We start from the raw sequence: 72089 nt of genomic DNA, 5'->3' as shown, positions 1-72089 counted from the left end.
GGCAACGAAGAATACGGCGATTTGTCCAGGGGCTGAACGTAGAAATCCAGAAGGACCTCGCGGCAGCCCAAATTAACGCCTTCAGCGAAGCAGTGGAGAATGCACAACGAGTAGAGAATGCTAGGCTCCAGGTGAAAACCTTTCAGGCGAAAAAGAGAGGATTTTCTGGGAGTAGTTCGGGGCAGGAGGATGAAAGTACCCCTTCCAAGTTTGGACGAGGAACGGGAGGAGTAAGGATGCCGGGAGTGTCACAAGAGAGCCCGTCAAGGGGAGGCTCGGTTTCTGTAGCACGCAGACCCTGCGGGTATTGCGGAAAATTAAACCACTCGGAGGACAATTGCTGGAGGAAAGGAGGAAAATGCTTGCTCTGTGGGAGTGCCGAACATCAAATTGTTAACTGTCCAGCTCGCCTGCGCGAGCGGCAAGGGACTTTGCCACCAACTACGACCAACCCTGCCCAGCCGAAGGGGGACAAGGATGGATCGAAAGTGTCCTCTCGGGTGTACTCCTTAGAACAACATCAAGTCTTTGACCCCTTAGAGGACGTGGAAGGTAATAATTTACTGAACCTGGCCAGTGAAGGGGTACCGATCTGTTAGCTAAGTATAGTGCTCAATTTGATCCCGGAGTAGGCAATGATAAGGAATTTCGAGGACGAAATTCTTTTAAGGGGGAGAGAGTGTGAGAACCCGTAAAAAAAAAAAAACCCTAATCATTTTCCCTAGGGTTTCAGTTCCCTTAATTGCATGTTTTCTGCATTTTCTGGCTTAGAAATATTTTCTTGGTGGATTTTATGAGTAATTATAGTTTTAAGATGATTTTTCTAGTATTGGAGAGTTTTTGAAAAATTAAGGATAAATAATGGACGTGGGACCCACTAGTGCGAAAAGTTCGGAAAAATTCGGCCAATTAGGTTAAATTCCGGATACTGTGTAAAATTTATCGGGTGTTAAGAGATAAGTAGAGAGTGAGATTTGATTGATGTGAGAGGAAAAAGAAAGATAAGATTGCATTTATGAAGGTGACAAGTGTCACCACTACATTGGTTTTGACTTAAGAGTTACTATTCACTTTTTGTGACTTTTGACCCATTTGAGTTAAATATCTTCAAAAATCACTAAAAATTCACCATTTCTTCTCCTTGATGGCCGGCCCTCTCTCTTGCAAGAAGGAAGAAAACTCTTCAACATTTCAAGCTTCCAACTAGCTCAATCTTCCAAAATCAATCACATAAATTAGTTTCTACTCCATACAATCTTGCCTTTTTGTGTTAGTGGTGAGTTTGGTGAAGTGTTTGGAAGAGCTAAGGTGGTCTACAACTCCTCTTCTCTTGTTTCCTAGGTAAGTGATGGTTGAACATCCTACTACACCTAATGATGCTTAAATTGTGCCTAATGGTAGTGATAGTGAAGCCTTTTGTGGTTTATTTCTTGATTTGAAGTGATTCAGTGAAGTTTTTATTTTATTCATGAATTTTCTGGTTTAATATGACTGTGATGTTGTGGTCATCTATGATGGTTGATGATGAGGGGGAATGACTCTAGTAGGTGTGAATTAGTGATAATTGCAACCAATTTTGGGTTTGGATTGAAAAATGAAAAGTTAGGGTTCATAAACCCCTAATTCTGTCCGGTTTTGGATCATAGGGTTAGAGGCCGAATTGGACTTTGATCAAAACATAAAAGTTGTAGGTATTGATGAGTTTGAAGTGCCTGCAAAATTTTAGGTCATTTAGATTAGTGTAGAGTGAGATATGTCTATTTTACTGTTGCTGTTCTGGGTTGATCAGAATGCGAAAACTGCACAAGTAATTGGCCATTTTGACTGGAATTGGTTTGGATTTTGTTGTTGGTGTCTTCTGATGAAATGTAGCTGAATGTCTTACCTATCATATGCCCATGGAATCAATGCATTTGGACTTGTATAGACTGAGTTGTACTGATTACAGCATTGTGTGATTTGTAAACCTGTTTTTGGTGGTTCTGGTGTAGTATTTGGCCTATTTGACCTAGTTGTGCTAGGATTTGGATTGAGTGGCCTTCTACATTGTTGTAGCCCTGTTTCATAGCTTCGAAACGGTGGGTCTTACACCCCCATCCGATAATCGTAGTGGACTTTGTGCCATTACCGCAAAAGTATGACGAAAACTGTTTTTTTGTTAAGGCCTAAGCTAATGCCATTTCTTAATTTCTGGTTACCTATGATGCTTATTTATGCATATGAAACCCTATTAGGGTTATAATTGGTATGGCTATATGACTCGTTATCGAGTCTCATTGCATTTGTTTGCATGCTCTAGGAAGTGACGTTGGTGCACGACGTTCGTTTAACGGCGGTGCATGAAGTATCACTTACGTGATTGGTGAGTATACTACTCACTTAAATGTTACAATGTGGCTTTGTTATATGTGAAATTGATGCCTTGAAGGCTTATTTGGCTATTGGAAGTGATTGAGGTGAGGGTGTATTTGACCGCCCTCACCCCCTTGTGATTTCATTCATGACTGCTTACTGTTTTACTGAAATACTGCACTTGTTATATGAGATACTGAATTCCATTCATGGAAAACTGATTTGGTGTCGTTTGGACGAATGTCCAACGGCTTTACTGTATCACTGAGCTCAACCCCGTTTGGTAGTCAATTGGATCGAGCCGGCGAGGGCTTGGTCGTGAAAATTGTCATGCCACGGGGACTGTACTGGGGAATCTTGTAGTAATGAGACTCTTGATTCCGGTATACTCGAGTATTACCAAAAGTTACTGATTGGAGTGCGGGCCCGGTTGGGGTATGTTTGGTGGAAGGAATGGAGTGAAGTGAGGTCTACGGTCGGGTATTCTTAAATATTGACGGAGGGTCAATGAGATTGGATCAAGAATGTAAGCGTGGAAATGGGCTCTTGAGAGCCGTCCGTATCCTTTTACCGACTTGTTTTACTTCTTAATTGTGTACTTGAAATGAAAGATTATGCTTATGTGATCTTTGTTGCTTATGTGGTAGTAACTCACTGGGCTTAAGCTCATTCCGTTCCATTTGTTTTCCTTACAGGAAAATGATCTCTTTTGGAAAGGTTGTACTAGCAAGTTGAGCTCATGTAAATGTATATTTTGAATAGCTCCTTGAGGGTGAAAACCCTAAGTGTTTGGTTTCAACCAATGGTTGGCTTGTAAGTGGCTAGTTGCACATGTATGAACTTTTGGATATTTTGGTATGCCGTTTTGGCTTGTAAATGTTGAATTTTAATGTTTATATATGTTTGGTTGGATTTCGGAGCGATACGCATTTCAAACGGAGAAGGAAAAATTTTGGCTACTCTCGGCCTAGTATCTGGATTCTGACGTGGCCGGTACTGTTCATCATCGGCTTCGATTTTCATTTTTTTTATTTGTTTTTATTTGTGATTTTGACTTGTTTACACGCGTGGGTATGTTCCGGAACGTAGTAGATCGACGTGAACTGATCCGTAGTCCTGGCGAGAGCTGGGCAGACAGTCTGCTAGCCCCTTTGGTTCGCCTTAGGGGAAAGTGGGGCTGTTACATACCACTTTTTTGTCCGTCCATAATCCTAGTTTTGCCTAATGCAAGAAATAAAATATTTACGTGAAGAAAATACTCAAAATAAGAGCCAACATGAAACCATTGGAAATAACAATAACTAACATATATTAATACTTTAAGGTTCATACAATTAGCAAGTCATTGGGCATTTACAAAAATATGGCACACAGGTGCCGTAAAAGTGCAATTAGTCATGCATGTCAAAAGTAGATTTAGGTGCCTCAAAAGTAGGCCACACAGTCAAGCAAAATACAATGGCCTCTAAAGTAGCACCACCCCAACTAATCCTAACTATACAAGTTAAAAAATTTATCACTCCTAGTCTAATCCTCAGCAAGACTATCAGGCAGAACCTCCTTCTCAGGGTCCTCCTAAACCGGACTCTGCACCACATCCATCACCTCATTGATCAATATAGTGGTGTCTACCAAGATCCTAGAAATCCGATTTCAGACCTCCTCGCCTATCCTAATCAATCGAGGTCTAACCCTCTAAAACTCATCACAAGCGGCCTCAGCCCTAGCCAGCTCGTCCACTATCGTCCCCTCTAGCTCTACAATCCTATTACGTCGAGCGTTCACCATAATGCTCAGCTCCTCGACCTCTTGGAGTAAAGCTCTGTTGGCATTCACCAACTGACGACATTCATCGTCAAGGGACAATATGACGTCATTAGGGTATGCATTTATCGCCCTACAGGGACATCGGGGAAACCAAGAAGAAGGCAAAAATCGAACACGTGCTCCTCCATCAAATGCTCGATAGTAAATAGGCCTAAAAGACTCCACGTGGCCATTAGCATGACCATTACCATTAGCAGCATGTCCTCCATTACCATTCTCCATCCCTGCAAAACAACCACAATTTTCGGGTTAGAAACTTAAAGTCACTAACTCGCTCACACATTACTTAAGGTATAACTAAGTTATCTCATTCCTATTCTCGAGGATAAAGCCTCTAATATATCTCCCAAATAGATCTTTAAACCTAATACTCTGATACCAAATGCGACGCCCCCACTTCTCCTAAGGGCGAACCCAAGGGTATCGGCGGAACGCCTGGCTAGCTCTCGCCAGGACTCGATACAATTGTAATTCAAATTTAAGGATAAATAATCGAATAATAAAAGTCGAAGGTATAAAGAAAAGTTGCGTCCTTAAAATATTCAATCTTACATCACAAGTTACCAAAAGTACATCAACATTCCCCAAAATATACAACCACCAAAAGTTGTCTAAACAATAACATTCAAAATCCTAATCAAAAGTCCATCAAGTTGGCTTCTCCATAATTCCTTCCATTTTAGCTCCTGTTAAAGAAAACAAAGCTAATGGGATGAGCTAAGTAAGGCCAAGAAAAACAAGCAAGCACGTAGTTCAAGCAGCAAAAGCACTTATGCGAGAAATAAAGCCATAGCATTCAAATAATTCACATTTTAACATAAAACACACTCAATAAGGATACAGGAGCTCTCAAGAGCTAGGTTCCACTTGCTTCGCCAAAGCTCGATCAAATACTTCCCCGCATTGACACTCCGTCAATCGAGTCTATATTAATTCCGTAGAACTTCACTTTCTTCACAATTCCCGTTTACCGTTACAACCCCCAGTTCCGAGCCCGCTCTTCTATAAAAGGCACTACTACTCGAGTAGGCCAAGCGAGATCTCTTAATAGATCAAACCTACAATTATCTCATGGTTCACCAAACTTCTCGACCAAGCCCTTGCTGGCTCAAGTCGCAAGGTCAGCCAATTGAGATTTGGGCGTCCTCCAATTGCCGTTATGAGTCTATGAGATTCACTCCAATCGACCAATACCGTTATAGACCGATGAGATTCACTCCAATCGGCATTCAATCAATCACATACAATTCAATTATGAGCAGTTCAGTTACACAATCAGTTAAAAGAGAACAAGTGTGATAAAGTATGCACTCGACTCAACAATCATAAATCATTTTATCCATAAGAAGCAATTCATATAATTGGCAACTATTCATGCACTTGACACTCACCAAATCAAAAAGTGAGTATGTGCTCAAACAAGCTTTTAGGCATCCGCTTCGAGATTCTCTTGAAGATCCCCTTGAGCGCTTGAGCAAATAACAATTGACTATCACTCACTATTACTTACAAACCCCTTGCTAAAAAGGAAGAATGTACACTTGTGTAATACTAAGAAAATGTCATGAAAGAGAACCTTAATTACTCGAAAATCAAGGTTCAAAAGTGGGGATTTAATGTCCCAAGAGAGACTTGGCTCTACCATGAAAATTGAGTTTACAACAGTTTACAATATCAAGAAAGAGTAACGAGTTCTCAAAAACTCATTTCTCAAGAAATCGGAAAATTTCCGTTTTGCGCGACAATATTTTGAAAATCAAATCTTGAGTTTGGTATGTCCAAAAATGGAAAAATCTATACCGTCGGAAACTAGGTTCGAAGTACTAAAAATTCCTAGAAGATACTTTTCCAAGATTCTAAATGGAAAGCATTCATTTTTCAGCTCAAAATTTCAGTTCCAAGAAGACAGGTTTGAACCAGTCTTGATTTTCAGCAATCTTTGGAAATTCAACATAATTCACAGAAAGTGAATCGCCCCTTGAAACTCATAACACAATAAGAGTTCTAAACAAGGTTTCAAACACGACAAGTGGAACTAAATTTGGAGTCTTGAGCACCAAGATTTAACAGATCAAAGTCGGTTAATTTTCACTACTTGAACAGTAAATTTCCAGATTTGAAAGACAATATTTGGAGCATCAGTTGGATATCGAAACCAAATTTGGTACACTTAAACTTCCATCTATGGACTACCTCTCTATCAAATTTTAAACAAAAATTCACATGGGAAGGCAGTTAACAAAATGACTAAAATTCGAAAAATGTTTCAAGGCTAATATGCCCTCTTGCTTTTCTTTCTTTTTCAAACGTTTTGCACAAGATATCGGCCCCAATTCGATCCATTTTTGAAACCAGGTTCTATAAACATTTAATAAGCGATTGATGGTTAATTGAAATCAAAATTTTTGAAGCAAAACATCTCACAACAATCCTGACCATTTGGCCAACAAGAAGGGAAAAACTTTCCAATTTCCAGTTTTGTTGCACTTTCAAAATTAGGCCACATCTCACTAAATACAGGTTCAAATTAAGAATGGTTTATGGCATTGGAAACTAGGTCCAAAATTCTACATTTCATCAGAAGGAAAATTTCGAAAATCAGTTCACAAGTGAGAGAATTTCAAGCCACAAAATGCAGTTTCTCTATTCCTCTCAGACAGACAGTCACAACAAGGCAGTCAACTTTGCCGAATCACTATGGTTCACTCAGTTTGAACTAGTAGGTGATTTTATACCGTTAGAAATTTATGAATGTCTAGTTTTGAATGCCACTAACAGCACTCAATTTTGACTTTTGTACAAACAGTTACATTCAAACAAAAAGCTACTGTTCGGCCCCTCCTGATCACCATTTCCAGATTTCTTTCTTTTTGAAAACCTTAGTTTTGAGCAACCAATTGAAACGATTTTCGGAAGACACATTCTACACACAATATACAACATGTATCACTCAATTTCACAGACAAATAACCATCACAAATTTGAAATGCAAGCAAGATAGCAGCAAGACAGTTTCAGCCAGCACACATCTCACCAATTTCTCAACTTTCTCTTCATTTTCTAACCATAAACCTTTCATATAACACATAACCAACATCAACCAAGCAACAAATCCTCAAGGCAGCTACCTATAATCCACCTCAAGACCGTTAGCCTAGAGCTTAAAGCAAGAAATGAAACACCTCAAGTCTGCTAGCCTATTCCTTGCTTAGGGTTGTAAACCCGTGCAAACTAATCTTCATTCTTGAAGAAATTAGAAATATTGAAGAAGGTGAAGGGTTACCTCTTGAACCCTTGATGAAACCAGAAATTTTTCACCAAAACTCTCCAAACAAAGTCCACAAGATGATGCCTTTCTCCAAGCTAGAACTAATCTCCAAGTAGTATGTGATTTGGGTGAAGATTTGTGAGGGAAATGGAACAAGATTTGAGCAAGATGAAGAAGCTTTCTTCCTTCCTTTTCCTTTGCTGTTTCGGCCGACCAAAGAGAGGAGAGAGAGAGTGCTTTGAGTTGTGTGAAGCTTCCCTTGGAAGATTGGAGGGAAAAAGGAAATAAAAGCTAGCCAAAGTCAACTTTGAATAGTGCTCGAATAGTGTTTCGTACTACCACTTTTTTCTCTTGTTTGTTGCACTAGTGCATTAATCCTCCAATATAATTCCTTTAACACTGTAATTATTCACTCTTAGTAGTCTAGTATTATTTTCTCAAATCTCCACTGTGAGAACCCTTTTTTTTTAAATACAATTCCCCCAAACTACATGCCTTGCACCAAGATTTAAACCACCTTTTATATGCCCTGGTATTATATTTTACAATGTGTTACAACAAATCCCTTATATTGACCCTCACTTTAAAACACAATTTTCTTATTTACATGCCTTAATATAAGATTTAGCTTATTTAATATCTGCCCTTACAAATTATTTTCTAGTTGTTATAATAATTTCCATGCATTTCATTTCAATTCATTTTACTTGAAGTAGAATATTGCCTTGAGCTAGGTTGTAGATAATTCACCACTTGTAATGGTCCAAGTGTTCTTGTTTTAGAGCTTTAAAACGGTACCAAGCTCATTTTCTGGTTCGCCTTGAGCGATCCGTGGCAAGTCGTGAAGTTGGCTGCCTGGGCGGTACTGTTCATCCGTGGCAGTCCAGAAATTTCATTTGGTTTCTTACTTTGGAGCCACTTATGTTGGGATTTTGGAAATGGTTTCTTCTAGACAAATTTAGCCTTATAAACCTAGTTTCCAATGCAACTGACAAAACCTAATTCCGACTCTCCTACAATGAGCGGTGACCATTTTCCCGAGACTGGCCGGGCGACACTGTTCAAACCGAAAATGAAACCTTTCCTTGCCAAGCAATCATATGAACACTAAACATGTATTTTCATGAAATTTTATTATACTTTGGACCTCATTTACATGATAGATTAAGTAGCTTAGGCTACTCACTTGGTCTCTTAATGAACCTATACTTTAGTAAGGAACGAATCCAATTGTTAATGGTTTCGCTCGTTGACCTAGGTTTGGGCAACGAAGGTGATCGTAACTGAGACGTTTGATGCCGATTGCTATTTTTGTTTGACAGGTGAGTGTTTCACTACCTGCTACTTGTTATGTGGAATACTTGCATACTTGGAATCGTTGATTTGCTATTGTTTGAGCCAAACACTGTTTTATTTAAAATCGAGGCGAGTGTGTACTTTATCGCACTCGACCTTCCTTGTTTCCACTGAGGCTCTACTTACTGAATAAGTTAACATGAAATGAGATATTGCTATACATGACTGTGCTTAAGTTGCTTGGATGACATTCCATCAACTACTGTTACTGTTTGGGTACCCAACCTCATAGGTGAGTCGGTCGTATCGAGCCAGCAAGGGCTTGGTCAAGAAGGCCGATAAACCTTGAGGACTGTTTACTGTACACTAGAAATTGGTATACTCGAGTATTACCAAACTACTGTTTATGGAGTGCGGGCCCGGTGGGGGGGTTGACTGGTGGACGGAGACTGGTGAAAGCGGTGTTTTACGGACTTTATATCCTATGAATGCAAACGTTGACGGAGTGTCAACGGAACCGGTAATGATCAAGCTCAAGTGGATTTGGCTTTTGGAAGCCACCTGTATCCTTGAATTGAACTGTGATTAAACTGTTATTTTACTGTACGGTGTTTATTTGGTTATTTTGTTTCCTTATATGGCTATGTATTTACTTGTTTATTTGGAACCTTACTGGGCGTTAGCTCACCCCACTCCCTTTGTTTTCTTTAGCAGATCGGGAAGAGACTTGATCAAGAGCTTTCTAGCTTTCTTTTGCTCGTACTTGTGTTTTAAGGTTGTAACTATTGTTTAAGCAGACTTATAAGCTTAAATTTTCGAGTATGACTTATGTTATGTAATTTTGAGCATGGAGTAGTAAGCTGACAGGTGATGATGCATATACTAAGCTGAAACGTCGAAATAGTGATTATGTTCTAATTAGGGTTTTAATTCCCTATTTTGGAAGATGTTCTATGCGTTTTATTGATGATATTAGTTCTTTGAACGACTGAGTCCTGGCGAGAGTTAGGCAGACAGTCCGCTGATACCCTAGGGTTCACCCTTGGGAGAGGTGGGGCTGTCACAGTTGGTATCAGAGCTTAGGCTTTAGATCTTTGTAGTGTATTCTAGACTTAAATGTTTAGGATGTCGGACTGTGTGATTGGTTTGAAAGTTGAGTGACTGCTGGTAGGAAAAAAAATTAGGGCCTAGGTTTGAATTGGCCGGAGTGAATTAGAAATTTTTAATTTGAGGCTTCAATTGGGCGGAGTGCATGACTATTTCCCCTTAAGAGTATTTAAGTTTCCTCTACACTTCGTGTAGAGTGGACGTGTGACGACCCCACTTCTCCCAAGGGCGAACCCAAGGGTATCGGCCGGCCGCCTGCCTAACTCGCGCCAGGACTCAAAACTTAAAGTAATAAAACTAGATAAATCGTAAGAGCACTATATACAATATATACAATCCCAAAAGTTATATTTACATCTTCAAAAGTCTCGAGTCAAACCACTCTAATACACTATAACCACAACCAGCAGAAGATAGACCCTAAGAAGGGTCCTTATACCAACCACCAAAACAAAACAAACATCCTAACTGTTCAACTATTACAAGCCAATCTAACTATACTAGCATACGAGCCAAAAGTCCCCGCGTCGGCCCCTGCTAAGGAAAACAAAAGGAAAGGGGTAAGCTATATGCTTAGTAAGTAAACAGGGGCGAAAGCATAAATTTCACGTAACAACAGTTACACAGTAAGAGTAAAGCAAAAGCAGAAAAGTAACATCACATAATAAGGATACAGGTGGCTCCAAAGCCAATTCATATGCCATGCGTGATCTCCTGTGTAGACACCAAATTTTGAATAATTTGTATGTGGCATCTACTTCATGATTTTTATTTCAGATCGCTTGCATTTGGTTCATTGTTGTGTGTTTTGCATTTCTAGTTGTTATTTTATTTTAGTTTTATTCATTTTGCCCTTTTAGTTTGTCTATTCATTTTTATTTTGTCATTTTTAGGTTTTTAATCACTTTTAAGTTTTAGATTTTAGTTTTTAGTTTTTAGTTTTTTTAGTTTTTAAGTTTATAGAGTTTTTAGAAAGAAAAGAAAAATCTTTTTAGTCATTTTGTTTTTATTCGATGCTTTCTTGAAAGAAAAATGAAAATGCAAAATTATAAAAAGGAGAAAAAAGAAATTAAAGAAAAAGAGGAAAAGAAGAAAAATTCAAAAAAAAATAGGTTTTAGATGGATCGGAAAAAAAGAAAAAGAGGAAAAAAAAAAAAAAAGAAGAGAAAGGAAAAATTGTTCACAAAAATATGTTTATTTCTTTAAATTCAATCTTTGGGCACTTTAGTTATTTTTATTAAGTTATTTTGAGAAAAAGAAAATGATGAAAAGAGAAAAATTGAAAGTTAAAAAATGGCCATTTTTGTTTAGTTTTTTGTTTAAAATTATTTTTTTTTGTTATTATTATTGTTACCTGGTTTGTGTAATTTTGTTATTATTATTATTTATATTTTATTTTATCATTTCTGTAATTATTATTGTAAAAAAAAAAAAAGATATATTTTGTCGCGGCATGCACGCTGCAATTTTTTGCAGCGTGCAAAGGACATTCGTAAGAGACAATTGGAGGGTTGGATTTCACAGGGGTAACAAGCCCTCATCCTCATCGTTGAGATGAGGGTTTTAGGAGATTTGGAAGTGGATATAAAAGGTAAAAGAGCTACAGCCGCAAGGGGGGTTTTTCGGGGGGGGAGAGTCAAGAACGGTTAAAAGAAAAACTGAGAGCTGAGAGATTGGAGAGGGAAGGAAAACATCGAGGGTTTTGTGAAGGAGCAAGGACCAGAAAATTAGTTGATGGCTGAGAGTAGAATCGAAGGGACGGCTGCATAAGAAAACTAGAGAGAAACCGAAAGAGAGTTTGGAAGAGAGGATAGAAAACAGACGGCAAAAGGTTTGAGAAAGCAGGAGAGGTTGACGGCTGAGAAAAGCAAGAGAGTTGGCAGCCACAAAGTCTGGAAAAGAGGAAGGAAAAGAGGAATAGAGAGTTTGTGAGGGCGTGAAGATAGGGAAAGCAAGGGAGATCCTCGGTTGGAAATTGCAGAAGGAAGCAACTGGACCTCCATTCTGTATCAGTTGACATTCTTTGGAGCAAGGACGCCCTATTCATCTTCCCAGATCCTGATTTTCCCTTTGAGGGAGATAAAGGTAACGCCTTTCATTTGTTTCTCTGTCCATAGATTATAAAAAATCATGTTAGAAAGGTTGAAACTTTGCTGCAATGCTTGCTTCTGTTTGCCCTCTACCATGAATGTTGTGCTTGTGAATCTGTCGGCGGTGGGAAAAGAACTAAAACTATGGTTTTTATATTGTGAATTTTCCAAGTAAAAATCTGCAAGTGAGTTTAATTTGAAGTTGTTTTCAATCATGTGAATGTTTTTGTTCATTCTTCATGTCCCGGGTTTGGCATCAGGAAAGTCGCAGGTTTTTATTCTAATATTATGTATGTTTGGATGCTTGAGTTTGCTTTGTTTGAATCACTGAAAATGAAGTTGACATTTGGAGTAAGCAAAAGGACCTATCTGTTTTTCCTTTGTTTACAAACGTCGAAAAGACAGAAATCCAAGGAGTTAAAGTATGTTGCATACGTTATTATGTTTTGCTGTTTTCTTGCCGCAACCAAGACAACCAAGCAATTTTCGTCACCTGGTTTGCTTGGAAGAAGATTAGGTGTTAATTTAATGATGGGTTTTAGCAATAAAAAGCTTAGATAACATGATTTTTGTTGATTTGGAAATGAGTTGGGATTTTCCGGGTTCGATTCTTGCATATTTGAGTAGTTAGTGTTACGTTACCTCGCTGCACTTTGTGTTTAAGAGTGACTGATTGTGTCTCTCCTCTCCTTTGTTTTACATTCATTCATTCCAGTTTTTTGGACAAATAGGGGACTGCATTAAATCATTTCCTTGGTATGTTAAAAGTGTATAAGAAACTAAAAGCTGCTGCATTTTTCTTCACCATTTTCTTTCTCGAAACAGCTGCTGGGTTGAGTTTCTCTTTGTATGTTTAGATGCTAAGATCCAGCCGGTTTTTGGTTTTAGATCAAAGTTTTGATGTTGGCTAAGCTTGTTTCCATTTGAAGTTGTGTTTTGAGGCTAAGACCCGTGCTTGAAAAATGAAAGTCGGTGACTAGTCTAGTGCAGAATTTTCTTAGCAAGCTGCCGAGAGTTTTGCAGGAGCTGCCATAGTAATCTTGCATGTTTTAGTTACAGAATTTTTGCAGCAAGAGGTTTTGATCCTATGGTCACTCTCTGCTTTGTTTCATTATCATTTTTGCGATTAGTTTTTGTGCATGATGATTGGTGTTAAGGAAGCTAATAAATACGGAATTTGAAGTTTCGTGTAGGATGTTTGGGTGATCAATAAGAAACATTGGCAGAAGTATAGTAACCAGAAATTTGGAAATCTACTACGTTGCATGCATGGAACAATTCAGAAAAATTACACCTTAACCCCTCAGGTTTCACCTTATGTTACTATGACCCAACAAATAGAATAATTTCTTCAATTGGATCCCTGTGATTTTTGCAGTAATGCTACAAAAGCCCACCAATACTCTAAATTCTTGTAATTGGGTCATGAAATAGTTGCATTTTAACTCTTGCTTGACCTTCCTCGGCTCTTGGACTTTCAAAATTCCTAAAACGTCTCAATTGACTTTATTTGATTAGATTAGTGGTTGCATTTGGGACCTTGGTTCACGATGGAGTCCTAAGTTTATTACAGTTTGAACCGTTGTTTGACATTCTATCGTTTGGAAATCTTTGAGACTTTTGAGCGTTTTCACTTGGACTTGAATGACTTCGTGTGTTTGCAATTAGATCCTAAAACATTTGCACTTTTAACCCCCTAAGTTTCCCCCTTGTCTTGTTATGGTCCAATTAGTTGAATAATTTAATCACTTTTGTCACTCTAGAATCTTAATTGCTTTTGGTTTGCTTTGACGTGATTTTGGGTAAGACGTTTAGTGAATTTTAGGATGCATTTTGAGGATCAATAAGTTTTAATAGAATTTTTTAGCTTGGATTTGTGTTCTAATCACATTTTTGCATTTGATTTTTATGGGGCTCATCTTAAGTCATCAATCTTGGTATTTTATTTTACTCTCTTTTCAGAAATTTTCAGTCCTTCTAATTAAGTCCCTCTTGCATTAATTGCTTTGTACATGGTTGGTTTGTCTATGTAAATACTTTAGTTAACTCAATTTAGTGTTTAACCTTCATTTTTTATACTTAATTTTTGTTTCATGTGATTATTTGATAATTTAAGTGGTACCTTGACCTTTTTATTATTTTGGAGGGTAAGTTAGTAATTTCACTACGTTAGGGCGTCGCTTCAAGGGAGGTACACTCTATCCTTCATTTGCACTTCATTTGACCCTACGTGCTTCTACGTGTTATGTGAATATGCATGCCTACTCCGCTTTCCTTACCTCCTTGCATGCATTTACTTGCTTTTTACTTTTATTTAAGTTTTATGGGGTATGTGTACACCTCTTGGCTTGTAATAGATAGGGCTCGGAGAGTATCTGGTCCATTTCCCTTCCCCTTTATGCTTTCATGGGGTATGTGTACACCTCTTGGCTTGTAATAGATAGGGCTCGGAGAGCATCTGGTCCATTTCCCCTTTCCCTTTATGTTTTCACGGGGTATGTGTACACCTCTTGGCTTGTAATAGATAGGGCTCGGAGAGCATCTGGTCCATTTCCCCTTTCCCTTTATGTTTTCACGGGGTATGTGTACACCTCTTGGCTTGTAATAGCTAGGGCTCGTAGAGCATCTGGTCCATTTCCCCTTCCCCTTGGTTGCTTGCTTTTGTTGTTACATGTTAAATTGCTTTAGTAGGCTCTTGCATCTAGTCGAGCATGCTAAGTGCTACGTGCTACGTGTTTACGAGCGTTTTGGCATGTCTACTTGCTTTCATAACCATGAATGAATGGAATGGATGAATGTACGTTTCCGCTAGTCCAACGCTAGTCGGAATTCATAGAGTGGGCTAGTCCAACGCTAGACCCTTAGGGATTTCCCCTCATTAGCATATCATTTGCTTGTTCACCACATATCACGCATTTTCCTTAGTTTTATCATTTGGCATGATCCTCGAACCCGTTTTCCCTCCATTTTAGGATTTTTGAATTTCATGCTAGTTATAGGGTTCATTTTGCTTGAGTGTCCCCTTCTGATAAGGGAAACGAGCGAGTGTGGCTACTCGATAGCCTTAGCACGCTAGTTTTGCCTTCTAATCAAAGGGAAAATCAAGTCGAAAAGTTAGGAGTCCACCCCCGTACCCGACTTGTTGCATTCCTCTAGGGTCATACTTTCATTTTTATCACCTACATACTCTCTTAAACACATTTTTTCACAAACCATACTTCTTTTGCTACATTTTACCTATCACTTGCTTATTTTCCCTTCACAAATGAAATTCCACTTTACCTTATATATCTATTATTCTATTTTCATGCACTTGCACACGAAAAACACTTGAACTTTATACAATTTCACACAAGCACCTTTCATACACTTTCACACTTGCACACTTGAATCTCATTTGCATTAATCGACCTCTATGAGGTTTCCCTTTGTTGGCCGCCACAATTCATGTGGTTTGGGGCCAAAAGCCTCACAAGAGACATCGTAGAATCTAGGATTGCATTTTTCTTTCCGTTTTGCATTCATATAGTCATATCCAACGTGCGAATATACATTGGGTAGAAAACTAGGAAAGGTAAGGTTAAGTCGCGCAACTAGCCTTGGTTAGGTCAAAGGGGTGCCTTGGATTCTATCCTTGCCTTCCCCTTTGTCAAACATGACTCCCGAACCTTTTTCTTTGGCTTACGTGGACTAGGAGTCGTTTTTGAAAGGGTTTTGCTACTTTATCTTTAAAAAATTTATTTTAGGTGACTTGGTACATCTTAATCATTACCAAGTGGCGACTCCAATTTCTCATTCAAAACCCTTTTAAAAAAAAAACTATTTTTTGGGTCGAATCGTCGCTTTTTCAAGTCCCATGTTAGACCCATATCTTTTTCAACTCACAAAAATCATTTTCCAATCAAAATTGAATCAAGAACATCTTTCTCAAACCATTTATTTATTTATCAAAAAGTGGGGCGCGACAGTTGGCGACTCCACTGGGGACTTCCTAAGTGGGTCCAAGCATTTTGACTTAACCATTCGTTTCCTTTTTCTACCCTTTCTATGCATAGCATGTGGATATTAGGATTGCATTTTTCATTTTTAGGACCTTTTGTCTTATGTACGTAATCAAACCAATCTCTCGACTCATGAATGTATGTTTGAATGAATGTTTACTTGTTATCTCGCGCTTGCATTGCATTTTGGGAGGTATGGGTCACCCTAGAGCCTCGCGTTGGTTCTTGACCCTTCCCATCCAAACGAGCACTAGCATACGAGCATACGCTTTACTTCTTTTATCCCTTTTATTTTTCTTTAGTGGCTTGTCACGCCACTCTACCCTATTAGGATTAGGTGACTCACTTGGACATGTGATCACGACACGATATGTGTGTAGCATGTTCCAATGGGTCACTCAATCTTCCGCTTAAAGCTATTGGTTGATAGCCTTTAGCTTTTGGTCGAAGATTGAGATTTTGATAGATTCACTCAAACACGTAGCCGTGACACGATGTGTGCGTAGCGGTGTTTGGGGAATCGCTCGAGCCACCGACAAAGAACCTTGGGATTGGTGACCCTTGGTTTCTAAGTCTGAAAGCTCGGGGACCTGAGCTCATCGAGTCTAGATGCATTAGTGAACCCCAACCTCATGCATCCATGATAGCTTGCCTAGGGTAGAGTCGGCCCTATCCTAAGTTAGGGACACTATTCACGAGGGGAGGGGTCCAACCCCTTTCTCCTTTTTATTGCTTTATTTTCTTTGATTGCTTTATCTTGTTATTACAATGTGTTATGTGTATTTATCTTGGCTGAACTAACTTTTCTTGATTTTGTGTCCCCATTGCATTCATTAACCCTAAGCAAATAAGAGGTCTGGCATGACCTTCTTTTAGAGCCTACCCTTGTAGATAGGCTATTGCACGTTTGACAAATTATGCTGTATTTCGTTTATGAATTCATAATGCCATACCATTTTAGGCCTACCCTGGCAAATAAAGGGTTCCTTAGGTCACGTTTCATTTCAAATTGCATATTTTATTGTTTTAATCAAATGGCATCATGCATAAAGCCTAGAAAGGGAACGCCACGTAGGGAATCCCGTTTTAGGAATAAAACCAACCCTTTTGTGTCCCATGGGTATTTAACCCTTCAAGGGACTGCATGTTTAAGTTATTGCATAACTGGAGGAATGAGACTCGTAGGTAAGGTAATTGACAAACTACCTTCTTCATTATCAGATGGCTTGCCCTCGCCGCATCTACCAATTGTTGATACCGTCAACTGAGGTTCAACAATGGCCCACCTTCATGTTACCTAGTGAACTGAATCAAGTAGCCCAATTTTTAGGACAAATTGGAGACTTTAAGGAGATCAAATCCAACAATTATTTGGTAGAGGCTTTAGTTCATCTTTGGGACCCCGAGTGTACTGCTTTTAGAATAGGCAATAGGCAAATGACTATAACACTCGAAGAAGTAGCTGGCCTCCTTGGTTTACCCACACGTGGAACTGCCTTGGTGTTTCCATTTGCTTCCGACAAGGCCGAATTTTGTCAAATTATAGGATTGAAAGAGTCCGTGCTACGAGGGTCAGATCAGGGTGTCGCCGTGAATATTCTGTTTGAACGATTTGCGCCACGCGACGGATTCGAAAGGCATACGACGGATTTTGTGTTCACTTCCAAGGCCTTATGGGAGCGCAAAAGGTCACTAGTATATGGGGTAGCTATGGCGGGGACCTATCTCTTTCCGCGAAAAGATCAAAAGATAGCTTTTAAATTAGCAAAAATTGTGAATGACCTTTTCTTAGGAATTCAGGGTAAGCAATGTTCTATAGTCCCGACCATTCTCGCAGATATTTTCTTAGCTTGTACTGGTTGTCGAAAGGGAGAAAAGTTTTTCCATGGGGCGAACTTGGTTTTATACATATGGGCTACGGGACATTTTAAGAGACAAGCATCAGTTGCCGATAGTTTGCCGGTGGTTGGATATAATTGGGTAGTCACACATCCCAAAAGAGTCAACGAGGGAGATCTACCAAAGAATGCATCCGAATGTGTGGACTACTTGGAAACATTGCAAGATTTCAACATTAGGTGGGTATTAGATTGGACAGACTGCTTTGAGCCGATACTTCGCACTAAGGAATCCGAACGTGTTCTCTTGCTGGGTACTCAAGGAATCATCTCGTATACCCCGAAGAGATTTCTCAGACAACTAGGTCGCATTCAGGGGCCGCCACCGATTTCCGAGTTTAGTGAAGTCACCATTTTCTTTGATCAGGGGGTATGCCCAAAAGAGATCCCTATGAAGAGCCAAATCACTGAATCTTGGAGAACAATATCCGACGATAGAAGCATTCGTTATCTTCCGGAGCTCAAACAGAAGGGGGTAATGACCGCACCATACGAGGATTGGTTGAAAGATTCCACCACGCAAGGGTTGCAACATGAGCCGTATAAGGAAATTGAGAAGCTGAGAGCCATCATTAAAGCCAAGGACATGGAGGTGGTACAGTTAAAGAAATCCATCGAAGTGCACAAAGGAAAGGCAGAAGAAAACAAGAGGTTATATGAGAAGGAGCGAGAAAGGCGCCAAGAGATGAAGCGCCAATGTGGGGAATTATATGATCAAGCCGAACGTGTCAAGATGCCATATGCTAGAGAAAGTAAAGACTCTGTACTAGATAGGCTTAGGAACTTTGGTGATCTTGTACGAAATCGCCTTCGCGATATGATGTAAACAGATGTATTTGGTTTCTGCAATGAAATGAATCTCTTTTCACAAAGTGTTTGTCAAATAACAGGTTTGATTAATGGGTCTCATTCCGAAAGTGTTGCATCATGCTAGGCCTACCCTTGGCACAAAAAGGGTTCCCCAACTAGGACATGCATCCGAATTGTTCGAATAGCTACTAACTCATGTCTTTTTCTTTTTCTTTGTCTTTTTCTTTTTCTCTTTTGAATAAATTGCAGAAATTCAGTAATCATTGGTTTATCTAAAGAAGTCTTTTGCATTCTCAGGTAAATTTCAAAATAGCTTTTCGGAAAAGCCCCATTATTACGCGATCCCGAAGTAAGGCCCAAAGGAATCGTGTAGACATGAGCACTCAGCCAGAATCGTCCGATAAGGCCGTTGCAACTACCCAGCCGGAGGCCGCAAGTCCTGGGGTTCAGTTGACTGAATTACTCGCAAAATTTGGGGAAATGGCATCCGAAATGGCCACTCAAAAGAGGTTAATCGACGAACTCGTTAGTAGCGGAGTGCAACCTGAGCCTGTGCCCGCCACACAACCACAATCTGAACCATTTGTTATTCCTCCCAGCCAGACCACGTTACCATTTGTTATTCCTTCAATGCAAACCACGTTTGAGGGAATTGTCAACCCGCAATATGCTTATATTCAAAATCCTCCGTTCTATCCTCCTTATGGGCAAGGGTTTCAGCCTCAAATCGACCCAAACATGCACCCGAATCCACAAACTTTTTACCAGGCTACCGCGGAGCCCGTGGTGCCGGAGCACACTTTTCAAAATAAGCCAGAAATGGGAGAGTCGTCTGCCCAGATTGATATGAAGCTGCTTAAACGCTTGGATCGTTTTGATGAATTCATCCGGAAAAGCCAAGGTTTAAGCAAACAAGGGGTGTTGGATTATGATGATTTGTGTCTGTTTCCGAACGTGCAATTGCCGGTGGGGTTCAAGACCCCTAAATTCAACAAATATGATGGAACAAGCAACCCTAAAACGCACCTGCGCTTGTTTGCTAACAAGTTGGGCAAGCCAGTGGATGACGAGAATTTGCCGTTGAGATTATTTCCAGAAAGCTTAGAAGGGGATGCGCTTGACTGGTATTCCAACCTAAAACCGGAGGAAGTGAAGACCTGGCTCGATCTGTCTAATGCCTTCATTAGACAATATGAGTATAACTGTGAGCTAGCGCCAACCAGGACTACTCTGGAAGGAACGAAAAGGCGACCATCCGAAGATCATAAGACATATGCCAAGAGATGGAGAAAGATAGCTGCGAAGGTGGAGCCACCGATGACTGAGGATGAAATTATTCGCACATTCATAAAGGCGCATGATCCTCCATATTTCGAAGAAATTTTCCGTATGACTGGTTGTTCTTTTGCTGCAATTGTGAATAAATTGGAAGAGTTTGATGACTTTGTGAGAGCCGGGAAGATTGTCAATGTCTCTGCCCTGAAATCTCAGTTGGATGCTTTACAACAAGGGCAAGGAAGCAATGTGAAGAAGCCGCCGTTCAAAAAGAAAGAGGGGGACGCAACCTTTATTTGGAATCAAAACCCTTCACCTAGACCCCGATACCAACACAACCCAATCTACCAACCCCATTACCCTTACTACTCAAATCCGCACCCTGTATATACTACCAACATCCACCACCCTCGACCTCGCCCAAGCTATTCAAACCCACCTTCAGCCCCTTTTCAAATTTCTCAACCAAATCCACCCCAAAACCGACCACGCCCTCCATATAACCCAAGATTCCCGCCTCCAAATAGACCTGTTCACAACCACCCTCAACCTTCTGAACCTTACAACAGACCCCCTGGCCGTACATTTACCAACCTAGGCAGGCCTCTGGATCAATTGTATGAACAATTAAAGGCTGCTGGGAAAATTGGTACGGTGCCCCCTCCTACCTACCCATATGGCATGCCCGCGTGGTATAATCCACAAGCTGTCTGTGCTTATCATTCTGGGGCCCCCGGACATGCCACCTTTGATTGCAAGGCGCTTAAACATAAAATCCAAGATATGGTTGAAGCCGGGGAGATTGTAATCCGGAAAAGGGATGCGCAAGGACCGAACGTAAATAGGAACCCTTTACCGGAACATGCCAATATTATTGGGGTTATTCTGGATGATACGGAGTATGTGGAACCAGTCAGAGAATTGGCAAGGGAAGCTGAAGTGTTTGGGGTCACAGACCAACCCTTTGTCATAGAACTGCCATTTGAAGAGGACGAAAAGCCCTTTATTTTGGATCTCACGCCAGCTGAGAGTGCGGCTTTGGAGCCAATAGTCGTTGAATTTCCGAAGCAGGAACCTGTCCTGAGCCTGCAACAAGTACCGTGGAACTATGATGAACCTGTCATACAGATTGGGAAAAAAATAATTGCAAAGGAAGAAGTGTCAGCGGTCACCAGATCGGGGAAGATTGCAAGTCCATTTGAAGCCGCCGTTCCGATTCAAGTAAACAACTCCGAGCCGCCCGTTAAACCAACAATCACTGAGAAAGAAGCCTTGGATTTCCTTAAGAGGCTTCAGAGAAGTGAGTACAATGTAGTTGAGAAGCTGAGCAAGTCGCCTGCCCAGATATCCATGTTGGAACTACTCTTTTCTTCAGACGTGCATAGGGACGCGCTGATCGAAGTATTGACTAAAGCTCAAATCCCTAGGGACATTTCTGTTGATAATTTCTCACATGTAGTTGGAAGTGTGTTATTCACCAAACAAATTACTTTTTCTGACGATGAATTGCCGGTGGAGGGTATTGGACATAACAAGGCCCTATACATAGTTGTGAGGTGCAATGGGAAAATGCTGCCGAAGGTATTGATTGACAATGGCTCTGCACTTAATATCTGTCCTTGGAGCACCTTGGAAAAGCTAGGGTTGCAAGACATAAAGCTGAGGCCTTCAGGGACTATAATTCGAGGTTTTGATGGAGCGCAAAGAGAGCCAATAGGAGAAGTGGATTTAGTCATCGAGATAGGGCCCGCCCAGTTTCAAATAACCTGCCAAGTCATGCACTTTCTTAGTGTTTACAATGTTCTACTTGGAAGGCCGTGGATTCATAAGTCTGGGGCTGTGCCGTCTTCATTGCATCAGTTGCTGAAGTTTGTAGTAAATGACAAGCTGATAACTATATTTGCCGAAGAAGATTGCCTTGTAGTCACCGATTCTGGGTCAAAAGAGGATGGAAGCCGCAATGTTACCATGACTCCTCATAGCACGGCTGACATCGTCTCTGTAAGTTGGATCACAAACGAGGAGCGAGCTTTACCAAAGGCCAGTGTCATGATGGCCAAAGAAATGATCCGTGGAGGCTATGAATTTGACAAAGGGCTGGGACGAGATTTGCAAGGGATTCTGAAGCCAGTGGGGATTATTGAGAAAAAGGATTCATTTGGTTTGGGTTTCCGGCCGACTGCTAAGGACATCAGAGAGATGAAGGAGCGCAAGAAAGCGGAGAAAGAAGGAAGGCAAAGGGTTCTTGACATTCCACCCCTGCATTATACTTTCCCACGACCGGCTGAGGTAATCATGTCAGAAATCAACCCAGTTGACGAAATTGAAGCAAGTTTGGCCCAATTGTTCGTTGGGGCAACATTTGAAGATATTGTTCCAGGCGAAGCTGAATTTCCTGACATTCCCGAAGGATCAATTCCCAATTGGACAGCCGAGTCCCTGCCCGTTCGGAAGGAGTTTCGGTAAAATGAAAGGGGTTTATCATTCATGTGAATTCATGAAAATACCTTTGCATCTGTAAATAGCCAATGAAAACAATTTCCTTTTTGACTAACGTCTGCGCATGTAAATATTGTTAAGTTTTCATTTCCATTTGCTTTCAATCAAAGGTTTTATGAAAATGCACAAGTTGTTCTTGTCATTGTTGTGTTGTTTATTCGCTTGTTTATATTCATATTGCTTGTCCATTTGTTGGTTGTGAGTTTGTTTGCTTATTATCCCACATTCGTTAATTCTTTCAGATGGCCAAAAATAAAATTATTTGATCCTTTGGATATCACAATTCTGGAATTCGATAATGGCAATCTCTATATCACTCACGATTTGGAAGTCTGTGAATCCGAGCTCCAAAGCGAGAGTGATAATGAGGAAGTATCCGATTCGTTTGCAAAGGATCTTGAACAATATGAGGAAAAACCGAAACCGAACCTGGAAGAAACAGAAAAGATTAACATTGGAACTAAGGATGAAGTTAAGGAGGTGCAGATTAGTATTCATTTGAATAAGAGCCAGAAAAAGGAGATGCTTGAATTCTTGACCATGTTCCAGGATGTATTTGCGTGGTCCTATGATGATATGACTGGCATTTCAACTGATGTGGTGGTGCATAGGTTACCCACAGACCCTTCTTTTCCACCCGTAAAACAAAAACCCCGAAAATTTAAACCAGATATGAGCCTCAAAATAAAAGAGCAAATTGAAAAACAACTCAAAACCAACATTATCATTGTTTCCCATTACCCAATTTGGCTTTCAAACCCAGTCCCTGTTCCAAAAAAGAGTGGAGAGGTGAGAGTTTGTGTTGACTATAGAGACCTTAATAAAGCCAGTCCTAAAGATGATTTCCCTCTACCAAATATTCACATTCTCTTAGACAATACTGCCGGACATGAGATTGAAACCTTTTGCGATTGTTTTGCTGGCTACCACCAAATTTTGATGGCAGAGGAGGATAGGGAGAAGACTGCTTTCATTACCCCTTGGGGTACCTTTTGCTACCGAGTCATGCCTTTCGGTTTAAAGAATGCTGGAGCAACATATCAGAGGACCATGACAACCCTATTTCATGATATGATCCACCGGGAGATGGAGGTCTACGTGGATGATATTATAATCAAGTCTAAAAGGGCAGAGGACCACTTGATTGATCTGAAGAAATTATTCGAGAGGTTGCGGAAGTACAATTTAAAGCTAAATCCTGCGAAATGCGCCTTTGGGGCACCAGCTGGTAAATTGTTGGGTTTCATCGTGAGCAAGAGAGGCATAGAGATAGATCCAGTAAAAATCAAGGCGATTCGAGATATGCCAGTGCCAAAGACTCAGAAAGACGTGAAAAGCTTCTTAGGAAAGATCAACTTTATTGGGAGATTCATTGCCCAGTTAACGGCCACATGTGAGCCGTTGTTCAAATTATTAAGAAAGAATGTGCCGTTGTACTGGAATGAGGAGTGTCAACAGGCGTTTGACAAGATTAAAGATTATTTGCTGCAGCCTCCGGTCCTGGTGCCACCCGAACCGGGCCGACCGCTGATCATGTACTTGTCTGTGCTCGACGGAGCCGTAGGGTGTGTTCTGGGGCAACACGATGACTCTGGAAGGAAGGAGCAAGCCATTTACTATCTAAGCAAGAAGTTCACGCAGTACGAGGCTAATTATTCGTTCATTGAGAAGAGCTGCTGTGCGTTGGCTTGGGCGGCTCAAAAGCTGAGACATTACCTGTTGAGCCATACCACTTATCTTATTTCTCGATCTGATCCTTTGAAGTATCTCCTGGAAAAGCCGATGCTAACTGGACGTCTAGCTAAGTGGCAAATAATCCTCTCAGAGTTCGATATTATTTTCACTTCACAGAAGGCCGTCAAGGGGCAAGCTATAGCTGATCATCTGGCGGAAAATCCAAGGGACAATGATTATCAGCCACTTCACACCTATTTCCCTGATGAAAAGATCTTATTTGTAGGCGCCACGGACGATATAAGTGAGCAGAGCCCTGAATGGAGGCTTTTCTTCGATGGAGCTTCAAATTCTCTAGGAGCTGGAATTGGAGCTGTTCTGGTTTCACCTGAAGGAAAACACTACCCTGCCGCTGCCAAATTGCAATTTGCTTGCACAAACAACATGGCTGAGTATGAAGCCTGCATTTTTGGTCTCAAAATGGCTTTAGAAATGGAAATCAAGGAGTTGGTAGCTTTCAGTGACTCAGACTTGCTCGTGCACCAAACTTTGAAGCAGTGGATAACTAAAGATTCAAAAATTTTACCTTACCATTGTAGTTTGCTCACTTTGGCCAAGCAGTTTCAAAATTTGGAGTTCAGACACCTCCCGCGAGCCCGAAACACATTTGCTGATGCTTTGGCCACCTTAGCCTCCATGATCCAGTATCCAGATGAATTGAAAATTGAACCAATCCAGATCCAACTTCAGGATAAACCTGCTCACTGTTGGGTTGTAGACAAGTCCTTCGACAAAGTTCCTTGGTATAATGATCTTAAGGAGTTTCTTAAAACTGGGTCTTACCCTCTGCATGCTGGTACAAAAGACAAGAGTTTTCTGCGTAGAATGGCTTCCAAATTTTTCTTAAATGGTGAAGTATTGTACAAAAGAACTTCGGATTTAAACCTTTTAAGGTGCATTGATGAGGATGAAGCTCAATATATAATGAAAGAAGTGCATAGTGGCGTTTGTGGACCTCACATGAATGGCCATTTGCTAGCGAAGAAAATCATGAGAACCGGATACTTCTGGCTTACTATGGAGCATGATTGTATAGACTTTGTCCGGAGATGTATAAAATGCCAAATGCACGGTGACATTATACGCGCTCCACCCACTGAGTTGCATAGCATGACCGCCCCGTGGCCCTGTTCAATGTGGGGTATGGACGTGATTGGTACAATCGATCCTCCTGCTTCAAATGGACATCGATTTATATTGGTGGCGATCGAGTACTTCACCAAGTGGGTTGAAGCGGAATCGTTTAAACATGTTACGAAGAAGGTAGTTGCCAATTTCTTGAGAGATCACATCATCTGTCGATTTGGGGTGCCTGAAACGCTTATCACTGACAATGCCAAGAATCTGAACAATGACATGGTGGATGGACTATGCGAGCAATTCAAGATCAGACACCACAACTCCGCCATTTATAGGCCTCAGATGAATGGAGCCGTAGAAGCCGCGAACAAGAATTTGAAAAAGATTATCCGCAAAATGACTGAAAGGCATCGCGATTGGCATGACAAGTTGCCTTATGCACTAATGGCGTATCGGACTTCTATCCGGACATCGACTGGGGCAACGCCATATTCACTGATGTATGGAATGGAAGCTGTATTACCAGCCGAAGTTGAAATTCCTTCGTTGCGAATCCTTATGGAGGCTAAATTGGAGGAGGCTGACTGGATAAAGCAGCGCCATGAGCAATTGACGTTGATCGATGAAAGGCGATTCAACGCTATCTGTCATGGTCAGTGCTATCAGAAACGGGTGGCCCGAGCTTACAACAAAAAGGTCCATCGGCGTGCATTCGAAGAAGGTGACAAAGTGCTAAAGCGAATTTTGTCGATGCAAGATGAAGCTAAGGGCAAATTCGCTCCAAACTGGCAAGGGCCGTTCATTGTCCAAAAGGTATTACCTGGCGGAGCCCTTATTTTAGCAGAAATGGATGGACGGACATTCCCTCAACCCATCAACTCAGATATGTGCAAAAAGTTTTTCATTTGATCATGCAAATTTTCTTTAGAAATTCATGCAAATGGCGAAATGCAAGTCAGGCCATCTTCTTTTACACTTAAAAAATATTTTATCTCTACTTGTCCCCTTTGAGCCATCAGAATTGACAAATTTCGTTTGATAACCCCTGAGAATTGCAAACCCCACACTGGGGCAAAATTTTAATTTTGAAAGAGAGATGAGCAAAAGAAAGGGAAAAGAACCCCACACTGGGGCAAATTTAGTTTTCAAAGAAAAATGCAAGAGTGAGGAAAATGCAATGAAGAAAATGCAAAGAGTGAAAATCCGATCAAACTGGGGCAAATTTTCCCCGGTTTCGTTCAAAATCGGAAATGATTTCAAAATAGGGCAATCTCAGTTTATTTTACCCTTGGCATCGAATTTGCTTTCAAGCCTTAACCTTTCTGGAAAAACACCCCACCTGACCTCATTACAAAACCCAAAGTCCTGGCTTCCGTCATTTGTCGCATTTCTATTAGCAAAATTTGATAATCAACTGGCAAGTGATGTCCGTAATGCCTTCGCCTAATCTACAAGGGAAGTGCATTTTACTGATGCCTGAAACCTTTAACTCATATTTCTGAGTCGATCATGGTCGAGACGTGTCTTTATTCTTTAGGTGAAAACCCGAAAGGGCGCCTTGTAAAAAAAAAAAAAAAAATCAAAAAGAAAAAGAAAAAGCAAAAATAAAAAGGGTAGGGGCAACCTTGGTGAAAACCCGAAAGGGCGCCAAGGCGGGTTTTTCACAACAGACAAGCGCGGGGAGGAACAGCTGGTGACCTGGTTCATTTGGACTTTCCCTCATATTTGTGATACTTCTGCCAATATCGGATTCCGAAGAGAAAATATCCGAAGTCTCGAATATGATATTCGTTGGCTAAATTTGTATTGTTCTTTACAAATATTCTTTTGCAAAATGTATCTTTTTGAACCTTTTGGGTTGTTCTCAATTATTTGTGTATGACTGCTTATGATTGTCTACATTCTTTTGCATGCTCATCTTTGCCTGACATAGGAAATAATCTTGCATATACATCGATTGTTATATGATAAATTTTCATGCATCATTCTTTCACCATTGAATTCAAATGAATGATAAACCCAAAGGTTTGCGCGAAAATAGGGGAGTCAATCATCAGTTACAGGGAGTAACATACAACAAAGCTACCACCTGGATTGGGTGACGTGGTAAATCCGTATTTTATCAGTCTCAGAGTTTGAAAGGTTTCAAGTTCGACTAAGGCAGATGCCGCCAAGCCGAAGTACAAGCATCACAGGACTCATGTTTACACGATTCTCAAGGCGAACCGGATCAAATAATGGTGGCAGGTCCATTGTTTCTTCTTTTCTTGCAGGAATGTTGCATTTACAAACAAAAGCAACCACTCTCTTTGGGCGCCTAAATCAATGACAGACAAAGCTTCCCAGTAAGCAAGGATCGATGTTATTGGCGAAACTCGATCATAAGAAACAACATCAGCTCTCGCTTCAATCACAAAAATCCAAATTTCCCTCTTGATAAAAAAACTCAATTCATTGTTTGAACTTTCCCAGTGCAGTCCCGTTTAAATTCTTGTTCGGGTCAGTCCCGTTTAAATTTCTGTTCGGGTCAGTCCCGTTTAAATTTCTGTTCGGGTCAGTCCCGTTTAAATTCTGTTCGGGTCAGTCCCGTTTAAATTTCTGTTCGGGTCAGTCCCGTTTAAATTCCTGTTCGGGTCAGTCCCGTTTAAATTCTGTTCGGGTCAGTCCCGTTTAAATTCCTGTTCGGGTCAGTCCCGTTTAAATTCTGTTCGGGTCAGTCCCGTTTAAATTCCTGTTCGGGTCAGTCCCGTTTAAATTCTGTTCGGGTCAGTCCCGTTTAAATTCCTGTTCGGGTCAGTCCCGTTTAAATTCTGTTCGGGTCAGTCCCGTTTAAATATCTGTTCGGGCCAGTCCCGTTTTCAATTCTGGTTCGGGTCAGTCCCGTTTTATTTTTCATGTTCGGGTCAGTCCCGTATTAGAATTCCTGTTCGTTGGAATCTTTTGCAGCCCAATAACACAGGTAAGTATTTGGTGTCTACTTCTTTGCCTCAAGTTTTTTCAAAACTCAGACAAAGAGGGGCAAACTGTAGACACCAAATTTTGAATAATTTGTATGTGGCATCTACTTCATGATTTTTATTTCAGATCGCTTGCATTTGGTTCATTGTTGTGTGTTTTGCATTTCTAGTTGTTATTTTATTTTAGTTTTATTCATTTTGCCCTTTTAGTTTGTCTATTCATTTTTATTTTGTCATTTTTAGGTTTTTAATCACTTTTAAGTTTTAGATTTTAGTTTTTAGTTTTTAGTTTTTAGTTTTTTTAGTTTTTAAGTTTATAGAGTTTTTAGAAAGAAAAGAAAAATCTTTTTAGTCATTTTGTTTTTATTCGATGCTTTCTTGAAAGAAAAATGAAAATGCAAAATTATAAAAAGGAGAAAAAAGAAATTAAAGAAAAAGAGGAAAAGAAGAAAAATTCAAAAAAAAATAGGTTTTAGATGGATCGGAAAAAAAGAAAAAGAGGAAAAGAAAAAAAAAAAAAAAGAAGAGAAAGGAAAAATTGTTCACAAAAATATGTTTATTTCTTTAAATTCAATCTTTGGGCACTTTAGTTATTTTTATTAAGTTATTTTGAGAAAAAGAAAATGATGAAAAGAGAAAAATTGAAAGTTAAAAAATGGCCATTTTTGTTTAGTTTTTTGTTTAAAATTATTTTTGTTTTGTTATTATTATTGTTACCTGGTTTGTGTAATTTTGTTATTATTATTATTTATATTTTATTTTATCATTTCTGTAATTATTATTGTAAAAAAAAAAAAAAAAAAGATATATTTTGTCGCGGCATGCACGCTGCAATTTTTTGCAGCGTGCAAAGGACATTCGTAAGAGACAATTGGAGGGTTGGATTTCACAGGGGTAACAAGCCCTCATCCTCATCGTTGAGATGAGGGTTTTAGGAGATTTGGAAGTGGATATAAAAGGTAAAAGAGCTACAGCCGCAAGGGGGGTTTTTCGGGGGGGGGAGAGTCAAGAACGGTTAAAAGAAAAACTGAGAGCTGAGAGATTAGAGAGGGAAGGAAAACATCGAGGGTTTTGTGAAGGAGCAAGGACCAGAAAATTAGTTGATGGCTGAGAGTAGAATCGAAGGGACGGCTGCATAAGAAAACTAGAGAGAAACCGAAAGAGAGTTTGGAAGAGAGGATAGAGAGGATAGAAAACAGACGGCAAAAGGTTTGAGAAAGCAGGAGAGGTTGACGGCTGAGAAAAGCAAGAGAGTTGGCAGCCACAAAGTCTGGAAAAGAGGAAGGAAAAGAGGAATAGAGAGTTTGTGAGGGCGTGAAGATAGGGAAAGCAAGGGAGATCCTCGGTTGGAAATTGCAGAAGGAAGCAACTGGACCTCCATTCTGTATCAGTTGACATTCTTTGGAGCAAGGACGCCCTATTCATCTTCCCAGATCCTGATTTTCCCTTTGAGGGAGATAAAGGTAACGCCTTTCATTTGTTTCTCTGTCCATAGATTATAAAAAATCATGTTAGAAAGGTTGAAACTTTGCTGCAATGCTTGCTTCTGTTTGCCCTCTACCATGAATGTTGTGCTTGTGAATCTGTCGGCGGTGGGAAAAGAACTAAAACTATGGTTTTTATATTGTGAATTTTCCAAGTAAAAATCTGCAAGTGAGTTTAATTTGAAGTTGTTTTCAATCATGTGAATGTTTTTGTTCATTCTTCATGTCCCGGGTTTGGCATCAGGAAAGTCGCAGGTTTTTATTCTAATATTATGTATGTTTGGATGCTTGAGTTTGCTTTGTTTGAATCACTGAAAATGAAGTTGACATTTGGAGTAAGCAAAAGGACCTATCTGTTTTTCCTTTGTTTACAAACGTCGAAAAGACAGAAATCCAAGGAGTTAAAGTATGTTGCATACGTTATTATGTTTTGCTGTTTTCTTGCCGCAACCAAGACAACCAAGCAATTTTCGTCACCTGGTTTGCTTGGAAGAAGATTAGGTGTTAATTTAATGATGGGTTTTAGCAATAAAAAGCTTAGATAACATGATTTTTGTTGATTTGGAAATGAGTTGGGATTTTCCGGGTTCGATTCTTGCATATTTGAGTAGTTAGTGTTACGTTACCTCGCTGCACTTTGTGTTTAAGAGTGACTGATTGTGTCTCTCCTCTCCTTTGTTTTACATTCATTCATTCCAGTTTTTTGGACAAATAGGGGACTGCATTAAATCATTTCCTTGGTATGTTAAAAGTGTATAAGAAACTAAAAGCTGCTGCATTTTTCTTCACCATTTTCTTTCTCGAAACAGCTGCTGGGTTGAGTTTCTCTTTGTATGTTTAGATGCTAAGATCCAGCCGGTTTTTGGTTTTAGATCAAAGTTTTGATGTTGGCTAAGCTTGTTTCCATTTGAAGTTGTGTTTTGAGGCTAAGACCCGTGCTTGAAAAATGAAAGTCGGTGACTAGTCTAGTGCAGAATTTTCTTAGCAAGCTGCCGAGAGTTTTGCAGGAGCTGCCATAGTAATCTTGCATGTTTTAGTTACAGAATTTTTGCAGCAAGAGGTTTTGATCCTATGGTCACTCTCTGCTTTGTTTCATTATCATTTTTGCGATTAGTTTTTGTGCATGATGATTGGTGTTAAGGAAGCTAATAAATACGGAATTTGAAGTTTCGTGTAGGATGTTTGGGTGATCAATAAGAAACATTGGCAGAAGTATAGTAACCAGAAATTTGGAAATCTACTACGTTGCATGCATGGAACAATTCAGAAAAATTACACCTTAACCCCTCAGGTTTCACCTTATGTTACTATGACCCAACAAATAGAATAATTTCTTCAATTGGATCCCTGTGATTTTTGCAGTAATGCTACAAAAGCCCACCAATACTCTAAATTCTTGTAATTGGGTCATGAAATAGTTGCATTTTAACTCTTGCTTGACCTTCCTCGGCTCTTGGACTTTCAAAATTCCTAAAACGTCTCAATTGACTTTATTTGATTAGATTAGTGGTTGCATTTGGGACCTTGGTTCACGATGGAGTCCTAAGTTTATTACAGTTTGAACCGTTGTTTGACATTCTATCGTTTGGAAATCTTTGAGACTTTTGAGCGTTTTCACTTGGACTTGAATGACTTCGTGTGTTTGCAATTAGATCCTAAAACATTTGCACTTTTAACCCCCTAAGTTTCCCCCTTGTCTTGTTATGGTCCAATTAGTTGAATAATTTAATCACTTTTGTCACTCTAGAATCTTAATTGCTTTTGGTTTGCTTTGACGTGATTTTGGGTAAGACGTTTAGTGAATTTTAGGATGCATTTTGAGGATCAATAAGTTTTAATAGAATTTTTTAGCTTGGATTTGTGTTCTAATCACATTTTTGCATTTGATTTTTATGGGGCTCATCTTAAGTCATCAATCTTGGTATTTTATTTTACTCTCTTTTCAGAAATTTTCAGTCCTTCTAATTAAGTCCCTCTTGCATTAATTGCTTTGTACATGGTTGGTTTGTCTATGTAAATACTTTAGTTAACTCAATTTAGTGTTTAACCTTCATTTTTTATACTTAATTTTTGTTTCATGTGATTATTTGATAATTTAAGTGGTACCTTGACCTTTTTATTATTTTGGAGGGTAAGTTAGTAATTTCACTACGTTAGGGCGTCGCTTCAAGGGAGGTACACTCTATCCTTCATTTGCACTTCATTTGACCCTACGTGCTTCTACGTGTTATGTGAATATGCATGCCTACTCCGCTTTCCTTACCTCCTTGCATGCATTTACTTGCTTTTTACTTTTATTTAAGTTTTATGGGGTATGTGTACACCTCTTGGCTTGTAATAGATAGGGCTCGGAGAGTATCTGGTCCATTTCCCTTCCCCTTTATGCTTTCATGGGGTATGTGTACACCTCTTGGCTTGTAATAGATAGGGCTCGGAGAGCATCTGGTCCATTTCCCCTTTCCCTTTATGTTTTCACGGGGTATGTGTACACCTCTTGGCTTGTAATAGATAGGGCTCGGAGAGCATCTGGTCCATTTCCCCTTTCCCTTTATGTTTTCACGGGGTATGTGTACACCTCTTGGCTTGTAATAGCTAGGGCTCGTAGAGCATCTGGTCCATTTCCCCTTCCCCTTGGTTGCTTGCTTTTGTTGTTACATGTTAAATTGCTTTAGTAGGCTCTTGCATCTAGTCGAGCATGCTAAGTGCTACGTGCTACGTGTTTACGAGCGTTTTGGCATGTCTACTTGCTTTCATAACCATGAATGAATGGAATGGATGAATGTACGTTTCCGCTAGTCCAACGCTAGTCGGAATTCATAGAGTGGGCTAGTCCAACGCTAGACCCTTAGGGATTTCCCCTCATTAGCATATCATTTGCTTGTTCACCACATATCACGCATTTTCCTTAGTTTTATCATTTGGCATGATCCTCGAACCCGTTTTCCCTCCATTTTAGGATTTTTGAATTTCATGCTAGTTATAGGGTTCATTTTGCTTGAGTGTCCCCTTCTGATAAGGGAAACGAGCGAGTGTGGCTACTCGATAGCCTTAGCACGCTAGTTTTGCCTTCTAATCAAAGGGAAAATCAAGTCGAAAAGTTAGGAGTCCACCCCCGTACCCGACTTGTTGCATTCCTCTAGGGTCATACTTTCATTTTTATCACCTACATACTCTCTTAAACACATTTTTTCACAAACCATACTTCTTTTGCTACATTTTACCTATCACTTGCTTATTTTCCCTTCACAAATGAAATTCCACTTTACCTTATATATCTATTATTCTATTTTCATGCACTTGCACACGAAAAACACTTGAACTTTATACAATTTCACACAAGCACCTTTCATACACTTTCACACTTGCACACTTGAATCTCATTTGCATTAATCGACCTCTATGAGGTTTCCCTTTGTTGGCCGCCACAATTCATGTGGTTTGGGGCCAAAAGCCTCACAAGAGACATCGTAGAATCTAGGATTGCATTTTTCTTTCCGTTTTGCATTCATATAGTCATATCCAACGTGCGAATATACATTGGGTAGAAAACTAGGAAAGGTAAGGTTAAGTCGCGCAACTAGCCTTGGTTAGGTCAAAGGGGTGCCTTGGATTCTATCCTTGCCTTCCCCTTTGTCAAACATGACTCCCGAACCTTTTTCTTTGGCTTACGTGGACTAGGAGTCGTTTTTGAAAGGGTTTTGCTACTTTATCTTTAAAAAATTTATTTTAGGTGACTTGGTACATCTTAATCATTACCAAGTGGCGACTCCAATTTCTCATTCAAAACCCTTTAAAAAAAAACTATTTTTTGGGTCGAATCGTCGCTTTTTCAAGTCCCATGTTAGACCCATATCTTTTTCAACTCACAAAAATCATTTTCCAATCAAAATTGAATCAAGAACATCTTTCTCAAACCATTTATTTATTTATCAAAAAGTGGGGCGCGACATCCTGCCGACACTCCGTCGACCACACTCAATGGTCCGTAGAACTTCACTTGTACACCCACCGACACCTTATCACTCTCACTGGCCAGTCACCTCACAAACTTGCCCGGGCGAACGAAATCACAAACTTGAGCTTGAGTCACAAGCTCGGGTCACAAACTTGGTCACCTTCTCGGTGAACCGGATTCACAAAATTGGTTCATAACATGAACCTACAAACTTGGTGACCTCAGACTAAGTTGGACTGACTTCGACCAAGCCCTAACTGGCTCGAATAGTCCATACAGGTCTTAGATCGGGCCAACGAACTCACAAACTTTGCAAACTTCACAAACTTTACTCGAAAGTCGCCCCGAGCCACAAGCTCAAGGGTTTTGGTTCCAAAAGGTTCATATACATATGCCAAGTACAATTATACATTCAAATTAGGGATTAGGTCGAGTGCGATAAAGTACACCCTCGCCTAAGTACCCTTTTCACATATCTCAAACACATAGCAAAGAAAACACACCAAACTGGCCTGAATACTTACTCAGAAACTGAAATAGCAAAAGTACGAAGTCGGATCGAAATGAACAGCTAGTAGTGGGCCCCACCAGTTCCGCCCAGCTCACCACCGTCTGAAATAGAAGATTGTGTCACATAATATCGCAAACGGCTACTATTGTGCCTAAAACAAGCAAAACGGCAAAACGACACGCGCGCACGTAAATATAACGGACGGAAACGGAAACGGCCGTTAGCGGAAACGGCAGATTTGACACTCATTTCTAGTTTACTCATAAGTTGAGCTACGAATATCGGATTAAGGCGTATGAGATGCCATATCGAAGCTTAAAGGATGAACAACAATTGTTATGAAGACAACATAACTGAAATTGGAGGCTTCAGTCCCAAATGAATCAAACACAATCACGTACGAAATCTGGCCAATGCACAAATGGTCAGTTTTGGGTGCAAACTGTTTTCTATGCTACACATGGTCAAAAGAGCTGAAAATTGGCAGTTAGATGGTTCATTCCAAATGGAACAACTTTCATGAAGGTCAGCAATCCAAATTCGGAACGGAAATTGGTCATCAGGACCAAAATAGATCTGACCAGAAAATGGTCATTTATTCAAGATTAAATGGTTAGTTTGTGAGATTGGACAAGATTGGAGCAAGAAACTTGGAAGCTTTTCTTTCTTTTTTTGGAGGAAGTAGTTCGGCCAAGCTTAGAGGAAAAATGGAGAATTTTTGGTGATTTTTATGATTTATTTAGTCAATGGTAAGACAAGGAATAGTGGTCTTAGAGTTCTTCCAACCATTTGGTGACACTTGTCCCTCATTATGACTTGCCTACCTTTTTTTTTTCTCTCTCCTCCACCTATCCACTTAATACCTATAAATATCTCTTCACACCTATAAATATCTCTTCACACTCAATAAATTTCACACAGTATCCGGAATTTAACCTAATTGGCCGAATTTTTCTGAACTTTCCGCACTAGTGGGTCCCACGTCCGATATACGTTCTTATTTTCTCAAAAACTAACCGATGCTAGAAAAATCATCTAAAAACTATATTTACTCATAAAAATTAATCTGGGGAATTTTGTAATAAAGAAAATATCAAAAAGACGGGTGAACAATCAAACTCCACTTAAGCTTTCTACTAAAATGAACTAGGGTTTTCAATCCTAATCGAGGTTAGGGTTTTCTCCTTAGCCTTAAAACCCTAATTCCACCCCACCGATCAACGAATAACCCTCATATCAGCTTACGAACGGACTGGGGCCTCACAGGACGGATCTAGTGACCTTACCAATAGACCGGTTAGCGAGCCGTCCTGTAGGGATTTAACGATGATTAAGTATCAAATCAGGCCCGGAGAAGCTAGAGCCTATTAAAGCCCATCTAACCGCTACAGGCGTTGCAAGTGCCATCATACTTATATCTACCCGAATGAAGTAGTGTTGGTCGTGGTGAAGGGGCGGAAGGTTGCCATAAGGGACAATGCTAGGCTTGAATCTGAAGTGAATCAACTGAAGGAAACTATTAAAATGCGAGCCGATCGAATTAAGGAGCACGAGTATGATGTGGTTGAAGGCCATGAAAGGATTGATGATTTGTGTGCGTAGTTTGGAGAAACTCAGGAGCGTATGGTTAAGGGGGCAATGAAAGTGAGGAATAGAGTTGAATTGATTCTGAACATTTGCAATGACTTACTTGGAGATGTGTACGATGAGGCTTCCCACATTGGAGGCGAGGCAAGAGCAGAACCTGCCCAGACTGAGGGGTCAGCTAGTCTCGCGGTGGATTAAGCCTTCACTTCTAGGCCACTATTTTGGGTGATTTTGACTACTACACATAGAAAGGATAGGGGATGTAGTGACTTGGTGGTTATACAACTTTCTTTTGATTACATGCACTAGGTTTTTGCTTAATATGACTATACGACTATATCTGTACTTTTGAGGCTCGTACTTACTACTTTTGGTCTTGTTATCTTGTAAATGACTGCTATGAGCCTTTGAATGTATAATACTTGATTATTGACTGTTGACTGTTGATTTTTGACTTTTGACTTTTGACTTTGATAATTGACTTTGACTTTTGACCTTTGACTTGACTTTTGACTTTTGGCTATGACTTTATTTTGGCATCGTATTCAAATTACTTTGCATTTTACTTGCCTATCGTGACTCTGATTTCCCTTTTATTTAGTTTTTTAGAATGAATAAGTATCTGTTATGTATCGACGCGTACTCACCCATTAGTTATAATACTTGGGGCCCTAGACTAGTGAGTAATAATGGAGACTAGATGACAGTATAGTAGGGGCCATGGGTGTGGATCTAGGTAGGTCCAAGAATAAGAGGAGAAATAAAGGTCTGTAGTCAATTAGAACCAAGGACCCGAATGTAGAGAAAGAGTCCAGGTAGCTACATTGAAAGAATGGAAGATATTTTGCTACTTCGAGTGGCCCCTGCGCGGAGTGAACTTGGGGTTAAGTGGTGTTATTGTTCGATTATGTGGGTAAGTGGTAAGGACTTGGTGCCCTTCTGGGGCATATGTGACAGCCCCACCTTCCCCTAAGGCGAACCAAAGGGGTTAGCGGACTGCCTGCCCAGCTCTCGCCAGGACTAACGGTACAGTTTACGTCGATCTATTACGTTCCGGAACATACCATTGCGCGCAAACAAGTCAAAATCACAAAATAAAAAAAATGAAAAATTTTGCCGAAGATGAATAGTGCAGGCCACGTCAGAATCCGGCCGGAATCTGGCCGGATATCCGGCCGGATACTGGCCAGAGAGCAATCCAAAATTTTTCCAAAACGGCCTGCAATCCGGCCAGTTTCTGGCCGGATTCCTGGCCGGATTCAGTCCAGTGCCTTTTCGTTCCAATTTTTTCCTTTTTCCGTTTGAAGGTCCTGGTGATCCGAAATCCATCCAAACATCAACCATAGATATATATACAATGAAACCCAACCTTTACAAGCCGAACGGCCTACCAAAGGATCTATTTAATTCATACATATACAAGTAGCCATTTACACACCAAACATTGGTGGAATCAAAGCACTTAGGTTTTCATCCTCAAGGAGCAATTCAAAATACATATACATGAGATCAACTTGCATCCAACTATCATAACCTTTCCAAAAGTGTTCATTTTCCTGTAAGGAAAACAAATAACACGGAATGAGCTAAAGCCCAGTGGTATACCACCCAATAAGCAATCAAAGTCATATAAGAATGAACCTTCATTTAAAGTGCACAAATAAGCAATGAAGCAAAACGGTAAAAGGATACGGTCGGCTCTCAAGAGCCCATTTCCACACTTGCAATCTTGATCCAACCTCATTGACCCTCCGTCAATGTCAAAAGTATCAAACCGTAGACCTCACTTTACTTCCATTCCTTCCACCCAACATACCCCAACCGGGCCCGCACTCTATTTCAGTAGCTTTTGGTAATACTCGAGTATACCGGAACCAAGGGTCTCATTACCACAAGGTTCCCCAGTACAGTCCCCGTGGCATGATAATTTTCATGACCAAGCCCTCGCCGGCTCGATCCAATTAACTACCATACGGGGTTGAGCTCAATAATGCAGTAAAGCCGTTGGATACTCGTCCAACAACACCAAATCAGTTTCCATGCATGGAATTCAGTATATCATATATCAAATGCAGTATTTCAGTAAAACGGTAAATAACCATGAATGAAATCACAAGGGGTGAGGGCGGTCAAGTACACCCTCACCTCAATCATTTCCAATAACCAATTAAGCCTTCAAGGCATCAAATACACATAGCACAAAGCCACATTATAACAAATAAGTGAGTAGTATACTCACCAAGCTAGTAAGTGGTGTTTCATACACCGTGATCACCAAGACGTCGTGAGCTACCGTCACGTCCTATAACATGTAACACATTCAATGAGACTCGATACCGAGCCATATAGCCATGCCAATTACAACCCCAATAGGGTTTCATATGCATAAATGTGCATAATAGCAAACCAGAATTAAGAAAGGGCTTTAACTTAAGCCTTGATAAGAAAACCGGTTTTGACGTCATAATGCGGTAATGGCACAAATCTCACTACGAATATCGGTTAGGGGTGTAAGACCCACCGTTTCGAAGCTATGGAACAGGGCTACAACAATGTAGAAGGTTACTCAATCCCGTTCCTAGCTTAACTAGGTCGAATATACGAAATACTATACCAGAATTCCCAAAACAGGTTTGCAAAACGCAGAAAACTGTAATCGGTATATCTCAGTCCATACAAGTCCAAATGCCGAAATTCCAAAGGCATATGTTAGCTAAGACATTCAGCTACATTTCATCAGAAGACACCAACTTCAAAATCCAAACCAATTCCAGTCAAAAAGGCCAATTACTATCGCAGTTTTCACATTCTGCTCAATGCAGAACAGCTACAGTAGAAACGGCATAACTCACTTCACACTCATCCAAATGACCTGAAATTTTACAGGCACCTTAAACACATTAATAACTACAACTTTCATGTTTTGAGAAAAGTCTAATTCGGCCTCTAACCCAGTGATCTAAAACCGGACAGAAATGGGATTCTATGAACCCTAACTTTTCAATTTTCACACCAAATCCAAATTTTCCTATCCAATACACCTCATAGAGTCATTATCAACCATTATCATTCATCATACAAGGCCACAACATTCATTTCATATTAAACCAGAAAAATTCCCAATAAAATAAAAACTTCACCAAAACTCTTCAAATCAAGAAATAAATCATATAATCCTTCACTCATGCCACCATTAAGCATAATATAACCATCATTAGGTATAGGGGAGAGGTTGAAGCATCACTTACCAAGAAACAAGAGAGAGGAGGATGTTGGACACCTTAAACCTTCAAACCAAGTTCACCAAACAACTTACTATCACTAGAAGATAGTATTTTATGGAGTGAAATGGATGGAAGCAAATGTTTTTGGTTGATTTGCACCAAGTGGAAGCTTGAAATTTGATGAACTTTCTTCCTTGTGGAGCTTGGGATGGCCGGCCAACAAGAAGTGAAGAATGGTGGTTTTTTGTGAATTTTTGGAGATATTAACTTAAGTGGTCAAAAGTCAAAAAAATGTCAAAATGTGAATAGTGTTTCTTAAAAGGCATCCAATGAGGAGATGACATGTGGCACTCTATTAAATGCATTCTTATCATTCTTTTCTCTCTCACATCAATCACTTCACACACACTACTTATCTCTTAACATCCGATAAATTTTAAACAGTATCCAAAACTTAACCTTATTGGCCGAATTTTTCCGAACTTTTCGCACTAGTGGGTCCCACGTCCACTATTTACTCTTAATTTTCTAAAATTTCTCCAATGCTAGAAAAATCATCTAAAAACTATAATTGCTCATAAAATCCACTAAGAAAATATTTCTAAGCCAGAAAATGCAGAAAACATGCAATTAAGGGGAAATAAACCCTAAGAAAATATTAGGGTTTTTACGGGTTCTCACACTCTCCCCCCCTTAAAAGAATTTCGTCCTCGAAATTTCTCACCTTAATTCCCGAAAAGGTTTGGGTATTTCTTTCGCATTTCCTCTTCCATCTCCCAGGTAGCTTCCTCCACTCCGTGGTTTCTCCATAGCACTTTCACTAGCGGAATCTTCTTGTTTCGGAGCTCTTTGACTTTTCGATCGAGTACTTGAACCGGTTTCTCTTCGTAGGCCAGTGATTCATCCACTTCGATATCCCCCGGTTGCAATACATGGGATGGGTCAGGATGGTACTTCTTTAGCATTGACACGTGAAATACATCATGGATTCGAGATAGACTGGATGGCAGTTCCAATCGATACGCGACCGCTCCAACCCTCTGAAGGATTTTGTAGGGTCCGACGTACCGTGGTTGAAGTTTCTTTCCTTTGTCCGTTGTAAGACTTCGTAAGGGTGTGATTTTGAGAAATACATGGTCTCCAACTTCAAATTCCAAATCCTTTCTTCGGTTATCCGCGTAGCTCTTTTGTCGACTCTGGGCTGTTTGAAGCCGTTGCCTTATCAACTTGACCTTCTCTTGAGCCTCTTCCATCCATGGAATAGTTGCCGGGTCCAGTGCTTTCTTTTCACCTACTTCCTCCCAGTAAATCGGTGACCGGCACTTGCGTCCGTAGAGAGCTTCATACGGAGCCATTTGAATTGACGAATGGAAGCTATTGTTATATGCAAATTCGACTAAGGTCATGTGCTGACCCCAGTTGCCTCCAAAGTCCAGAATGCACGTTCGTAGCATGTCTTCGAGAGTTTGAATTGTCCGTTCTGACTGGCCATCTGTCTGAGGATGATAGGTAGTGCTCAAATTGAGTTTAGTCCCCAAGGTTTCTTGAAACTTCTGCCAAAAATCGTGATACGAACCGTGGATCCCGATCGGAAACGATGCTCACAGGAACACCGTGTAGTCTTACTACTTCGTCCACGTACAGTCGGGCCAACTGATCCATTGAATACTTCATGTTCACCGGCAAGAAATGGGCCGACTTGGTTAATCGATCAACGATCACCCAAACGGCATCGTGTCCCCTTTGCGTCCTCGGTAAACCGGAAACGAAGTCCATTGTGATGTTTTCCCACTTCCACTCGGGTATCTCGAAGGGTTGTAATAGACCCGATGGTTTTTGATGTTCTGCCTTCACTTGCTGGCAAATAAGACATTTCTGCACGTATTGAGCTATTTCCCTCTTCATATTGTCCCACCAATAAGTCCCTTTCAGGTCTTGATACATCTTGCTGCTACCCGGATGGATTGTATACTTGGACCGATGAGCTTCCTCCAGAATTTCCTCTTTCAACACCTCTTCATTCGGTACTACGATTCGGTTCCGATACTTCAAAAGACCCTCAGGACTCAAATTGAAGTCCGTTGTTTCTCCCTTTACCAATTTCTCTCTCCACTTCCGTACCATCCAATCCTCGCCTTGCGCCTCTTTTATACGTTCCAGTAGAGTGGAGGTAACCCTAACATTGCCAAATATCACCTTATGGCTCCCTAGACAGGGTTTCCATTCACACACGGATTCTAACAAATCCCACTCCTTAATCATTAGCCCTGCCACTTGCACTTTACGACTCAGGGCATCTGCTACCACATTTGCCTTTCCCGGATGGTAATTGATCGTACAGTCGTAATCTTCCAGGAATTCCATCCACCTTCGTTGCCTCATGTTTAGTTCCTTCTGGGAGAAGAGGTACCTAAGACTCTTGTGATCCGAAAACACTTCGAAGGTCACCCCATATAGGTAATGCCTCCACTTTTTCAGTGCAAACACAACTGCAGCTAATTCTAGATCGTGAGTCGGGTAGTTCTGCTCGTGAAGCTTCAATTTCCTAGAGGCAAAAGCAATCACATTCCGGTTCTGCATCAAAACGCATCCCAATCCTTCTCGCGACGCGTCTGCATATACTGCAAACCCGTCCACTCCATTTGGCAAGACCAGTACCGGAGCCATGGTCAATCTTTTCTTTAATTCCTGAAAACTCGTTTCGTATCGGCCGTTCCAGATAAACTGGCCATGCTTCTTCATTAGGTCAGTTAAAGGTCCTGCCAGTTTGGAAAAGTCCCTAACGAACCTTCGGTAGTACCCAGCTAGCCCTAGAAAGCTACGAATTTCCGTGGGGGTTTCTGGCCTCTTCCAATTTGTCACGGCCTCAACCTTCGCCGGGTCCACCGAAATACCTTCATGAGAGATCACGTGCCCGAGAAATGCCACTTTCTCCAACCAGAACTCGCATTTGCTAAACTTGGCATACAGCTGATGTTCCCTCAGGGTCTGCAACACCACTCTCAAATGTTCCTCATGCTCCTCACGTGTCTTAAAGTAGACCAAAATGTCGTCAATGAACACCACGACAAATCGGTCCAGGTAGGGTTTGAAAACCCTATGCATTAGGTCCATGAAAGCGGCGGGAGCATTAGTCAGTCCAAAGGGCATAACGGCGAACTCGTAATGCCGTATCTTGAATTGAAAGCAGTTTTCGGAATGTCCTCCTTCCTAATCGACAACTGGTAGTATCCCTGTCGGAGGTCCAACTTGGAGAAGACCACTGCTCCTTGCAACTGGTCGAACAATTCGTCGATGTGGGGCAGTGGATACTTATTCTTGATCGTTACATTATTTAGACCCCGATAGTCAATGCACATTCTCAAGGTTCCATCCTTTTTCTTCACAAATAGAACAGGAGCTCCCCAAGGAGATTAACTCTCGTGAATGAAACCGCGCTCCAACAGATCTTGCAATTGCAACTTCAGCTCCTTAAGTTCTGCAGGCGCCATTCGGTAAGGGGTTTTCGAGATAGGTGCAGTTCCAGGTAAAAGGTCAATTCGAAATTCTATCTCTCTTTCCGGAGGTAAAGCCACTAACTCATCAGGAAAAACATCTGGAAAGTCCCTCACTATGGCCACATCTTCAACTTTCAACTTATCCGTAGGGGTATTAATTAAGAAGGCCAAAAATCCTTGCGCCCCTCTACTTATCAGTTTCCTAGCTCGAATGCCCGAAATGAGAGCAGATGAGGCTAACCTACCCCTTATATCCAACCTTAAGGTTGACTCGCCAGGAATGCGAAATTCTACTATTTTCGTTTTACAGTCCAGTTGGGCGTTATATTTGGCTAACCAGTCCATACCCAAAATCACATCGTACCCCTTAATGGATAAGCTAATCAAGTCCCCTAAAAACCTCCTTTCACCTACCCATACGTCACAATCCCTATAGACCATACTAGTCACCAAACGTTGATTCCCCGTAGGTGTACTAACCTCTAAATCATATGGCAAACTAGCAGGTTTTATATCGATGCCACACATGAAATCAGGGTTAACAAACGAATGAGTGGCACCAGGATCAATTAAAACTTTGGCAAAGCGGTGGAAAATAGGGATCGTACCTTCCACCACCTCGGAAGACTCTGGGATCTGGTGAGGCTCTAAGGAATATACCCTAGCTGAAACTTTAGGCTTGGATCCGTCTCCCTTGGCTGGTCCAGTATTGGTCCTCGACGGTAGTTGGCTCCCCTTTCCGTCTTGTTTCAGGACCGGACATGTAGCCAGCTGATGGTCCGCACTTCCACACCGCAGACATTTCCCCAGTTTCCTCCAGCAATTGTCCTCGGTGTGGTTTGTCTTTCCACAGTGCCCACAGGGACCACGAGGTGCCGAAGCCGAGCCACTCTGGGTGTTTCCCCTTTGTCCTCGCCCAGCTTGGCCGCCCCTGAACGGAGTCCCTCTGCCTGATCCAGATTGTCGACCACCTCCCATGCCTCGTCCAAACTTAGAGGGAGTGCTCTTCTCACCCTGTCCAGATGTACTCCCAGGAAAACCACGCTTTTTAGCCTGGAAGTTTCGGACCTGAAGCCGTGCACTCTCAACCCGTTGGGCCTTCTCCATTGCCTCGCTAAATGTAGTGATTTGAGCCGCCGCGAGGTCTTTCTGGATCTCCACATTCAAACCCTGAATGAAGCGCCTCACCCGTCGTTGCTCAGTCATGATCAGTTCAGGCGCGAATTTGGACAGGCGGGTAAACTGGCTCTCGTACTCCGCCACCGTCTGAGCCCCTTGCCGGAGCCGGATAAACTCGTCCTCCTTCCTCTCCTGGACTAGAGGAGGGAAAAATTTGGCATTAAATTCCCGGATGAAGTTCACCCACGTCCTCGGTGTCTGCTCTCGCTCCCATTTCTGTCTAATTACGTTCCACCAGGAACGGGCAGCCCCTTCAAGTTGAAACACGGCAAAAGTGACCTGCCGTTCGTCCGGGTAGTGTAGGGCCGCGAATAAATCAACCATTTTCTCAAGCCACTTCTCGGCGACGTCAGGGTCGGGTCCCCCAATAAACTTTGGCGGGGAAAACTTTTGGAAACGTTCGAGAGCTCTATCCTCGCTCTCAACGTGGTTACCAGGGTTTCCAGGGTTAGGGTTTGGGTTTTGGCCCTGTTGTTGCACTACTTGTGCAAGTAGGTTGGTCATTTGCTGCATAGCAGCAGCGATTTGCACATTGGGGTCTAATTGCGGTCCAGTATTAGGTCCAGTAGAGGGTTCCCCCGTTTCCCTAATCGGTGCGGTTTGTCTAGTTCCGCGCCCGCGTCCCCGACCACTTCGTGTTCCTTCCATAAATTCACTCGGTCTAGGCAAAAGTACCAAACCAAAGCAGTAATAAAGCAGGTAAGTAACACATAAACTTTCACATAACACATATTGATACATTTCACACAGGGCCACAAGCACACATAGATACAAGCCAAACATATATATACAAGCAGTCAGTCAAGTACGGCCAAAGCACGTACGTACACAAAAGATCCACCTGAGGATAGGCCTATCAAAAGAGATTTACACGTAGCTAACCCTACATCCAAAACGGTTAGCTAAGGCTCTATCCCTATCCACCCTATACACAAGACCAAAACTATCTATAACAACTCTAGGAGTCATAATCTAGCCCGAAGATGAGCTATGAGACCCACTCGACGGAGTGGATCCAACCCTAGCCTCAGACCCCGCACAGGAGTCCTTATCGCTCACTCCTTCCACCACCTCGGCACAGAGGTTTAGGATTGCAGCGGCTCGAGTCCTCACCTTCCGAGCCCTCTTAGACTCGTGCTCACGCGCCTCCCTCAGCTGGGCACAGAGGTCATCGACTCTATCCTCCGCCTCAAGTACATCATACTTCAGATCCTCTATCCTTTTGGCTTGCCCCTCGTTGGCCGCCTTTAACTGATTCACCTCAACCTCAAGCTTGGCATTAGCTTTTGCCAGCTCCTTTCTTTCCTTCACAACTGCCAAAACGAGGGCATTCGGGTAAGCATACTTCTCTTTACACGCGCACCGCCGAAGACGGTTAGACGGTCTCCAACGAATAACGGCCCCCTTTGGCCGGATCTAGTACTTAATCATCGGGAGCGCTACACGGGGTCGCTTGGCCGCAGGGCCATCACTAGGTCCACTGGAACTGTCCATCCTACACCAAAAGTGTAAATAAATAAGAATCAATAAGCTTAAAGACCATAAACAATAAACCCTCAGATCAAGCATTCCTATAACACCCAGACTAATTCAAACCTAGGCTCTGATACCACCTGTGACAGCCCCACCTTCCCCTAAGGCGAACCAAAGGGGTTAGCGGACTGCCTGCCCAGCTCTCGCCAGGACTAACGGTACAGTTTACGTCGATCTATTACGTTTCGGAACATACCATTGCGCGCAAACAAGTCAAAATCACAAAATAAAAAAAAACGAAAAATTTTGCCGAAGATGAATAGTGCAGGCCACGTCAGAATCCGGCCGGAATCTGGCCGGATATCCGGCCGGATTCCTGGCCGGATACTGGCCAGAGAGCAATCCAAAATTTTTCCAAAACGGCCTGCAATCCGGCCGGCAATCCGGCCAGTTTCTGGCCGGATTCCTGGCCGGATTCAGTCCAGTGCCTTTTCGTTCCAATTTTTTCCTTTTTCCGTTTGAAGGTCCTGGTGATCCGAAATCCATCCAAACATCAACCATAGATATATATACAATGAAACCCAACCTTTACAAGCCGAACGGCCTACCAAAGGATCTATTTAATTCATACATATACAAGTAGCCATTTACACACCAAACATTGGTGGAATCAAAGCACTTAGGTTTTCATCCTCAAGGAGCAATTCAAAATACATATACATGAGCTCAACTTGCATCCAACTATCATAACCTTTCCAAAAGTGTTCATTTTCCTGTAAGGAAAACAAATAACACGGAATGAGCTAAAGCCCAGTGGTATACCACCCAATAAGCAATCAAAGTCATATAAGAATGAACCTTCATTTAAAGTGCACAAATAAGCAATGAAGCAAAATGGTAAAAGGATACGGTCGGCTCTCAAGAGCCCATTTCCACGCTTGCAATCTTGATCCAACCTCATTGACCCTCCGTCAATGTCAAAAGTATCAAACCGTAGACCTCACTTTACTTCCATTCCTTCCACCCAACATACCCCAACCGGGCCCGCACTCCATTTCAGTAGCTTTTGGTAATACTCGAGTATACCGGAACCAAGGGTCTCATTACCACAAGGTTCCCCAGTACAGTCCCCGTGGCATGATAATTTTCATGACCAAGCCCTCGCCGGCTCGATCCAATTAACTACCATACGGGGTTGAGCTCAATAATGCAGTAAAGCCGTTGGATACTCGTCCAACAACACCAAATCAGTTTCCATGCATGGAATTCAGTATATCATATATCAAATGCAGTATTTCAGTAAAACGGTAAATAACCATGAATGAAATCACAAGGGGTGAGGGCGGTCAAGTACACCCTCACCTCAATCATTTCCAATAACCAATTAAGCCTTCAAGGCATCAAATACACATAGCACAAAGCCACATTATAACAAATAAGTGAGTAGTATACTCACCAAGCTAGTAAGTGGTGTTTCATACACCGTGATCACCAAGACGTCGTGAGCTACCGTCACGTCCTATAACATGTAACACATTCAATGAGACTCGATACCGAGCCATATAGCCATGCCAATTACAACCCCAATAGGGTTTCATATGCATAAATGTGCATAATAGCAAACCAGAATTAAGAAAGGGCTTTAACTTAAGCCTTGATAAGAAAACCGGTTTTGACGTCATAATGCGGTAATGGCACAAATCTCACTACGAATATCGGTTAGGGGTGTAAGACCCACCGTTTCGAAGCTATGGAACAGGGATACAACAATGTAGAAGGTCACTCAATCCAGTTCCTAGCTTAACTAGGTCGAATATACGAAATACTATACCAGAATTCCCAAAACAGGTTTGCAAAACGTAGAAAACTGTAATCGGTATATCTCAGTCCATACAAGTCCAAATGCCGAAATTCCAAAGGCATATGTTAGCTAAGACATTCAGCTACATTTCATCAGAAGACACCAACTTCAAAATCCAAACCAATTCCAGTCAAAAAGGCCAATTACTATCGCAGTTTTCACATTCTGCTCAATGCAGAACAGCTACAGTAGAAACGGCATAACTCAGTCCACACTCATCCAAAAGACCTGAAATTTTACAGGCACCTTAAACACATTAATACCTACAACTTTCATGTTTTGAGCAAAGTCCAATTCGGCCTCTAACCCAGTGATCTAAAACCGGACAGAAATGGGATTCTATGAACCCTAACTTTTCAATTTTCACACCAAATCCAAAATTGATTGCATTTTCCTATCCAATACACCTCATAGAGTCATTATCAACCATTATCATTCATCATACAAGGCCACAACATTCATTTCATATTAAACCAGAAAAATTCCCAATAAAATAAAAACTTCACCAAAACTCTTCAAATCAAGAAATAAATCATATAATCCTTCACTCATGCCACCATTAAGCATAATATAACCATCATTAGGTATAGGGGAGAGGTTGAAGCATCACTTACCAAGAAACAAGAGAGAGGAGGATGTTGGACACCTTAAACCTTCAAACTAAGTTCACCAAACAACTTACTATCACTAGAAGATAGTATTTTATGGAGTGAAATGGATGGAAGCAAATGTTTTTGGTTGATTTGCACCAAGTGGAAGCTTGAAATTTGATGAACTTTCTTCCTTGTGGAGCTTGGGATGGCCGGCCAACAAGAAGTGAAGAATGGTGGTTTTTTGTGAATTTTTGGAGATATTAACTTAAGTGGTCAAAAGTCAAAAAAATGTCAAAAGGTGAATAGTGTTTCTTAAAAGGCATCCAATGAGGAGATGACATGTGGCACTCTATTAAATGCATTCTTATCATTCTTTTCTCTCTCACATCAATCACTTCACACACACTACTTATCTCTTAACATCCGATAAATTTTAAACAGTATCCAAAACTTAACCTTATTGGCCGAATTTTTCCGAACTTTTCGCACTAGTGGGTCCCACGTCCACTATTTACTCTTAATTTTCTAAAATTTCTCCAATGCTAGAAAAATCATCTAAAAACTATAATTGCTCATAAAATCCACTAAGAAAATATTTCTAAGCCAGAAAATGCAGAAAACATGCAATTAAGGGGAAATAAACCCTAAGAAAATATTAGGGTTTTTACGGGTTCTCACAGCATAAGCTATGAATCATGACTGTTATAAGCATAAACCCTTTATCAGGATACTTGGGAGAAATAGATATGTACGTTGGGTAGGAATCTCTAATATGGGTGATTTACTCTTGGGACCGGCCGGCTCGAGTTGTGAATTACCTTATTGTGGATTCTTGTACTTGAGTACCAAAAAGAGGAGAGCACTAGAATAAGAGTCTGTATCTTGATGGTACTTGAGATAAGTTTTAATGGCAAAAGTCAAAGCGCGGAAGATTCTGACACTTGACCTAGTTGTTGGACTGATTGAGGGAATGGATCTCGGAAGTTATCATGGACTAATCTAGAAATAGTCTGTTAGGGTTTCTATAGACAATGGCTAGATTATAGTGTACGTCGAGAAATTTGCACTGAAGACCTATTTCCTTCTCCTATGATTGTGAAGACTTGATAAGTGTTTATTTTGAATATGAGGTGGTTTGATTGCAACTATATGGATATTTCTACCCCTCTTGTGATATTCTTTCCTATACTTCCTTAACAACTATCCACTAATGTCTAAGTATGGACTTGACTCGATTATTATCGTGGCGAGATCGTGAGTTTTGGATTTATGCATGGGGATTTGAGAAAAGAATTGGATTCTATACCTGTATACAAAAGCTTGAGATAGGGTGTGAAACTTTTGAGATACGAAGTACACTTTAGGATTTCATTATGTACATAAGTGATAAGAATACTCCTTGTGTTAAACTCTCCAAATAAGAATAAGTGGCATAATATTTTGAGATATTGCCCTACCTGTATTCTACTTCCTTGTCTATTTCAATTGAGAATAGCTAAGTTTAATTCCTCGTGTTAGATTGGAAGTGAATGAGCTCAAAAGATATATGACTAGAGTTTCCAATTGTAAATAGTTACTTATTCTGCTCCTTTGATTTGCCTGGCAAGCTATCATTGAGTTAAGTGAATCGGTGAGATGACAAATATGACTGATCTGCATAAGAAAATAGAGATTATTCAAATGGAAGTAGAGTTCCAAAAGAGATTAGCTGAGTACTGGGAAGGATGATGGGAACAAGAATACTTGGAGAAAATTGAACCACTGCACCAGAACATAGAATTGAAAAAGAAATACGAAGGGATTCTAGAAGAGGTGCGGAATGAGTTTGAATTAGTGCATTTGCCTAATCGAATAGCATCTTAAGACATTCCTAGTCGAAGTAGCCATTAGTGAGATTTTGCCTGAAATAGTTGTAATCATTGAATTATGCGTAGTGAAATTTTTATGTAGTAAGTTGTATTCTCGTTAGGAACAGTGAACTTGGTACCTGCTATTTTAATGAGTGCTATAAAAAAATTAGTGGTTGGGCGGTATTGGATCCTTGCCCATGAATCTATCCCTATATTTTAGTCTTAAATTAAGCGAAAATTTTTCGTTTGTCATTCGAAAGGAAGAAATTATTCAATGGATAGTGTATGGGTTTGAGAGCAAGCAAGAATAGTAGCCAAGTTTTAACTCTTCTTTTATCAAGATTAAAGTTTGTGCCACATTCTTCACCTCGACTAAATCAAAAAGTTGACCAAATTGTTTTCATTTTCCTCTTGCTTGGCCGAAGAAATGGAGAAGAAAAACCAAAGAGAGACCTTCAACTCTAACCTCAAATTTGTACTTGAATTTTGAGTTTCAACCAACTAATTTGCAAACTACTCTATAGAAATGATAACTAAGATAGATTTCAAGGTGTTGGTGGAGTGATTTTGGAGGAAGAAGCTCTAAGTTTTCATCTTTCTTAAGGTTACAGGGTAACTTTAGCAACAAACTTTCCTTTACTTTAAAATATATGCAAACTGGAGGGTTAGGGTGTCCATTTCGGTGGTTTTATGAGAAAATATCATGGTTGAAGTTGTGGTGTGAAATTTTCAGCTTTATGGTACTTTTCTATCCACACATGCCACTTAAGTGTTGGCCATGGTTTGGTAGCCTTGCTATGTGAAATATCTAGCTTTTATATGCTAGTTTGACTTGCCTAAAGAAACTTCCAGCTTGTGATTAGGAATTTCAGCTTAGGGTTCTTTTCTAACCTGAATAGGTGATAGTTATATGTCTGATGTAGTGAGTTGTGGGCTTGTTATTTATATGCTTGAGTTGAAGCTATTTCATGGGAAGAATGAAGCCTTGAATGGGCTAGGAAAAGTTAGTAAACACAAAGGATGTGCCGCTGAAAATTTTTCCGCAGGGAACCTTGGAAAGTTTTACAGAATTTGTTATATCTTGATGTAGAAAAGTCAAAATTGAGTTTCATTTATTATGTTTGAATGAATATCTACGATTTTTCAAAGTTGACTGAAACTGTATACCTGTTCTGTCTGCTACTGGGTGAAGCAGCAACTTTAGGTTGGAATTTGACCGACTCGTGGATTGGATCTTACAGTGGTACCTTCTAGAAAGTTGTAACAATTTGAATCTATATTCCGACGGTATAAAGTTTATAAGTTTTGGACATAAGAATCTCGAGATATGATTTTCAAATGAGATCACGTAAAACTGAAAAATTCCTATTTTCCTAGGATTATTCCTACTTACATTTCCAACTTTAAGATTGGAGTTGGTAAACTATTTTGAGGTTGGTTTATGAGTGGATTAAGGCTTAAATAAAAGGAAAATGAGTTCCTCAAATCATTTTAGGTCAGATAGTTTACAACTTGGCATTTTGAACGTCTTTTCTACTTTCCCCAAACGTTTGGCTATAAGTGATACTTTTCTGCTCTAAATGACTTTTGTAACATTGATTAGTAAGGACATGAGGATTATTCCTCTATTGGAACAAGCTAGTATTATATTTTGATAGGTTATACGAGTATGAAACTTGTAACTTGATACATGTTCTAAATAAAGATTTGGAGCCTCAATTCCTACATAATGTGGCTTTGTATTGCTGGTCTTTTACTAAAGCATGGGCTCACAGGACTCGAGAGAGTTAAAAAGGATATTCACTGAAAAATTTTGAGCTATTCAGTAATCAAGCTGAGAATTTCGAGGGCGAAATTCTTTAAGGGGGAGAGAGTGTGAGAACCCTTTTTTTTTAAATACAATTCCCCCAAACTACATGCCTTGCACCAAGATTTAAACCACCTTTTATATGCCCTGGTATTATATTTTACAATGTGTTACAACAAATCCCTTATATTGACCCTCACTTTAAAACACAATTTTCTTATTTACATGCCTTAATATAAGATTTAGCTTATTTAATATCTGCCCTTACAAATTATTTTCTAGTTGTTATAATAATTTCCATGCATTTCATTTCAATTCATTTTACTTGAAGTAGAATATTGCCTTGAGCTAGGTTGTAGATAATTCACCACTTGTAATGGTCCAAGTTGTAACAGCCCCACTTTCCCCTAAGGCGAACCAAAGGGGTTAGCGGACTGCCTGCCCAGCTCTCGCCAGGACTACGGATCAGTTCACGTCGATCTAATACGTTCCGGAACATACCCACGCGCGTAAACAAGTCAAAATCGCAAATTAAAAAAAACGAAAAAAATTGAAGCCGATGGTGAACAGTACCGGCCACGTCAGAATCCAGATACTAGGCCGAGAGTAGCCAAAATTTTTCTTTTGCCGTTTGAAATACGAGTTGATCCGAAATTCAACCAAATATCAACCAGACATACATACATTGAAATGTAACATTTTCAAGCCAAAGCGGCATATCAAAAATCATTCACTACGAATATACATGTTCGGTTTGCCAATCAAAAGAAAGTGAACCCAATACACATTAGGGTTTCATTCAAAGAGCTATTCAAAAGATACATTTACATGAGCTCAACTTGCTAGTACAACCTTTCCAAAAGTGATCATTTTCCTATAAGGAAAACAAATGGAACGGAATGAGCTTAAGCCCAGTGAGTTACTACCACATAAGCAACAAAGATCACATAAGCATAATCTTTCATTTCAAGTACACAATTAAGAAGTAAAACAAGTCAGTAAAAGGATACGGACGGCTCTCAAGAGCCCATTTCCACGCTTACATTCTTGATCCAATCTCATTGACTCTCCGTCAACGTTTAAGAGTACCAACCGTAGAACCAACTTCATTTCCATTCCTTCCACCCAACATACCCCTACCGGGCCCGCACTCCAAGCAGTAACGTTAGGTAATACTCGAGTACACCGGAACCAAGGGTCTCATTACCACAAGATTCCCATTTCAGTCCCCGTGGCTAGTCAATTTTCATGACCAAGCCCTCGCTGGCTCGATTCAAGTGACTACCAACAGGGTCGAGCTCAGTAATACAGTAGGGCCGTTGGATACTCGTCCAACCGACACCCAAACAATACCATGAATGGAATCCAATAACTCATATAGCAAGTACAGTAATACAGTGAAACGGTAAACAGTCATTCACAGGAATAAAAGGAATGAGGGCGGTCAAGTACACCCTCTGTGACGCCCCGAAAAAAAAGAGTTTGAGAACCCGTAAAAACCCTAATCTTTTCCGAGGGTTTTATTTCCTTTAATAGCATGTTTTCTGCATTTCCTGGCTTAGGAAATTTTCCTGAGGAATTTTTATGAGTAATTATAGTTTTTAGATGGTTTTTCTAGTATTGGAGAGTTTTTGGAAAATTAAGAGTGTATAATGGACGTGGGACCCACTAGTGCGAAAAGTTCGGAAAAATTCGGCAAATAAGGTTAAGTTTCGGATACTGTGTAAAATTTATCGGGTGTTAAGAGATAAGTAGAGAGTGAGATTTGGTTGATGTGAGAGGAAAAAGAAGTGATAAGATTGCATTAATGAGGTGACAAGTGTCACCCTCTTATTGGTTTTACTTTAAGATTTACTATTCCAATTTTTGACTTTTTTTGACCAAAGGTTAAATATCTTAAAAATTGCCCAAAAATCACCATTTCTTACCTTTGGATGGCCGGCCCTCTCTAGCAAGAAGAAAGACAAAACTCTTCAACATCTTGGCAAATTCCTAGCTCAAATCATCCAAACTACTTGCCTAAATTAGGTTTTACTCCATAAAATTCCTTCCTTGGGTGCTAGTAGGTAGTTTAGTGAAGTTTGTTTGAAGAGCTAAGGTGTCCAACATCTCTATCTCTCTTGGTTACTAGGTGAGTGGTGTGTGAATTCCCTCTTGCACTTAATGAAGCTTAAGTTATGCTTATTAGTGATTAAAGTGCTGAAATTTCTGGTTTTCATGTCGGTTTGAAGTGATTTGGTGAAGTTTTTATTTTATTGATGATTTTTCTGGTTTAATTGGATTATGATGGTGTGGTTGTTTATGATGATTGGAAATGGCCTATAATGACACTAGTAGGTGTGAATTGTTGATATTTGCAATCAATTTTGGGTTTGGAATGAATTGTGAAAAGTTAGGGTTCATAAACCCCTAATTCTGTCCGGTTTTAGATCATAGGGTTAGAGGCCGAATTGGACTTTACTCAAAACATGAAAGTTGTAGGTATTGATGTGTTTAAAGTGTCTGAAAAATTTCAGGTCATTTGGATTAGTGTAGAGTGAGATATATCGATTTTACTATTGCTGATCTGGGTTGCTCAGAATGTGAAAACTGCGCTTGTAATCGTTTGTTTTGACTGGAATTGGTTTGGATTTTGTTGTTGGTGTCTTCTGAGGAAATGTATCTGGATGTCTTAGCTAACATATACCTTTGGAATTTCGGCATTTGGACCTGTATAGACTGAGTTGGACTCATTACCGCATTGTGTGATTTGTGAACCTGTTTTAGTGGTTCTGGTTTGGTATTTTTTGGCATATTTGACCTAGTTTTGCTAGGATTTGGACTGAGTGGCCTTCTACATTGTTGTAGCCCTGTTTCATAGCTTCGAAACGGTGGGTCTTACACCCCCATCCGATAATCATAGTGAAATTGACACCATTACCGCAAAATGACGTCAAAACTGTTTTTCTGGTTTTGAGCTTAACGTTCATTTCCGGACTTTTTCCTAGCTTGGCTTGTACTAGTACTACTTGGAGCTTGCTGAATGGATATTAGATGAACTTATTTGTGTGTGTACCTTTGGAACTGGCTGAGGAAATAATGAAGCCATGATGGCTGGGAAAGTAAGCAAATTTAGGGGAAGTGCTGTCCGAAGTTTTAAAGGGTTTGATTGCTTTGAGTTTGTGATCTAAGACTTGGATTTGAGCAAGGCAATGTTATATGATGGATGATTTCTAAGCCATGGAGGTGAGTGACCTCAAACTACTTCTAAAGTGATTTATTAACCGTTTCTTACATTATTTACTTTTGAACTGTTTCCAAAGTTACTTTTGAAATGTTTTCTTGCATATCATGTGTGCTGGCATTTGAGTGTGCCTTGTTTGCTATATTTCTTGACTTCATGACTTGTATTTTGGTTGATAACGTGTTAAGCGCTTATAATGATTTCCAAAACGAGTTTTCGAGGCGAGTGTGTACTTTATCGCATTCGACCTCGATAAATGTGAAATTTTCGATTGAAATGTTACTTGCGCATGAATGTAAGCCTTTTGGGCTGAACTGGCCATTGCCCCTTGTTACCGGTCGTCTTGAGCTAGAAGCGGACTCGGTCAGGCGATTAGGAACTTGGGTGAACGTTTGGTATACTCGAGTATTACCTATGTAGGTTGGTGGAGCCTGGCCAAAAGCCAGGGACGGGGTGAATGAAATGAAATGAATGACCAAATGAGCGAGGAAATGTCAGGAGAATGAATGTATCCTTTCATGAACGTTACTATCGCTTTCCATTGTAAATGTTTCTTGAATTATTGATAATCCATATTTACTGTTTTGCAAATGATGTAGTTGTTTCCGGATTTATCATTTAATTTATGACATCATTGCTATATGACATCATTGAAATGAACTATTGTGAAACCGATTTGATTAATGATTTTCTGGTTACTCGCTGAGCTTCTAGCTCACCCCAAAAATGTTTTATTTCCCCCCACAGGGCTCAAGGCGAAGAAAATCTTGGAGTGCATATTCACGTGACTGGATGGCTTATATCGTGTACAGTTTAAGTTTGGATCTATTTTATGTATGAGTTGGTATTGTGTAAATATTTGAAATTGATATGGATGTAAGTATACGTTCCACGATTGGAATCAGTTTCCGCTGCATTTGTAATATGTAATTATTGGAGACGGATGTGTATTTGTGGACCATTTGATGTATACTTGAGATTTGTATTGTATTTATTTGAGGAATGTAGTGAACGACTGAGTCCCGGCGAGAGCTGGACGGGCGGCCCGCCGAACCCTGGGGTACGCCCTAGGGAGAGGTGGGGCCGTCACAGTTGGTATCAGAGCTTAGGCTTCAGATCTCTGTAGTGTATCCTAGGCTTAAAGTTTAGGATGCCGGACTGTGGGCTTGGCTTGAAATATTAGTGATTCTTGCGGGATATCTCGACCTGATTAGTACAAGTGGAATGTCGAGGACGACATTCTTTTAAGGAGGGGAGATTGTGACGCCCCGAAAAAAAAGAGTTTGAGAACCCGTAAAAACCCAAATCTTTTCCGAGGGTTTTATTTCCTTTAATAGCATGTTTTCTGCATTTCCTGGCTTAGGAAATTTTCCTGAGGAATTTTTATGAGTAATTATAGTTTTTAGATGGTTTTTCTAGTATTGGAGAGTTTTTGGAAAATTAAGAGTGTATAATGGACGTGGGACCCACTAGTGCGAAAAGTTCGGAAAAATTCGGCAAATAAGGTTAAGTTTCGGATACTGTGTAAAATTTATCGGGTGTTAAGAGATAAGTAGAGAGTGAGATTTGGTTGATGTGAGAGGAAAAAGAAATGATAAGATTGCATTAATGAGGTGACAAGTGTCACCCTCTTATTGGTTTTACTTTAAGATTTACTATTCCAATTTTTGACTTTTTTTGACCAAAGTTTAATATCTTAAAAATTGCCCAAAAATCACCATTTCTTACCTTTGGATGCCCGGCCCTCTCTAGCAAGAAGAAAGACAAAACTCTTCAACATCTTGGCAAATTCCTAGCTCAAATCATCCAAACTACTTGCCTAAATTAGTTTTTACTCCATAAAATTCCTTCCTTGGGTGCTAGTAGGTAGTTTAGTGAAGTTTGTTTGAAGAGCTAAGGTGTCCAACATCTCTATCTCTCTTGGTTACTAGGTGAGTGGTGTGTGAATTCCCTCTTGCACTTAATGAAGCTTAAGTTATGCTTATTAGTGATTAAAGTGCTGAAATTTCTGGTTTTCATGTCGGTTTGAAGTGATTTGGTGAAGTTTTTATTTTATTGATGATTTTTCTGGTTTAATTGGATTATGATGGTGTGGTTATTTATGATGATTGGAAATGGCCTATAATGACACTAGTAGGTGTGAATTGTTGATATTTGCAATCAATTTTGGGTTTGGAATGAATTGTGAAAAGTTAGGGTTCATAAACCCCTAATTCTGTCCGGTTTTAGATCATAGGGTTAGAGGCCGAATTGGACTTTTCTTAAAACATGAAAGTTGTAGGTATTGATGTTTTTGAAGAGCCTGAAACATTTCAGGTCATTTGGATTAGTGTAGAGTGAGATATATCGATTTTACTATTGCTGATCTGGGTTGCTCAGAATGTGAAAACTGCGCTTGTAATCGTTTGTTTTGACTGGAATTGGTTTGGATTTTGTTGTTGGTGTCTTCTGAGGAAATGTAGCTGGATGTCTTAGCTAACATATTCCTTTGGAATTTCGGCATTTGGACCTGTATAGACTGAGTTGGACTCATTACCGCATTGTGTGATTTGTGAACCTGTTTTAGTGGTTCTGGTTTGGTATTTTTTGGCATATTTGACCTATTTTTGCTAGGATTTGGACTGAGTGGCCTTCTACATTGTTGTACCCCTGTTTCATAGCTTCGAAACGGTGGGTCTTACACCCCCATCCGATAATCATAGTGAAATTGACACCATTACCGCAAAATGACGTCAAAACTGTTTTTCTGGTTTTGAGCTTAACCTTCATTTCCGGACTTTTTCCTAGCTTGGCTTGTACTAGTACTACTTGGAGCTTGCTGAATGGATATTAGATGAACTTATTTGTGTGTGTACCTTTGGAACTGGCTGAGGAAATAATGAAGCCATGATGGCTGGGAAAGTAAGCAAATTTAGGGGAAGTGCTGTCCGAAGTTTTAAAGGGTTTGATTGCTTTGAGTTTGTGATCTAAGACTTGGATTTGAGCAAGGCAATGTTATATGATGGATGATTTCTAAGCCATGGAGGTGAGTGACCTCAAACTACTTCTAAAGTGATTTATTAACCGTTTCTTACATTATTTACTTTTGAACTGTTTCCAAAGTTACTTTTGAAATGTTTTCTTGCATATCATGTGTGCTGGCATTTGAGTGTGCCTTGTTTGCTATATTTCTTGACTTCATGACTTGTATTTTGGTTGATAACGTGTTAAGCGCTTATAATGATTTCCAAAACGAGTTTTCGAGGCGAGTGTGTACTTTATCGCATTCGACCTCGATAAATGTGAAATTTTCGATTGAAATGTTACTTGCGCATGAATGTAAGCCTTTTGGACTGAACTGGCCATTGCCCCTTGTTACCGGTCGTCTTGAGCCAGAAGCGGACTCGGTCAGGCGATTAGGAACTTGGGTGAACGTTTGGTATACTCGAGTATTACCTATGTAGGTTGGTGGAGCCTGGCCAAAAGCCAGGGATGGGGTGAATGAAATGAAATGAATGACCAAATGAGCGAGGAAATGTCAGGAGAATGAATGTATCCTTTCATGAACGTTACTATCGCTTTCCATTGTAAATGTTTCTTGAATTATTGATAATCCATTTTTACTGTTTTGCAAATGATGTAGTTGTTTCCGGATTTATCATTTAATTTATGACATCATTGCTATATGACATCATTGACATGAACTATTGTGAAACCGATTTGATTAATGATTTTCTGGTTACTCGCTGAGCTTCTAGCTCACCCCAAAAATGTTTTATTTCCCCCCACAGGGCTCAAGGCGAAGAAAAGCTTGGAGTGCATATTCACGTGACTGGATGGCTTATATCGTGTACAGTTTAAGTTTGGATCTATTTTATGTATGAGTTGGTATTGTGTAAATATTTCAAATTGATATGGATGTAAGTATACGTTCCACGATTGGAATCAGTTTCCGCTGCATTTGTAATATGTAATTATTGGAGACGGATGTGTATTTGTGGACCATTTGATGTATACTTGAGATTTGTATTGTATTTATTTGAGAACTGTAGTGAATGACTGAGTCCCGGCGAGAGCTGGGCGGGCGGCCCGCCGAACCCTGGGGTACGCCCTAGGGAGAGGTGGGGCCGTCACACCCTCACCCTAATCATTTCCAATAGCCAAACAAGCCTTCAAGGCATCACAATCACATATAGCAAAGCCACATTATAAACATCCAAGTGAGTAGTATACTCACCACTCACGTAGGTGACGTTTCATGCACCGTCGTCCAAAGTACGTCGTGCACTAACGTCACGCCCTAGAACACATAAACAAATACAATGAGACTCGATAACGAGTCATAAAGCCATACCAACCACAACCCCAATAAGGTTTCATATGCATATATAAGCATTATAGCAAACCAGAAAATCAGGAAATGTAGCCATCTTGGCCATAACAACAAAAACAGTTTTGCCTTCATTATGCGGTAATGGCACAAATTGCACTACGCTTATCGGATGAGGGTGTAAGACCCACCATCTCGAAGCTAAAAGACAGGGCTACAACAATGTAGAAGGCCACTCAGTCCAAATCCTAGCACAACTAGGTCAAATATGCAGAATACCAAACCAGAACCGTAATTGCAGGTTTACAAATCACACTATGCTGTAATCAGTACAACTCAGTCTATACAGGTCCAAATGCAGAAATTCCAAAGGCATATGATAGATAGGACATCAAGCTACATTTAATCAGAAGACACCAACAATAAAATCCAAAACAATCCCAGCCAAAACAACCCATTTCAGACGCAGTTCGCACATTCTGATCAACCCCGAACAGTAACAGAAAAATCGACATATCTCACTCTACACTACTCCAAATGGCCTGAAATTTTACAGGCACCTCAAACACATCAATACCTACAACTTTCATGTTTTAAGCAAAGACCAATTCGGCCTCTAATCATATGATACAAAACCGGACAGAAAAGGGGGTTATGAAACCCTAACTTCCTCAAATTCCTTCCAAACCCAAAATTGGTTGCAATTACCAATCATTTACACCTACTAGAGTCATTACCCCTCATTACCAACCATCATAAATAACCACAACATCATGATCACATTAAACCAGAAAATTCATCAATAAAATAAAAACTTCACCAATTCATCTCAAACCAAGAAATAAACCACAAAATTCAGCACTTTAGCCACCACTAGGCACAAATTAAGCATCATTAGGTGTAGGAGGAAGTTCAAGCACCACTTACCTAGTAAACAAGAGAAAAGGAGTTGTAGGACACCTTAGCTTCCTTGGACACTTCCACAAAACACTTACTAGCACCAAATGGAGGGATTTTATGGAGTAGAAACAAATTTAAGCACTTGGTTTGGATGATTTGCACTAGATGGAGAGTTTTTCTTTGAAGAGTTTTCTTCCTTCTTGAGCTTAAGGTGGCCGGCCAACATGGAGAAAGAAAGAGTGAATTTTTGGTCAATTTTTGAGATATTTATTTAATGGGTAAGAAAGGTCAAAAGGTGAATAGTTGTCTTAGGCTTCAACCAATGGAAGTGTGACACTTGTCACTCCATTAGATGCATTTCTATCCTTTTGTTTCCTCTCACATCAATCACTTCACCTCCTCTACTTATCTCTTAACACCCGATAAATTTCAACCAGTATCCAAAACTTAACCTTATTGGCCGAATTTTTCCGAACTTTTCGCACTAGTAGGTCCCACGTCCAATATATATCCGTAATTTTTCAAAAACTACCCAATGCTAGAAAAATCATCTAAAAACTATACTTACTCATAAAATCCACCAAGAAATTTTCCTACGCCAGAAAATGCAGCAAACATGCAATTAAAGGGGGAAAACCCTAGGAAAAACATTAAGGGAAAAAATACGGGTTCTCACACTCTCTCCCCCTTAAAAGAATTTCGTCCTCAAAATTCCTTATCATTGACTACTCCGGGATTAAATTGAGCATTATACTTAGCTAACAGATCTGTACCCCTTCACTGGCCAGGTTCAGTAAATTATTACCTTCCACGTCCTCTAATGGGTCAAAGACTTGATGTTGTTCTAAGGAGTACACCCGAGAGGACACTTTCGATCCATCCTTGTCCCCCTTCGGCCGGGCAGGGTTGGTAGTAGTTGGTGGCAGAGTCCCTTGCCGCTCGCGCAGGCGAGCTGGACAGTTAGCAATTTGATGTTCGGCACTCCCACAGAGCAAGCATTTTTCTCCTTTCTTCCAGCAATTGTCCTCCGAGTGGTTTAATTTTCCGCAATACCCGCAGGGTCCGCGTGCTGTAGAAGTCGAGCCTCCTCTTGACGGGCTCTCTTCTGACACTCCCGGCATCCTTACTCCTCCCGTTCCCCGCCCAAACTTGGGAGGGGTACTTTCATCCCCCTGCCCCGAACTACTTCCAGGAAATCCTCTCTTTTTCGCCTGGAAGTTTTTCACCTGGAGCCTAGCATTCTCTACTCGTTGTGCCTTCTCCACTGCTTCGCTGAAGGCGTTAATTTTGGCTGCCGCGAGTTCCTTCTGGATTTCTACGTTCAGGCCCTGGACAAATCGCCTTATTCTTCGTTGCTCGGTCATGATGAATTCGGGCGCAAATTTGGATAGGCGGGTGAATTGGCTCTCATATTCCGCCACAGTTTGAGCTCCTTGGCGGAGTCGAATGAACTCGTCTTCCTTCCTCTCCTGAACTAGAGGAGGGAAAAACTTCGCATTGAACTCTCTGATGAAGTTCACCCAAGTCCTAGGTGTCTGTTCTCGTTCCCGCTTCTGCCGAATTACGTTCCACCAGGAACGGGCTGCCCCCTCAAGCTGAAACACGGCAAAAGTTACCTGCCGTTCGTCAGGGTAGTGTAGGGCTGCAAATATGTCCACCATCTTTTCAAGCCATCTTTCGGCAACGTCTGGGTCGGGTCCCCCAACAAACTTTGGCGGAGCGAACTTTTGGAATCGTTCGAGTGCTCTGTCTTCGCTCTCGATATGGTTACCAGGGTTTCCAGGGTTAGGGTTTGGGTTTTGGCCCTGTTGCTGCACCACTTGTGCTAGCAAGTTTGTCATTTGCTGCATAGCAGCAGCTATTTGCACATTAGGGTTTACTTGCGGTTCCAGATTGGGTCCAGTAGGGGTTTCCCCCGTACCCCTAACCGGTGTGGGTTGTCTAGTTCTGCGTCCACGGCCTCGACCACTCCGAGTGCCTTCCATCAATCTAAGTCAATCTAGGTCACCAAATAAATATACTGTTAAAGGGCACCTAACCCTCCTTTCCGTAGCACCAGACAGGAACAATGAAACAAGAATAAGTAACTCAAACAATGACCGCGAAGAGCATTTAAACACATAACACGTATACATAGATCACATAACCAGGTTAAGCAATTATGCGGAACAGTCAGTCAAGTACATACGAAGTCATTCCATGAAACAAAAGGGTCCCCCAAAAGTACTATAGACACCTAGGTCACAAGTGCAAAAGAACTCGCGAAAAGCTTTTCCCCTTATAGGGATTCGTCCAAATATTTATATCTTAATCAAGGTCGATCACGCTTAACCACACCCGAACAAACCACACGAAGTTCCATAGAATCGCCTTTCTAGTTCACCAAATCCTTTCTAACCTAGGCCCTCATATCTTTCGTATCCGGGCGCAAGAATCTCGTCTAAGATAATTCACATCTCGAGCCGGCCGGTCCCAAGAGTAAACCATCCTTATTAAAGATTCCTACCCGGCATACATACCTAGTTTCCTCGAGTCCCATGATAATGATTCGTACACTTATCACATGCCCGGTTCATAACTTACGCTCAAACGAGCACTTAGACATATTCATGAAATTAGGACCACAACACCACTTGGCCCAGTCTCACTCCGCGCAGAGACCACGCGAAGTGGCTCTGATACCAGTTGTAACAGCCCCACTTTCCCCTAAGGCGAACCAAAGGGGTTAGCGGACTGCCTGCCCAACTCTCGCCAGGACTACGGATCAGTTCACGTCGATCTAATACGTTCCGGAACATACCCACGCGCGTAAACAAATCAAAATCACAAATTAAAAAAAATGAAAAAAATCGAAGCCGATGGTGAACAGTACCGGCCACGTCAGAATCCAGATACTAGGCCGAGAGTAGCCAAAATTTTTCTTTTGCCATTTGAATTACGAGTTGATCCGAAATTCAACCAAATATCAACCAGACATACATACATTGAAATGTAACATTTTCAAGCCAAAGCGGCATATCAAAAATCATTCACTACGAATATACATGTTCGGTTTGCCAATCAAAAGAAAGTGAACCCAATACACATTAGGGTTTCATTCAAAGAACTATTCAAAAGATACATTTACATGAGCTCAACTTGCTAGTACAACCTTTCCAAAAGTGATCATTTTCCTGTAAGGAAAACAAATGGAACGGAATGAGCTTAAGCCCAGTGAGTTACTACCACATAAGCAACAAAGATCACATAAGCATAATCTTTCATTTCAAGTACACAATTAAGAAGTAAAACAAGTCAGTAAAAGGATACGGACGGCTCTCAAGAGCCCATTTCCACGCTTACATTCTTGATCCAATCTCATTGACTCTCCGTCAACGTTTAAGAGTACCAACCGTAGAACCCACTTCACTTCCATTCCTTCCACCCAACATACCCCAACCGGGCCCGCACTCCAAGCAGTAACTTTAGGTGATACTCGAGTACACCGGAACCAAGGGTCTCATTACCACAAGATTCCCATTTCAGTCCCCGTGGCTAGTCAATTTTCATGACCAAGCCCTCGCTGGCTCGATTCAATTGACTACCAACGGGGTCGAGCTCAGTAATACAGTAGGGCCGTTGGATACTCATCCAACCGACACCCAAACAATATCCCATGAATGGAATCCAATAACTCATATAGCAAGTACAGTAATACAGTGAAACGGTAAACAGTCATTCACAGGAATAAAAGGAATGAGGGCGGTCAAGTACACCCTCACCCTAATCATTTCCAATAGCCAAACAAGCCTTCAAGGCATCACAATCACATATAGCAAAGCCACATTATAAACATCCAAGTGAGTAGTATACTCACCACTCACGTAGGTGACGTTTCATGCACCGTCGTCCAAAGTACGTCGTGCACTAACGTCACGCCCTAGAACACATAAACAAATACAATGAGACTCGATAACAAGTCATAAAGCCATGCCAACCACAACCCCAATAAGGTTTCATATGCATATATAAGCATTATAGCAAACCAGAAAATTAGGAAATATAGCCATCTTGGCCATAACAACAAAAACAGTTTTGCCTTCATTATGCGGTAATGGCACAAATTGCACTACGCTTATCGGATGAGGGTGTAAGACCCACCATCTCGAAGCTAAAAGACAGGGCTACAACAATGTAGAAGGCCACTCAGTACAAATCCTAGCACAACTAGGTCAAATATGCAGAATACCAAACCAGAACCGTAATTACAGGTTTACAAATCACACTATGCTGTAATCAGTACAACTCAGTCTATACAGGTCCAAATGCAGAAATTCCAAAGGCATATGATAGCTAGGACATCAAGCTACATTTCATAAGAAGACACCGACAATAAAATCCAAAACAATCCCAGCCAAAACAACCCCTTTCAGACGCAGTTCGCACATTCTGATCAACCCAGAACAGCAACAGTAAAATCGACATATCTCACTCTACACTACTCCAAAGACCTGAAATTTTACAGGCACCTCAAACACATCAATACCTACAACTTTCATGTTTTAAGCAAAGGCCAATTCGGCCTCTAATCATATGATACAAAACCGGACAGAAAAGGGGGTTATGAAACCCTAACTTCCTCAAATTCCTTCCAAACCCAAAATTGGTTGCAATTACCAATCATTTACACCTACTAGAGTCATTACCCCTCATTACCAACCATCATAAATAACCACAACATCATGATCACATTAAACCAGAAAATTCATCAATAAAATAAAAACTTCACCAATTCATCTCCAACCAAGAAATAAACCACAAATTTCAACACTTTAGCCACCACTAGGCACAAATTAAGCATCATTAGGTGTAGGAGGAAGTTCAAGCACCACTTACCTAGTAAACAAGAGAAAAGGAGTTGTAGGACACCTTAGCTTCCTTGGACACTTCCACAAAACACTTACTAGCACCAAATGGAGGGATTTTATGGAGTAGAAACAAATTTAAGCACTTGGTTTGGATGATTTGCACTAGATGGAGAGTTTTTCTTTGAAGAGTTTTCTTCCTTCTTGAGCTTAAGGTGGCCGGCCAACATGGAGAAAGAAAGAGTGAATTTTTGGTTAATTTTTGAGATATTTATTTAATGGGTAAGAAAGGTCAAAAGGTGAATAGTTGTCTTAGGCTTCAACCAATGGAAGTGTGACACTTGTCACTCCATTAGATACATTTCTATCCTTTTGTTTCCTCTCACATCAATCACTTCACCTCCTCTACTTATCTCTTAACACCCGATAAATTTCAACCAGTATCCAAAACTTAACCTTATTGGCCAAATTTTTCCGAACTTTTCGCACTAGTGGGTCCCACGTCCAATATATATCCGTAATTTTTCAAAAACTACCCAATGCTAGAAAAATCATCTAAAAACTATACTTACTCATAAAATCCACCAAGAAAATTTTCCTACGCCAGAAAATGCAGCAAACATGCAATTAAAGGGGGAAAACCCTAGGAAAAACATTAAGGGAAAAAATACGGGTTCTCACACAAGTGTTCTTGTTTTAGTGGTAGAGACTTTATGTGAGTGATTAGAGATGTTAGATAATTATTGGTGCATGTGGAAAGGTAAGAAGACCATTAGTCAAAGATTAAGCAAGGTTTGGTCAAGAAAAGAGCCATGTGGCAAAACCCTAGCCATGGGCTTGTTTGACTAAAGATTAGAAGACATTTTAAAAAAACAAATTTGGTTCTTTTATTTCCTAAGCTTGGCCGACTTTCTTAGCATAGAAAAGGGAGAGAGAGTAAGCTCCTTATACTTGCTTTGAACCCTAGCAAACCAAGAACAAAAATCCAAAGGAGAAAGAGCTAGAGTTTGTGAGAAATTTCCTTCAATCTTTGAGGTTATCTCAAGCTTAAAGCTTTCATTATGGTGGTTTGTTTGGTGACCCAAGCAACTTGTAAGTAAGGTATGTAATCTTAGAATTAAGGTTTATGATGTTATATCATCTACTTTAAGCTTAAATGATGTAATACAAGTTGTTGTGGTTGGAATTGGAAGTTAACCCCTTGAATTAAACAAGTAGTGGATGAATTGTTACTATGCACACCAAGTGTTTGATGAAATGTCCAGCCCTTATTCATGTGTATTTATGAAGTATTGATATGTTTTAAAGCCCTATTTAGTTAGATTTAATACTTGATATGTGCAAAAGGTGAAAATAATGAGAAGAGTGAAAGTTGGAAGATTTCACGTGTGCAGACCGAAATTTTAGGGGTTGCTGTCCGGTTTTTGCCTTGATGTTTCATGCACATTTTGGCTACAAACGTGAGTGATATATGTTGGGTTATGTGTGTGTAGGTTTTCTACAAAAAAATTAGCCAATTTGGTTGAGTAAATTTTGAGTTACAAGCAAAGGAACAAAACTGGACAAGGTCCAGAATTTTCTGTCCAGCAATCTTGTAAAGGCCATAACGTTTTACTCACTGATCGGAATTGAGTGCCGTTTGTGGAATTTGAAAGTAGACTCTTAGAGCTTTAAAACGGTACCAAGCTCATTTTCGGGTTCACCTTGAGCGATCCGTGGCAAGTCGTGGAAGTTGGCTGCCTGGGCGGTACTGTTCATCCGTGGCAGTCCAGAAATTTCATTTGGTTTCTTACTTTGAAGCCACTTATGTTGGGATTTTGGAAATGGTTTCTTCTAGACAAATTTATCCTTATAAACCTAGTTTCCAATGCAACTGACAAAACCTAATTCCGACTCTCCTACAATGAGCGGTGACCATTTTCCCGAGACTGGCCGGCCGACACTGTTCAAACCGAAAATGAAACCTTTCCTTGCCAAGCAATCATATGAACACTAAACATGTATTTTCATGAACTTTTATTATACTTTGGACCTCATTTACATGATAGATTAAGTAGCTTAGGCTACTCTCTTGGTCTCTTAATGAACCTATACTTTAGTAAGGAACGAATCCAATTGTTAATGGTTTCGCTCGTTGACCTAGGTTTGGGCAACGAAGGTGATCGTAACTGAGACGTTTTATGCCGATTGCTACTTTTTTTTGACAGGTGAGTGTTCCACTACCTGCTACTTGTTATGTGGAATACTTGCATACTTGGAATCGTTGATTTGCTATTGTTTGAGCCAAACACTGTTTTATTTAAAATCAAGGCGAGTGTGTACTTTATCGCACTCGACCTTCCTTGTTTCCACTGAGGCTCTACTTACTGAATAAGTTAACATGAAATGAGATATTGCTATACATGACTGTGCTTAAGGTGCTTGGATGACATTCCATCAACTACTGTTACTGTTTGGGTACCCAACCTCATAGGTGAGTCGGTCGTATCGAGCCAGCAAGGGCTTGGTCAAGAAGGCCGATAAACCTTGAGGACTGTTTACTGTACACTGGAAATCGGTATACTCGAGTATTACCAAACTACTGTTTATGGAGTGCGGGCCCGGTGGGGGGGGTTGACTGGTGGACGGAGACTGGTGAAAGCGGTGTTTTACGGACTTTATATCCTATGAATGCAAACGTTGACGGAGTGTCAACGGAACCGGTAATGATCAAGCTCAAGTGGATTTGGCTTTTGGAAGCCACCTGTATCCTTGAATTGAACTGTGATTAAACTGTTATTTTACTGTACGGTGTTTATTTGGTTATTTTGTTTCCTTATATGGCTATGTATTTACTTGTTTATTTGGAACCTCATTGGGCGTTAGCTCACCCCACTCCCTTTGTTTTCCTTAGCAGATCGGAAAGAGACTTGATCAAGAGCTTTCTAGCTTTCTTTTGCTCGTACTTGTGTTTTAAGGTTGTAACTATTGTTTAAGCAGACTTATAAGCTTAAATTTTCGAGTATGACTTATGTTATGTAATTTTGAGCATGGAGTAGTAAGCTGACAGGTGATGATGCATATACTAAGCTGAAACGTCGAAATAGTGATTATGTTCTAATTAGGGTTTTAATTCCCTATTTTGGAAGATGTTCTATGCGTTTTATTGATGATATTAGTTCTTTGAATGATTGAGTCCTGGCGAGAGATGGGCAGACAGTCTGCTGATACCCTAGGGTTTGCCCTTGGGAGAGGTGGGGCTGTCACATCCACTTAGTCGTTTCGACGCGAAATACGCGAACTTCCTATTCATGCGCGATAAAAGCGAAATTTAAAAGCAATTCATGCAATGATAATATAATTAGCTAATAATAGGATAAATAATTATAAGAAATGACAATTTTAAGAATAAAAACATGAATCCTCACACCATCTACGCACTAGATCATGTTTGTGTGACAAATCATTACATTTCATGCATATTTTCTACTTTTTAGGATCATTATCACTTTTACATGATATTTCCTTAGATATCTCTTATCCCTATGTATAAAACATAACATTTAGATTTGCATCTCATTTAAAAAATTTTGAAATATGTTAGATCATTTGCTTGACCAAAATTAGGAGAATTAACCCTTTAAATATGGGATATAGACGACAATGGCTTCTTAGCCTTAGCATGCTCGTATCTCCTCTATAAAAAGGAAAATCTAGTCACGAATTTTAGCCCCCTCCCCTCGCACCCGTTATGATGCATTCCTTTAGGTCATGTATATTTGTATAATGATTATTTTCTTTTCTCTTCTTCGAGCTTCATTGTTGCATAATCGTGACCACTTCAAAGGAATCACTTTTGGGCGTCGCAATTAATGCGATTTGTACCAATTAAAATTCGAAGAGACACGTTGACCCTTCCGATAACCATTAGGTATAGGTTTGCATTCATATAGTAACATCTAAGTGTGATAAATTTTTAGGTTAAAATAAGAAAATTTTTGACTAAATCACGCAACTAGTCTTGGTTAGGTTGAAAGGGCGCCTTAGATTGTATCCTTGTCTGCCGCGCCCCATTTTTAAAAGAAAATAACATATTTATAAAAATGAATTTTTGATTAATTTTTGATTGAAGAATGAGTTTTTTATTTTTAAAAAAATAAATAAAGAAAATGTGACTAAAAAGTGCAACGATTTTGACCCAAAGATAATAGTTTAAAAAGGATTTTTAATGAAAAATAGGAATCGTCACTTGGTATTGAGTTAAGGTGTACCAAGTCACGTAAAATGAATTTTTAGAAAAAAAGTAGAAAAAACCCTTTTTAAACGACTCCAAATCTTTGAAAATCGGAGAAAAATGTTCGAGAATCACGTTTGAAGAAAGCGAAGGCAAGGATACAATCCAAGGTACCCTTTCAACCTAGCCAAGGCTAGTTGCGTGATTTAGCCAAAATTTTTCTTATTTTAACCGAAGAATTTATCACATTTAGACATCACTATATGGATGCAAAACCTAAACCTAGGAGGATATCGAGGGAGTTGGAATATCCCTTCGAAGCTTAATTGGTGTAAATCACATTAATTGTGATGCCCAAGTTGACTCTTTGAAGAGGTCACGAATATGCAAAAATATGAGATTCGAAGGAAAGAAAAGAAAATAATAATTATACAAATATACATGACCAAAGAAATGCATCATAACGGGTGCGGGGGGCTAAAATTTGTGACTTTAATTTTTCCTTTAATAGAGGGAATACGAGCGTGCTAAGGTTAGAAAACCATACTCATCCATATCCAATATTCGAGGAGTATTTTCCTATCTAATCAAATAAATGATCTAACCTAATTCTAATTTTCTTAAATGAAATGCAAGTCTAATGTTATGTCTCACACATAGGGATAAGGAATATACATATAGAGGGAATATGGGATAAGGGATATACATATAGGAGAAATGTCATGTTAAAAAACCCTAAAAAAGTAGAAAATATGCATGAAAATGTAGTGATTGTGTCACACAAACATGATCTAATATGTGAACGGCCCCTAAGGTTCTAGCATTGGACTAGTTCACGTCTATAAGTTCTCACCAGCGTTGGACTAACGAGAAGTCGAGAAGAAAGGCCATAACTAGCGTTGGACTAGTGTGGTGACATCATACATTTATTATAATCAAATAAATCATATAAAACATAATAAAGCAAATAAACACATAATATCACGTAAAACACATAGCACATAAGCATGATATCTAAATGCAAGACTCTAAGAAAGTGAGTAACACGTAAACACACAAGCATGCAAAACACACAAAGCAAATAAAGACCTAACTATTACACTTAGGGGGCCCTAATTACAATCTAGAAGGGGAAAGAATGAAATAAAAAAAATAATAACCTAACTATTACAATTTGGCATTTAATGCCTCTCAAATAACCAAAAAATAAATTAAAATAAATATACAAAATCAAAGCAATTAAAGTGACTAAATAAATAAATGAAATAAAAACATTCAAAAGGCATGCAATTATGCACATAAAGTCACATAGGGGCACATAGGATCAGGTAAAATCAAAATAAAGAGTAGAGTATACCTCCCTTGAATTAGTGACCTAATGAAGTGAAATTTCTCTTATTTACCCTCTAAAATAAAGAAAAGGGTCAATGTATCACTTTAGTTAACAAATAATCACAAGAAATGAAAATAAACACGAAATGGAATCAATCAAAGCATTCAAATAAAAGTAAACAACCCATATTCATCAAATTAAAACAAACAAGGACCCAATTGAAAGAATTAAAGAAGTTTGAGAGGTCAAATCATTATTTTTACTAATATTAAGGGTCTAAACTAAAATGAAATAAAATTAAGGTCTCAAAACAAAGCTTACCACACCAACCAATAAAATTCATAAAAATAAATCAAAACCCTTTCACCAAACCCCAAAAACATTACCCAAACTTTTAACTATTAAATCAAAACTATAAATCTATCGAAAATCATTAAACCTTCAAATTTCATCCTAAAATTCACCAATAATCTGTCCAAAAATCACATTAAGACATACCAAAGAAAAATAACATTTTAAAGGGACAAAATTGATTAAATTTTCCAATTTTTTGGGCCATAGTAACATAAGGGAAACTTGAGGGGTTAAAGTGTAATATTTGGAAATATTTCATGCAGCCTACGAAGAAGCTTTCTTCCTCACTCATCTGCAACTTCACGACTATGACTTTTAGATAAGACGCAGGTGACAAAATTCAAACAAACAACAATCTTTTGAACCCAAAACAATACTTTACACGTCTTATCATCAAAACCCAACTATGTACTATGTACCTCCCAAAGATTATCCTACCCACTCCACACACAAAGGAAACCACAAGAACAGCTTTTAATTCGTTCATCTGTAAAAATTACGTTGAGGAGAAAACATTCTTTGTCTATGGCTTCTAAATAGAGCTCGTAGTTCCAAATACACATCAGATGAATAAAATAGTCAGTACCAAACCCATCATAATCATAACGCAGCACAGAGACAGTCAAGATTACCAATCATTCACAACAGCAAATCTCCAGAAAAAACACACAAAATGGACCTAAATCTTCATAAAAATTGTGTTAAACTCGCAGGTAGAGAATGTGAGAACCCGTAATTTTCATTTTCTAAGTTTTATTATTTTTCATGACTTGTTTTCTGCATATTCGTGATTCGAAAATTTTTCTAGATAAATTTAAGGAGCAGATATAATTTTTAGATGATTTTTCTAGTATCAAATAGATTTTGAGAAATTAAGAGCAGATACCGAACGTGGGACCCACTAGTGCGATAAGTCCGGAAAAATTCGGCCAACTAGTTTAAGTTTTGAATACTGGAATTAATTTATCGGGTGTTAAGAGATAAGTAGAGAGTGCTAAGTGGATTGATATAAGGGAGACAAGGTAGGTGAGCATTTAATTAAAGGTGACAAGTGTCACCATTTGATTGGGCTACCTTAAGACTTTCTTACCATTGACTTAAATAACCAAAAATGACCCAAAAATCATCAAAATTCCTCCAAGGGTGGCCGACTTTCTTGAAGCTCAAAGGAAAGAAAACTCTTCACAATTTTGGTCTCCAATCTTGCTCAATCTCTCAAATCAACCGATTAATCTTCCAATTGTTCCATAAAACTCCTCCACTTAGTGATTTTGAGGTGATTGGTGAAGTTATTTGGAAAGTTAAGGTGGTCCATAGCTCTCTCTCTCTTGTTTTAAAGGTAAGTTGTGAAGAACCACCCTCCTTCTTTAATTGATGCTCAAAGAAAAATCAGAAGCAAGCATAGGAGAAACTAGGGAGGTCGGCGAGGTTATAGAAAAGAGGGGCTGGGTTTTTGACAAAGGGCAGGGGATAGAGAAGAACCAGAAAAAGGAAACGGCTAGAGAATCTGGGGTTGGAGAGATAGAGTGAAAGGAGAAAAGAAAGCCGAAAGAGAGAGCTAAGAAGAGGGCTTCGACTGGAAACCAGAAAAGGAAAAGGAAGGATCTTCGGCTGAAAGTTGCAGAAGGAGATCAACTGGGCTTTCACTCATCATCATCTGACATTCCTTCAAGCATCTGAAAGAATCACTTGAGCCAG

At 40.1% G+C, this 72089-nt stretch overlaps 1 protein-coding gene across 1 annotated transcript; it reads left to right on the top strand.

The window, feature by feature from the left end:
- The first annotated feature begins 20605 nt into the window (after positions 1-20605).
- Positions 20606-35929, top strand: LOC140004736 (uncharacterized). Its single transcript, XM_072044878.1, has 2 exons — positions 20606-22213; positions 35747-35929. The coding sequence occupies exons 1-2, from the start codon at positions 20606-20608 to the stop codon at positions 35927-35929; spliced, it is 1791 nt and encodes a 596-aa protein (XP_071900979.1).
- The last annotated feature ends 36160 nt before the right edge of the window (positions 35930-72089 follow it).

Source organism: Coffea arabica, chromosome 4c (genome assembly GCF_036785885.1).
Source record: "Coffea arabica cultivar ET-39 chromosome 4c, Coffea Arabica ET-39 HiFi, whole genome shotgun sequence".
In the NCBI taxonomy this organism is placed as follows: domain Eukaryota; kingdom Viridiplantae; phylum Streptophyta; class Magnoliopsida; order Gentianales; family Rubiaceae; genus Coffea; species Coffea arabica.
Note: the sequence above shows the minus strand (reverse complement) of the source record. Positions and strands in the feature narration are given on the sequence as shown.

Excerpts from the sequence above, each read along its gene's own strand:
- LOC140004736 (XM_072044878.1), top strand. The coding sequence starts at position 20,606 with ATGCCCGCGTGGTATAATCCACAAGCTGTCTGTGCTTATCATTCTGGG. Across the intron at positions 22,214-35,746 it reads CTTTCCCACGACCGGCTGAG|TTTGGAGAAACTCAGGAGCG; the intron begins GTAATCATGTCA and ends TTGTGTGCGTAG.